At 44.3% G+C, this 70,038-nt stretch overlaps 6 protein-coding genes, 1 long non-coding RNA gene and 2 other non-coding genes across 11 annotated transcripts; 2 read left to right on the forward strand and 7 right to left on the reverse strand.

The window, feature by feature from the left end:
- Window positions 1-634: 634 nt before the first annotated feature.
- On the reverse strand, window positions 635-2,640 carry LOC123062893 (polygalacturonase). The gene is made up of 4 exons (XM_044486577.1): window positions 2,080-2,640; window positions 1,702-1,991; window positions 1,367-1,601; window positions 635-1,058 (listed from the first exon to the last, which is right to left on the reverse strand). Exons 1-4 carry the CDS (start codon window positions 2,545-2,547, stop codon window positions 840-842), a joined length of 1,212 nt encoding a protein of 403 aa, XP_044342512.1. The 5' UTR covers window positions 2,548-2,640; the 3' UTR covers window positions 635-839.
- A 7,743-nt stretch (window positions 2,641-10,383) lies between these two features.
- On the reverse strand, window positions 10,384-15,352 carry LOC123062899 (uncharacterized). Of its 2 annotated transcripts, XR_006429952.1 has the most exons (3): window positions 12,055-14,257; window positions 11,048-11,964; window positions 10,384-10,862 (listed from the first exon to the last, which is right to left on the reverse strand). It is a non-coding gene; the product is annotated as an uncharacterized lncRNA (long non-coding RNA). The 2 variants fall into 2 exon arrangements; XR_006429951.1 differs by having other exon boundaries at window positions 10,384-11,964; window positions 12,055-15,352.
- Window positions 11,519-16,860, forward strand: LOC123062898 (beta-hexosaminidase 3). The gene is made up of 14 exons (XM_044486583.1): window positions 11,519-11,821; window positions 11,908-11,982; window positions 12,580-12,615; window positions 12,697-12,808; window positions 13,097-13,167; window positions 13,303-13,433; window positions 13,678-13,743; window positions 14,242-14,342; window positions 14,550-14,609; window positions 14,703-14,736; window positions 14,885-14,983; window positions 15,060-15,119; window positions 15,352-15,602; window positions 16,317-16,860. Exons 1-14 carry the CDS (start codon window positions 11,519-11,521, stop codon window positions 16,481-16,483), a joined length of 1,566 nt encoding a protein of 521 aa, XP_044342518.1. The 3' UTR covers window positions 16,484-16,860.
- LOC123062897 (TPR repeat-containing protein ZIP4) lies at window positions 16,297-20,336 on the reverse strand. Of its 2 annotated transcripts, XR_006429950.1 has the most exons (7): window positions 18,931-20,336; window positions 18,654-18,843; window positions 18,540-18,572; window positions 17,841-18,461; window positions 17,031-17,733; window positions 16,614-16,687; window positions 16,297-16,467 (listed from the first exon to the last, which is right to left on the reverse strand). XR_006429950.1 is itself a non-coding variant. In XM_044486582.1 (5 exons), exons 1-5 carry the CDS (start codon window positions 20,217-20,219, stop codon window positions 16,993-16,995), a joined length of 2,874 nt encoding a protein of 957 aa, XP_044342517.1. In that variant the 5' UTR covers window positions 20,220-20,336; the 3' UTR covers window positions 16,927-16,992. The 2 variants fall into 2 exon arrangements, 1 of the variants encoding a protein (XP_044342517.1); XM_044486582.1 differs by lacking the exons at window positions 16,297-16,467; window positions 16,614-16,687 and having other exon boundaries at window positions 16,927-17,733.
- Window positions 20,337-20,806: 470 nt separating this feature from the next.
- Window positions 20,807-20,880, reverse strand: TRNAV-CAC (transfer RNA valine (anticodon CAC)). Its single transcript has one exon. It is a non-coding gene; the product is annotated as a tRNA-Val (tRNA).
- Window positions 20,881-28,284: 7,404 nt separating this feature from the next.
- LOC123062900 (uncharacterized) lies at window positions 28,285-29,457 on the forward strand. Its single transcript, XM_044486584.1, has one exon. The coding sequence runs from the start codon at window positions 28,291-28,293 to the stop codon at window positions 29,353-29,355; it is 1,065 nt and encodes a 354-aa protein (XP_044342519.1). The 5' UTR covers window positions 28,285-28,290; the 3' UTR covers window positions 29,356-29,457.
- Window positions 29,458-32,224: 2,767 nt separating this feature from the next.
- TRNAV-CAC (transfer RNA valine (anticodon CAC)) lies at window positions 32,225-32,298 on the reverse strand. Its single transcript has one exon. It is a non-coding gene; the product is annotated as a tRNA-Val (tRNA).
- A 2,931-nt stretch (window positions 32,299-35,229) lies between these two features.
- On the reverse strand, window positions 35,230-37,297 carry LOC123062903 (noroxomaritidine/norcraugsodine reductase). The gene is made up of 5 exons (XM_044486586.1): window positions 37,014-37,297; window positions 36,683-36,890; window positions 36,295-36,520; window positions 35,710-35,816; window positions 35,230-35,542 (listed from the first exon to the last, which is right to left on the reverse strand). The coding sequence occupies exons 1-5, from the start codon at window positions 37,097-37,099 to the stop codon at window positions 35,378-35,380; spliced, it is 792 nt and encodes a 263-aa protein (XP_044342521.1). The 5' UTR covers window positions 37,100-37,297; the 3' UTR covers window positions 35,230-35,377.
- Window positions 37,298-44,881: 7,584 nt separating this feature from the next.
- On the reverse strand, window positions 44,882-47,734 carry LOC123062902 (noroxomaritidine/norcraugsodine reductase). Its single transcript, XM_044486585.1, has 5 exons — window positions 47,474-47,734; window positions 47,168-47,375; window positions 46,475-46,700; window positions 45,824-45,930; window positions 44,882-45,393 (listed from the first exon to the last, which is right to left on the reverse strand). Exons 1-5 carry the CDS (start codon window positions 47,557-47,559, stop codon window positions 45,229-45,231), a joined length of 792 nt encoding a protein of 263 aa, XP_044342520.1. The 5' UTR covers window positions 47,560-47,734; the 3' UTR covers window positions 44,882-45,228.
- Window positions 47,735-70,038: the final 22,304 nt, after the last annotated feature.

Genomic DNA, 70,038 nt, shown 5'->3' on the forward strand with positions numbered 1-70,038 from the left:
ACACTCTCCCCTCTCGTTGCTATGCATCACCATGATCTTGCGTGTGCGTAGGAAAATTTTGAAATTACTACGTTCCCCAACAGTTAGGGGTAAGAAACACCTTTTTGTGAGGCTGGCCAATTCTTCTTTTCCCCATGTCTTGTTGCACATTTGTGCAAAGTGTTCTTCAATGTGAAATGAATTTCCAATGTGTACATTCCATTTTTATCACATTTATGTGATAACTGACTTCCCTTTGGATCAAAGGAAGATGGTGCCCGTGGGTTTATAAGCCACTATTTGGGCAATCTAAAAAGCAAGAAACAATGCTTGCTTTGGCGGAAATTTCCCAAATGACCTACTGATATTGCCCATCAAACTTGCTACATGATGGACATTTGGTCGAATTTGCAGAAAGAAAGCAGACGAAAGGTTCCCCAACAATGATACAGAAGATTAGGGGAGGTAGCTACAAGGTGGATTATCGCACAAATGGATGGGCACCAACTACATGATGGTATTCCTAATTCATCCTCTGATGTAGAGAGGACACATTTTGCTTTTACAGATCTTTTGGGCCTGTTGCAAATACTTGCCTCCGTCGATGAAATCGGGAAGGGATTGTTTTCCTAGCAAAAATAAATTAGATTTCAAATGATTCGGAACTTCTGAGCTCCACATATAAAAATCCCACAAATTGAAACGTTTCTAAAAAACATTATGCACCAAATTACAGTATAAATATAATCGTAAATTATCACACCACGTCACTATCCACTATACTACGATTACATTCCGCGCCAGTTATGTTACACGTGTGTGGCATCTCGTCGTCATGAGTGTAGCCGTCGTCAATGTTGTCAGAGGCAGCTTGGCGGCAGGACGAGACCCACCGACCTCCCCTGAACGTTCCGGCAGGAGGACTTGGCGACCCGCCTGTCGTACATCAGCTTCACGTCCTGCATGCTGATCCCGCTGCACGGGTGGCTCCTGCTGCAGTTGAAGGTCACGGCCACCGGCGTCGTCGACCACCCCCGTATGTCCACGTACTTCACCTCGCTGATCTTGATGCTCGAGCTCTGTAAACAAGAAACACCAAATCAATATTTAGTACTAGCACTAACAACAGCCCAATTAATTAACATATGGAGAAAACGTGAATACGAAGTATAATAATATATAAACGTTTTTGCTGCCATGGCAGCGTTTTCTCGAATCAGGTTCAGCAGCTCGGATCTTGAGCGTTTCTCATCGTTTTTTGTCAAATTTAAGCCGTCCATGTCACATTCAAAATTATTACCATTTCATACAGATTGAAAAAAGCTAATGGTGTATACATGCATGAATATGTGGCATATGGAGTACTCCTACTTGTTTGGAACATTACCCGGTCGCTGCACCCAACTTTTTGGGGGCAGTAATTCTGGTCGATGATGATGGGGTTGTGGACGCCGGTCATCGTAGCGTCCTCGAAGGTGACGCCCCTCACGAAACCCTGCTTGGAGCTCCCCCAGGTTTTGATCCTCAGCCCGTTTGAGGTGCCGGTGAACCACGTCGTCTTCACCGTCACGTTCTGCACGTCCTCCATGTCCAGCCCTTGCTGATGCCCCAAACTCCCGATGCTAAGTTAAACACAATCAACATGATGTCGTTGGGTTAGCTCAGGTCCTCTAATCTTGCAAACTCCGACCCAAAAATCACAGCGATAAACTTGTTGTGCACCTTATGCCGTGGCCTGGGCCGCAGGAGACGCGCTCGATCCAGAGGTTGGAGTTGCCGGGCCCGACGGAGACGCAGTCGTCGCCGGTGCGGATGTTGGCGTCGTAGACGGAGACGTGGCTGGACATGTGGATGTGTATCCCGTCGGTGTTGGGGCTGTCCTCCGGCGCGTCCACCGTCACCCGGTTCAGCGTCACGCCGTTGCTCTGCAGCACCACCACGTGGAACAGCTCGCTGTTCATCGACCTCAGCCCGTCCACCACCACGTCCCTCGAGTTCGAGATCGTCAGCGACTGCACGCCCACGCACGCAAATGGCATCGTCAAGATCACCTAGCTAGAAATCGTCGAGCTCTGCGAGACATATATGCGAGGCACGTACCGAGGCGCCGGACGGGCAGTGGAGGCGCGGCTGCTGCTGCTTGCAGGCCCAGAGGGGGGCGCCGCGGCCGTCGAGGGTGCCGCCGGAGACGGCGAGGCCCTCCACGGACTCGAACGTGAGCCACCGCCCCGGGGAGGCGCTGTCCCAGCCGTAGCCCGAGGGGGCGAGCAGCGTGCCGGCCACGGCGAACGTGACGGCGCGGGTGGCGCACGGGCCCATGAACGTGGCGCTCCCCACCAGGAACACACCCGGCGGCACCAGCACCGTGGCCGGGCGCGGCGAGCGGCACGCGTCGGCCCACGCGCGCAGGAACGGCAGCGTCGCGTCCGTCATGCCGTCGGGGCGGGCGCCGTAGCGCACCACGTCGTACACCGCCCCCGCGCCGCCGCCTGGCCCGGCCCAGGCCGGGCCCCCGTTGTTGGGGAGGAACACGAGCGCCGCGTGGAGGTGCGCGAGCAGGCCCAGCATGGTGACCGCGCGACCGAGCTGCTGTCTGCGTCGCGAGCTTGCAGGTGCTTGGTAGGTACGTACGTCGACGGTGTTGCAGGAGGAATGTTATTACTGAGGTGGACACGTGTACTTATAGTGGCCGAATTTGGCCGGTTTTTTTATGGAAAGTGAATCAAGCTGGTGAATCAGTAATTTAATTAGAGCCTTATTTAGTGCTTTAGGACATGGTGATCGAGCAGGGTTGGGTACGGTACTTACCTACCATGGGAGACCAGCTGGTAGTTAGTGATCTTTGACATGAGAGACTATGAAAGTCCCATGTGCGTATGATAACACTTTCTAAAGTGCATGCGTTTGGTGAGTTCTTGGAATCATGCCATTGCGGCCCATGCAAATTTCATGTGTGTGCTAGCTGCTTTTGTTGATCGTTGATGGTTTTGTGGAGCAAACGCATTGTTTACTCTTACATGTTTCAAGAACAATTGTTTACTCTCGTGAGGCCGGTTGTATGCTTATTATGTTTGTATTCTTTTGATGTTTCATTATACTCCCTTCGTTTTAAAATAGATGACTCAACTTTATATTAAAATTAGTACAAAGTTAAGTCATTTATTTTGAAACGGAAGGAGTATGTTGGTACTTCCTTCAATTTATATTAATTGACCTTCACTTAGTACAACTTTGTCAAAAAGAAAAACAGTTCAAAAGGCTTTTGCGACCGAGTTCAAAACTTGAGCTCCCAGTTGGAGAATCCCGCGACCTGATCAACAAACTAAAGGCGCAGCGCTTCTAGATCCGCACACATTTGTACCGTCTAGTTGCTGCTAGTTGGGTTGGCCACTTAGCAACTTCTATGGCTGCATTTGGAAATCAAGATCACCATGCAGCTTATGTTTCAGCGTCTCGTTAACTACAGTTCACGTCGTCTTCTACTGTTACGCTGCAAAAACGACTTGTAGATAGATGAATCAATCTTTTGACCACCAGAAAGCGGCCATGACCTAAGGAAGGTCCTTAAGAGCAACTCTAGCAGACCCCGCAAAAATTCGACCCGCAATGCGGGTCAAAAACATGCGCGGCCGATCAGATACCGTATCTAAACCTGCATATAATTTGAAAAAACACGTTCGCGGAAGAAATTGCACAAACATAGTTCACCACATCACATACTAGAAAGTTCATACATACTACATGATCAACAAATTAAGCATAGATCATACTAAATGCTACGTTAACTAGTAGTAGAGGGGTCGGATCTGACGGCGGCGAGGTCGTGCCAAAATGGACGACGCCATGGAGGCCGAGCGACGCTCAATCCTCCTCGCTGGAGCTGCACAGATCGACGTACTTCGCCACCTGCTCCGCGCGGATGCGGCGCCACTCATCAGCCTTCTCGTTGGCGGCGACGTTGTCGGCGACCGCCTGCCGCCACTCGAGGGCTTCGAGCTCCTTGGCGTGGCGCCGGCATTCCGCCTCTTCGCGCACGCTCCGCTCGGCGATGGCGGCAGCAACGGCGTCGAAGTCCGCGACGTAGTCCTCGTGCCCGATGACTCCACGGCGACCGAGTGGAGCGGGCTCCTCGGGCTCCTCCTTCACCGGGACGAAGGCGAACGGCGCCGGCTCCTCCGCCTCCTCCTCGTCGTCTGACCACTCCCTCTTCACGGGGAGAAAGCCCGCGCCAGAGGACGAGGAGGATCCGGCGTAGGAAGACCTCGCGGAGGAGAAGGACGCGCGTCGACGGTCATACTCCTCCGTCTCGCGGCGGTTGAAGCTCGTCGGCGGTCGTACTCCTCCGTCTCGCGGCGGTTGAAGCTCGCCGGCGGCGACATCCTGTGGTTGGTCCACTTCCGGGCGCCGCGCTTCATCACGCCGTCGGACCGGACGCGCCGCTCGCGCTCCGGGTCCCTCTCACGGCCGGATCTGCTGCCGGAGCCGCGTCCGGAGCTCCACATTCACCCCCACATAGCGGCTGGAGGCGGGGCGGGTGGTCGCCGACGGCGAGAAATGTGAAGAGGGAAAAGGGGAATCGGGTGGCTCGCGGCGGCGGGGGATAGAATTTGGACCCGCAAAAGGATCGTGGAACCGCAGTTATACTGCTTGGGGCGTGCGGTTTGCGGGATGCGGCAAAAAGTTTTGCGGGCCGGGCGAGTATGCGGGCTCTGTTTTGGCCGAAAAAATGAACGGAGCCCGCATACTCGTCAAATTTTTTGCGGGCCGGACGTTTTGCAGGATCTGCTGGAGTTGCTCTAACTAACTGCTTCAATGACAAATGGAGTAGTCATCTAGCAGCGTTAACCACCGTTGAAACGCAGGCACGTAGAAACTAGTGATGGAGACCCCATGCATTCTTTGAGCCAGGAGTCCGAAGTCCATAGGCTTGTGATCGTTGTAGGAGAGCAACTTTGACTCATGTCGGTTGTAGTGGTGGGTTGGGCACATCTCAACCCAAGCCAAACCTAGGAAGATTTGACATGTCAACAACTACTTCGGCCCGTACGTCGAGTCAAGGTCCAGTCTGGTTTGCTGCTCACCAATCACCACTAAACCGTCAATCACTGTGTTCAGTGTTCATTAGTTTTTTTTTTTGCAGGGTACAGTGTTCATTAGTTACCTGGCGAAATCTTGTGGACTGCGTGTTTTGGGTTAATCTCCCTTACTCAAAGCGAGGTAAGGTTGTGTTGTTTGCCTCAAAAAAAAAAAGGTAAGGTTGTGTTGTTTGCTTGTCCTTCGTCCAATCTTACGTACGTTGCCACCTCCTTTCACTTGTTTAATTCTTTTTTTCCCATCTTCAGTTTTTGTCACCGGTTCTCCCTGAAAACCGCATCAGTTACCCCACTTTTTATTGACTTACCAAATAAAATTGTGTATGTTTTTATAAGCCAATAAATATTTATCAAAATAGGTTGTCAAATGAAATGTTTTTAACATAATTACACTAGTAAGGACAATTGTTTCTATAAAACTAATATGGGAAAGTAAATCATTGGCTAACTTACTAAACTTACGGGACCTCGACTAAAGAAATTTAGCTAAGTCTATTTGGGGTATTGGATTAAGATCCAACGGTCGTCATTGTTTCTTCTTTCCTCCAGCTTTCTTCCTCCTAAAACCGCTCCTTCTCCTACAAAATCGACTTATCCAAATTGCAAATTCAGTCAACTTACATACAACTATTGTATTATTAAATTATTTATCTCCGAGTTGTATCATCCGACCACAACCGATTTGACTTATTCAAATTGCAAGCCGTCTTGGGCCACATCCGACCCGCCGGAAGAAAATCGGGTCGCAATTGAGTGCAAAACAAGTGTGACAACCTTTCTCTATGCAGAATAGTTGGGCCGGGCTGGCCCAACGTGGTGCAAGACTTCGGCGTCATGAGACAATTGATGGGTGTGTGTTCGGTTGAGCTGTGGATTCTGGAAAAGTTGTTGTGAATCGTGAGTTAAGAAGTATGAAAAGGCTAAAAATTGTTTAACCATTGATTTTATAGGAATTGTCTGTAATATAACTAAAGCCTGAAATACTGTATATGGGTTGACATTTTAATAATTATTCAGAAAGAAAAAATATGACTACAAACAATTTATTTCAACAATTATTTTTAATATTGCATACATATAGATAGAATAAATAGATTGAATGATACTCTAATATTATTACAAGGGCAATCATGTAACAAATCATAGCAATCAACAATTATATAATAAGAATCACCAATAAGTACAATAAGTTAGCATGTTCTCTCAATCTCTCTCATTGTATCTATTCGTACAAATAGTTAGCAATTTGATTTTCAACGTATAACTATTGCTATGGTGACTCTATTGTATACGCGGGGCCCCTTGGAAACCCCAAGGCCGTGTAGCAAGGAGGATGGAGATCCACTGCTGGACGAGAAGGTTGAAGCATACATCTTCAAGTTTCATCGGCAGCAGATTTATTCCACCTTGCCCAGCGAAAACCACCCTGCAAAGCTCTAGATACACACATGCCCACATTGATTTTAGATTTCCTGATTTAAACCAATAGTGTTAACCTCTTCATGTTTGTCAAGGGCGAGATTTGAGGATTGTTCTAGTGTTTAGGGAGAGGGTGGGAGCTGAACAGATAATGTCTTGGTGTGATTGTATTGCGTAAAATGATCTGTTGCATAGTAACTAGTGGGAAGAGAACGTGGAGTGACAGCAGCGGCATGCACAAGTGCATGCATGTCCCTCAATCGAGTCTATGCCTGAGGAATATGAGGGGAAGGTTAGAACCGAATACATGGCTACAACAGAATACAAATGACGTGTTTAACAGTGGAGGCATATGCCCCCCCCCTCCCACTCCCCTCCAGGGTCCCCACACATTTGAACAATATTCTGCAATTAAGGTCTTAAGGTTAATTTAGGATTTACTTCTAGTACCAAGGATGGTTTTTGCAATTGAGGTTTTAAGGAAGGACAAATTCTTTCTTTATGTTGTTTCGCTGGATTTTTATTAGGGCTTTGGTACACCTACAAAGGAATTAACGTAAAAATGCTATGTAATTAGCCACATGGCAAATTGTGATTGGGATGGGGGAAGGAGGGCCCCACCCCAGTTACATTTAGGAGGGGATTGTGTTGAGGGAAATTTACGTAACCTTTCCTAAGTCAGTTCATAATGTAGGATTATTGTCTGTATTATGGGAATGGTATTGGTTATTCTATCCTACCACTCAAAATAATTGATTGTAGACACATCACAAAAGCAATTCAATTCAAGTTTGACAAAGCGGGCAATATATTCAATTCAAGTGATCTGATAATAGTGACTCGACGCTGAGGGCAACTAAATTGAAAAGCGAACAAAAGCAGATGTAGGAACATGGTTTGCTCGAGAGATCAAACCACCCAAGGTGCAAACTGATCAAAGTTTAGGTTGTTTTCTTCAACTGCAGATATACGGAAAATGTTGAATGAAAAAAGAAATTGTACCTGGCTCTCCCAAGGTGTGGCTGCACTTACTACCTTTGCTACCTTTGACTGAGCTGCTCACGCTGTGGTTGGGGTCAAAGATACCTACCTACTGGTGGATGAAGGCATTTCCATCCATGTTAAGTTAATCTTCTATATCTAAATAGCTAACTCTCATTAACTATTTCTCTCAACATGCAAACATGCCACATCATTGCATAACATGCATGAGAAAATGCCCATCCCCACTACCACATGTCTCTCAACATCCAAGCATGCCACTTCATCATGAATAGGAAAAAGACCCATCTCAACATGCAAAATATTTTACAACTATATGCTAATCAAACATAATAAATTTTATGTACTTTCAGTTTTAGATTTTTATATTATTACTTCAAATATTCCCGTTTCATACAACGAATCACATTGAAATATGTTGCAAAATATTTCCGCAACAACATGCGGGGCATCATCTAGTTTTCTGAGAAGTTATGCCCTTTATGCTGGTACGTAACACATAGGGAGTATTATTTTAGGCATGCGGAGAGAGGTGTATCATGTCTCTTTTTTAACGGATAGTTTTTTTATTAGAACACTCTACTAAGCTTTATTGATCAATAACAATAGTTAAAGGGATAATGTTCCGATCATGAGATTGACACAGCTAAATATGCCACCCATGATCTAGAGAAAAAGTATGCCTACCAAGATTGTGAGCCTTGTAATTTGAGCTCCTAGCTTCATGAACAAAAGTGCAAGTAGTAAAAGAAAGCTTCCAACTTGTAATTTCCTTAATGATTGCAGCGTAATGGCCACCTCCTCCTTCCTTGATGTTTCTGATGACAATCAAGCAATCTGAAGCAATATAGGGATGATGAACACCAATATCTTTTCCAATTGAAGTGCTTCCCGACAGGCAAGCGCCTCGTGAGTCGGAGGATCCAATATACCTGGGTATACTACAACAGAAAATCTCAAGCATACATGTCTCGTCCCAGCAAACAACCATAGCTCTTATGTCACCCACTCTAGATACTTCCAGCTGAATTTTACAAAATCATTCACAATTAGAAAACAATTTTCCAAAAAAATTATTCACCCTTTTTAAAAAGTATTTGTAATTTAAAAAATGTTTGCTTTAAAAATGAATTTCAAAAGTTGTTCAGATTTTTTAAGTATTTTCTTTTCAAAAAGCATTTAAAATTTTAAAAAATGTCCGTTTCAAAAAAGATCAAAATTATGAAAAAAATCATGCTTTTTAAAAACGTTCAGTTATTTCAAAAGTGGTGCGCAAAATTTTTGAACAAATGTTCATACGTTTTAGGAATATGTTTTCCCTATTTTTTCACCAATGGGAAAACAAGTTGATAAAACAAAAAACCAGTGCTGCAGTAACCGGTTGCTACATTGAACCACTTGCTGCAGTGCCCACCAATCGGCCGGCCCAGTCGGGCTTCCCTGTGCATCGTGCACTTTTTTGGACACAAAACGAATCAAATAGGAGCTCTCTCTCATGGACTATGTTTAACCAGTTAATTTCGACTCTAAATTTCAAAAGGAAGTTGTACTCTTTATCATCCAACATCCTTTGAGAAATCATTAGTTAAGGGGTACCCCGCACATAGGTCACTCCCTCACAAGTGCTCATTAGATGTGTGACACTTCTCGCAGCCTGAGAGTTTTCATTTTTTTCGTAGATTTGCTTTTCAAGACGTTCTATCTCTTGAGCCGCGCGTCCAAATCATAAACCGTTTTCACAGTTGAATTTCTCATATCGAGATCCTCAAAACTATATCCCATGTTAATAGGTAGTTTCGACGAACCTTTTTCACGAAGAAACCAGAAAACAAAAATCAAGAAAAAAATCAAAATCAAAAAAAGAACCAAAAATTGGAACCGCACGAAACCTTAACCCGGTGCCCTTTTTTCGGCAAACACAGTTGTGATTTTCCCTTTTCAAAAAGGGCATGTTGTGTTTTTCTTCTTTTCAGAAAGCATGGTTGTGCTTCTCACGAAAGCACAAGCTATGTTTTTTCGAGGAAGCACAAATGTGCTTTTCCCATTTCAGGAAGCACAAATATGCTTCTCGTGAAATCACAGGCTTTGCTTTTTTTAAGGGAATCATAGTTACCGTTTTACCTTTTCAAAGAAGCACAAGGACTGTAATTTTTTCCTTTTTTTCCAGGGAAGCACAATTGTGCTTTTCCCTTTTAGTCTCCCGGAAAAGCATGGCTTTTGGGGGCAAAACTATCAAAGCCCTGAAAACCAAGAAAAAAATAGAAACACGTGCAAAAGGAAAAAAAGAAATTCGAAGAGAGCGCTCAGCGCGTGACACATGGCGACGTCTAAGCACACCACTTGACATGCTCCAGGCCCTGAATAGTGATTACTACAGTTGTCCTGAAGGGGTGCCCCTTATCTAGTCCTTCCCCTCTTTAACGACATCTCAAAGACTAGGTAACATTGTGTCAAAGACCGAGCTCGATGCTGTGGTCCAGTAAAAACCGTCTTGGCAACAAACAGAGACCGATTCCATGTCATTCCCCAAGGCGGCACCAAGGCGTGACCTGATCCACCCAAGAACCTCTCTGTGGCCACTCTCTCGCCGCCACTACCACCGATCTCGGCTGCGATGGCAGCGGGCCCATCTGCCGAAGGTGGCTAGGGGTTGGGACAGCGACAACTGGCAGGAGCGGAAATGGTTGTTTTCTATTGTTTGCCAATCAGAGATTGGATCGCTTTGGTTTTTTCTTTCTTTTTTTGCTCACCTACCATAGGTTTGGTCTTATATGACTTTACTATTTGCTAGCGTCTTTTTTATGCGTGTGTGTTCGTGTTTGTTATGTGTATTCTAAGTATGCAGAGGTCAAGCGTGTGCTCATTGTGATTGTATCCTCTTGATGCTTCATTTTAAGCCAATAAAATTCACCCTTTATTTATAAAAAGTTAAAAACCGTCTTTGACGATATCCGGCCCAGCAAAACAAAACTGGGCTGCAACTGAGTGCAAGACAAGTGTGCCAACCGGCCTCTTTATTTTGTGCAAGAGCAACCTGGGACGGCCTGGCGCAACCTCGTGCACCATCACACACACTTCGACTTCAACGAGACACCTGCCGCGTTACGCACCAGCAGCTGAGTGAAACAGACCAAAACTTTCAGCTACCAGACCAGACTGGACCGGAGGTCGGAGGAAGGCCAACAAGCCATGACTCGCTCTGAATCTGAAAGCGCGGCACCATGACCATGAGTGACAGACAGCGTGAACGCCCAATGGCAGCAGCATGCCTGACCTACCCCAACGGCCCCTCCTTCCCTCTCTTCTCACACTGACCGCATCCGGCGTGCTCCCCCAATTTGCCAAATCCAGGCGAAAAACCCACGGAGCCTGCAGAACAGCCAAACCGAAAAATAATCAGTATAAGATCCCTTGGCATTCCCGGTTCCACATTTTAGTGAAGATGAGCATAAGCACGGCACGCCAGCAAAATATATGTAGAATCAGCATGACATGACAGCGGCAACAAATTACAGAGCACTTGAAATGAAATTTGGAAGCCTGCTTTGACAAACCTGAACCCTCCAGGCTATATATACATACGGGAGCAGGTGAGCTCTCCTCGCCCGGCCAACCGTACCAAAATTAGCCGTGCTACTTGCCAGGCCGTCCGTACCTGTTTTGGGTCACCAAATGCAACGCGCGCCGGACCTGCCCATGCCATTTCCTCCCTCCATCTAACCACTCCCCCAGCCCTCCACGCCACTCTCACCCGCTCTTCATTTACCCTCCTCGCCTCACGCTCCTCCTTCCTCTACCTCCTCCTCACTCGTTCACTCGTCTCCGTCCCAAGATAGGAGCCCAGCACAAACTCCCACGATCATTCTCTTCCAAAAGTGAGACACAAAAATGAAGATCAGTTAGAGGAGGGTTTTCCAATTCCTACTTGCCTCGCGCTTCCAGTAGTTGCCGCATTGTTCCTTCCGTTCCATACTTCCATCATCTCTTCCCCCCGCAGACTGCGGCGGGTTCTTGCATTCGCGAAGATGGCGCTAGCTCTGCGGCTCCTCCTCGTGTTCCTGGCAATTGGATCCTGCATAGCTGCCGACCATATCGACCTGTGGCCGATGCCCAAGACGGTGTCCCACGGGACGCAGAGGCTCTACGTCAGCAACAACACCACCATGTCGATGGCGGGAAGCAAGTACTCCGACGGCAAGGCGATCCTCAAGGACGCCTTCCAGAGGATGCTCGATTTGATGAAGCTGAACCACAACGCCGACGGTGCAAACCCAAGCTCCTCCCTGCTTACCGGTGTTAACATAGTCGTTCTTTCGACACAAGATGAGGTAACCTGCTCTCATTTTATCCGATGAACTGTGAGTTTCTTCACAAATTGCAAATGCCTGACTCTGTTGCTGTTCACCCTCTGCAGCTCGGCTTTGAGGTGGACGAGTCATACAACCTGACTGTTCCTACAATAGGAGAGCCGCTGCATGCGCAGATTGAGGTTAGTGAAAGCTGATTGCTTCATCTTGTGAAAATTCCTAATATAATGCTCTGGGAAGACATCAGAACTTACTTGGTTGCTTTACTTCTAGTTACTGCAACTCCTCTGTCCTCTTTGTGATAATTGCCTGACAGAGTATCCTGCCTACAGAGAAACAAACCATACAGTTACTGTTCTATACACAAACAACAGACTTCAGATGTGGCATAGAGTTTCATGCTACTAGCAGTATTTTAAACATGCTTACTTTGCAAAACATAACCCAGTTGCTTTTTCGATGAAGATAAAACCCAGTTGCTACATATACAATTCTTTAATAGAATTTGAACAGGCAAGTTATTACATACTACGGAGTATATCACAAGGCATCAAGGTAGTTTTCTCTTTTGTGCTTCACCGCATTCCAGCATCACTTGTGACATGCATATTGCTGTAACCTGGTTACCAACAAATAATTGCTAGTATTGGTAATGCCCTGCATGTTCTTCAGCTTATGAAATGAGTGATGTGTTCAAATTTATGGAAGATGCAAGCCGACGCAAATAGCATGATACGATTCATAAAAATAATTGATGCCACCTTTGCAATATTTTGTAGGCTCAAACAGTTTTTGGAGCACTTCACGCCTTACAGGTAACTTACTGCTCCAGTATGATTTTCTGGACACTAAATCTTCTTTGAGGTGATCCAACAGTAAATTATTTATGAATGTAGACATTTAGCCAACTGTGTCACTTTGAGTTCACATCAAGGCTTATTGGACTCAACTCAGCTCCGTGGATGATTAGTGATGCGCCCAGATTTCCTTACCGAGGCCTTCTTATTGGTGAGATACAGTGTGATATTATCTAACTTTCGCCCAACAAGCAGTTATTGTATTCCAATAACTAGAATCAGAACCTTGTTTTCGTTCAAAAAAAAGAAGCAGAACCTTGAAGTTACTTCTTTTTATTGAAGGATTTTAAAAAAAATGAGCAGCCACATAAAAAAACTCAATTCTATGCCAAAATTCTCTCATAGGCTTCTATATGTTAAATCTTATTAATATGCCCATCCTGCTCATGATTATTGCACTGCTGATTATCAATACTAACTTGTGTTTGGACGCTTGCAGATACCTCAAGGCATTATCTTCCTCTCGCGATAATTAAAGGAGTGATTGATGCAATGACATACAGTAAACTGGTAGGTCTGATGACCATTCAATACTAATTGTGTGACTAATAAGTTGCACGAGACTTCAAAATATCATTGTGTTTATGTTTTCTCCACATTAGTTTTCATTATGATACCATGCACTCTTACTCTGTCGTCATGCAGAACGTTCTCCATTGGCATATCGTGGATGAGCAGTCATTTCCGATTGAAATACCTTCATACCCAAATCTGTGGAACGGTTCATACTCTTATTCCGAGAGATACACAATGTCTGATGCCATCGACATTGTACGGTGCGTTTTATTTTCACTTCCATATTCATATTAGAATTCTTGGCCTCTGAAATTTGTTTATATCACAGCAAAGAAAGCTAACAGGTGTATCTTCTTATGATCGTAATTCACATCTGCACTTATAGTGTAAACACTGCAGCATGAAGAGATGGCATAGATAATAGATTCCATGTTCTACTAACTTAGATACGCAGTTATGAAGCTATGACACTAGAAATAATGTAGCCAATCCATAACTTTGCAGGTATGCTGAAAAACGAGGTGTAAATGTCTTGGCTGAGATTGATGTTCCTGGCCATGCTCGTTCATGGTAAGACATTCCATTCTGTTCAGTTATGTATATTGAAAATAGGCAAGATTGACGACTCCCAGGCGCTTCAATTGGTTGGCATTTGATGGATCATACTGTAAATCGATAATTTGCTCATGTACATTCTAAAATCATGACTGTTTGCTAGAACACATCGGACCAACTAAAATATGTCACATTAGTGTTTAGAAAACACAGCAGGTGTGAAAATGCTGGCTTAAGTTTTCATCCCATTTCTCTGCTAGAGTTCATATGTTCCGGCTAATGGCATAATTTCCTAATGTCCCGCAAACAATTATCAATTTTGTAACTGCAAAGCTCAGGAACCAACCTTGCCTTGCATATAGTCCAGAATTCCGTTATGTCTTCTGTAGCAAAAAGGCACATTTTATGCAGTGAGGGTAGAGTCCAGATACCTTATTGGAGTTCAAATGTGCAACCTAATTTATATAGTAGCAATAAGCATGACTGAAAGTTGTAGATGTTGCACTTTTTCAGGGGTGTTGGCTACCCATCATTGTGGCCATCAGATAGCTGCAGAGAACCGCTTGATGTCAGTAACAACTTTACCTTCAAAGTTATTGATGGTATTCTTTCAGGTGATGAATCATACTAGTTTTGTTGGCAACAGTGGAGTTAGGTTCTTCATTTGTTTATTCAAAAGACCATTTATCCCGAGAGTGTGTTCCAAAAGAAACCAGTGACCAATGCACATAATACATAGTGGTTACATTACCTAGATTCAGTAGCTATTGGCAAATATTAGTCGACAGTCTAAATGGATTCTTAACTCTGTTTTCTTTCAGATTTTAGCAAGGTTTTCAAATTCAAATTTGTCCACTTAGGAGGTGATGAAGTCAATACAAGTAAGTCGAAGCATTGCTTTTACAGTTGTCATAGTATTACTGAACAGTGAACCTATAGATTAACTCCATTTTATCATTTCCTTTGAATTTCAGGCTGCTGGACTGCAACACCACACATTAAGGAATGGTATATTCTTATCAACATAAGAGAACTCAAAATCGATAACTTTGCCTGATGTGCTTCCATAACCATGTTATCAATGCAAAAGCAAATCAGTCATATATTTTTGTATCAGCCAGTTAATCTAATGATCATCCTTTTTCATGGCACACAGGTTGAATAATAACCACATGAATGTGTCGGATGCATACAGATATTTTGTGTTGAGAGCCCAAAAGATAGCAATATCACATGGATACGAAGTCATTAACTGGTATACCTATTAGTTGAAAATTTCACAGGGTCGATAGAATTCTTAACCCTTAACAGACACCATTCCATGTTTGCAGGGAAGAAACATTTAACAACTTCGGAGATAAGTTGGACCGTAAAACCGTGGTGCATAACTGGTACTTCCTCAATCATGAAAATGGCTCTGTTGGAAACTGTAGAATAATACATGCATGCACAAAGAATCAGTAATGAATCTTCAATGTACCATAGGACTTAAATGGAATTAGACTCATTTACAAGCTTGCCATTGTTCTTGACATTTATGCTCACAGTAAAGTAAGATATAGCATCTCAGACACTTGTTGCTGGTTTCAGTAACTAACAAGCCATATGCACATAAATTAACAGGCTTGGGGGGGATGTAGCACCAAAAGTGGTTGCTGCAGGGCTGAGATGCATAGTAAGCAACCAGGATAAGTGGTACCTAGATCACTTGGATGCCACATGGGAAGGATTTTACCTGAATGAACCCCTGAAAGGAATCAACAACACAGAACAGCAACGGTTGGTTATTGGTGGTGAGGTTTGCATGTGGGGAGAGCAAATCGATGCATCGGATATTGAACAAACTATTTGGCCACGTGCTGCAGCAGCTGCAGGTAAGTAATATAAATAGTTTCAGACTCATAATCTATGCATTGAAAACTCGGAGCATGCATTGTTTTATCAAAACATTATCTTAGTTAGTTATATGATATGATCAACTACATTGCATTCCTTCATGATTAAAGGGACACCATACCATGTTGCCTGATTAGACATATTCAAACCGGTTATGTTGATGCAATATAATGGTATACTTGGAATGATAGCTTCCTTTCTGTATATGCACATGCCATGGATGTCTGAATGAAAAAATTGAGCACACTCAGAAACGTGTAACATTCCTATTCCCATATAGTGCAATTGAATATATCAGCTAAGTGTGCAATGCTCAGGTCTGTTCCATGCTTATGAAGAGAAAACCCAAGCACGGCATCTATTATCAAGGGCATAAATAGTTTAGCACATTGCTGAGCAGTTAAAGATGATTGCATTCACACTTTTCCATTGGGAGGGCTGGCATCCTAATTCCTCATGAATGCTCACAACAAAAACCGTCTTGTTATACCCTATATATCGGCATCTTACTTAAGAGCATGATTTACAGCTATAGAAGCAGAACCTATATGCAATCTTGTCGATTCTGATATTACTTTCTGTACATGTCACATCGACTGTTAATATTATTAATCATTAGATGCATGAATGCAGTGCCTTCTCTATGACATATTTTGACTCACCAATATACTTTAAACTGTTTTGGCTTGAAGAGAGACTGTGGAGTCCACTTGAGCAGATTTCTGAAGACACCAGGTCAGCCACATCAAGACTGTCACGCTTCAGGTGTTTGCTGAATCAGAGAGGGGTAGCTGCTGCACCATTAGCTGGCGATGGTCGTACAGCACCATATGAACCTGGTCCCTGTGTAAGGCAATAGGATATTCATAGCAAAATTTGAAGTAGCATTCAAAGAGGATACACATCATTCACAAGTGTTAGTTCAGCATTATGAATCTGGAGTAGTTATATGGTTGTGTAGACTATAGAAGGTTTCAGGGAGTCCTTACCCTCTTTATGTATTTCTGCCCCTCTCCAATTTTCAACTAGAATAGTTTGAATGGTAATGCCATCTATAGTATAACTACAAAATGATAGGGGCATCAGGAGATTAGTTGAATTTGACAGAAAATGGTCATAAAGGTTGCCTGAACAAATCCAGTAGGTTCCCAAATTCAATGTTTATTACAAACACTCAGTCATCTCTCCTACACATCAGCATGCATTATATTCACGGACATGGTTACTATCGACAAAGAATCCAAATGCTTACTAGAGATGTAAATCAGACAATACTTGGCCTGTCATATGCAACCACTCAAGTACATAACTCAATGATCTATTTATCTCTTGGTTGTGAACTGCCCCGTTCAGGAGCATTTATCTATACTATACTAGGACAGGCTGAGACATGCTACCAGACATACTTGTGCTTGGTGCCCCCTCTTGCTGACTACATTCATCAGGGTTTTTCCCGAGCAAAGCATGTTCACCAGCTTCACTATGAAACAATTTCTGGAAGTACTCAAGGCATTGCTCCATGTCTGCTGTATACTGCTTCATGCTCTCAACATGCCAAGAGAGATCTAATCCCATCTTCATCCATTTTATACCAACTGAAGCTTGATTAAGCCGCCTAGCCAAATATGACTTGTTCCAAGCAGTCACTGCAAGCCACTGCCCTTCCTCACATGGATATTCACCATCTCTCAGTCCAACCAAGATCTGGTAGGCTTGTCGATATACATCATACACTGCATCACTCTTGCTACCACTTAAGTCTTGCAAGCCAGCAAGGCAGGCTAGGTTCCTGAGGGCAGCACTGATTACCCTGTAGTTTGGGGAGTGAGAAGCAAGGGCGGTCTTGATGCTAGCCTTCAGGGAAAATTCAGCAACCAGCAGGTTTGGTGGGGTGCCTTCAGAAGCAGTTTTTCCAAGTTTGAGAAGATGGGACGGCGTGCATGCTTTAGAGGAAGCGAAGTTCTTGACTAGCTGGAGCTGCTGAGGATGTGCGCTGGTGTCCATCCTGTCAAGGAGTTGGTAGGAGTAGAAGGTATGAAGAAACAGAAAGTCATTGGCCTCAGCCTGATCAGAGGCAACTGAACCCGAGGGCCAGATTGAAGGTAATAGCTGCACATTAATAGAACTGAATCAGAATAATAGTAGAGAAAACTGAACCACTTTAGAACATACACAAGGGGTAGTAAATTTTGGTAGTTGTCAAACCCCATGTTTACCTTGCCAGCTCTGCTGAGCATGTCAACACCTTTTTTAACATCAGAATCCGACAAGGGAGAATTGTTTAGCTCCTCAGCTTCAAGCATGGAAGTGACACTCATGATTAACGCTTTGCAAAGTGTGGGGCGATTTCCATCACCCTCATCATTACTTGCAGCACCAAAGAACTCTGCTGCAAGCTCAAAGAACTCAGCACTAAGATCATACTTCTGCTCCTTTGCCACCTTTCTACCCATATTCCAGCTATTGCTGGCAAACCAGTTCAGTTCACGCGCCCCACCAGGTCCATTGCCAAAGAAGCCTTCCGCGCCAAGGTCAGACATCCGTAGCTTGGCACGTCTCGAGTACTTCAGGATCTCATCCTCAGTACCTTGCTCACGACGGAGGAGCTCAATAAGAGTGCGGAGGACAGTAACCTCACGCTCTGGCATAGGCTTTCCGGCAGAATAGAGACCAAGAAGGAAGGTCAATGAAGCAACTGCTACCCGGACAGCCTTGCAGGCAATAGCCTCATGAGTTGTGAGCATTAGGAATGTGGGATTGAAGTCAATGCAACCCATCATGGTTTTTATCTGCTTGATAGCCTCGTCCTCGTTGTTCTTCTGAAGATGAATTTTGATCTACACAACTCTTCTGGGTTAGCAAACAATACCAGAGTTAAATGAGACCCCTGAACAATTAACATGTATATTTATTACCTTCATAAAGGCACAATGGGCATTGTGTTCCACCTACAGATACAAATTTTGAGTCAAACGTAAGAAGCAGTAGGCAAGATTATTTAATGGAGTGATGAGGAGAGGGATCAATACCTTGTCAGCCTCATTGACAAACTCATGTGCTCGATCCAGACGTTGAAGGGCTAGATAGCAAACGGCAAGGACTCGGAGGCACTGTGCTCGCCGGGCTCTGCTTCCCTCTTCACGGGATAGATAAAGCATCGATGTCTCAAACAAGTCCGCGCATGTATCGTAGTTCTTTGCATTGAAATGCTCAAACCCGCTGTCCCAAATTCCAAATGTCAGCCTCAGCAAGAAATCATATGTACATAAAAATGCTGTAAAATTACTTGTGTAAGAGAGTGCAGACCAGTTCCAGAGCAGTGTATGCATTGCTCCACGGTGACTGGTGTTAGCCGGGCCATCGAACAGGGCGACCACCCTCTCATCCGACACGAGCTCACCGATCGCTCTTGCGCGCCCAGGGCTACCGATACCACCATCAACCACCGAGGTCACCACTCTCACAGCAGCAGCTGCACCTCCTGCGCGGCAACGTGCAGCAAGCGCAACGAGCACCTTGCGTGCAGCCTCAGGCCCCGCAGAGGCAAGGTACACCTCAGCTGCCCCCACGCATACATTCTCTGGTGCGTTGGCGTTGGCCATGATTCTCTTGAGCTCCCTCTCGGCCTCCGCCAAGTTCCCGGTGCCAAGCCACGCGTGCAGGGCCATGAACCCCATGCTCGGGTGCTCGTCCGCCTGCCCCACTGAAGCCCTCGAGACCTGGACACAACGCAGGACGCCCTCGTGGTCCTTGGCTTCGAGACGCTCCAGGGCAAGGTAGCGGAGGCATCGACCCTTTTGCTGCTGGAGATTTGGGGTCTTGGGACTGGCGCTGGAGGGGCAGGGGGAGGCCAGCTTCTCGAAGAGATCTAGCGCCTCGGTGATGAGGCTGGACGCTCCAACGGCGGGGTCAGAGGGTTTGGTGGATAGCGCGGCCTCGCCGACGGACAGGTAGCCCTCGGCGAGGGATCTGGTCCCCTTGGGGGAGGCGGACGCGAGGGGCTTGGAGCGACCGAGCAGCGCGACGGCGAGGGACTGATCGCCCGCGTCGGACGCGGCGCGCGCCCGCGCGAGGTTGAGGCCGAGCAGGACGTCCCGCTCCTCCTCCGCGGCGGGGGCGGAGACGAGCGGCGTGGCCTTCTCGAAGCAGGCGGTGGCGAGGTCGACGCGGCCGAGGCCGAGCCACTCCTGGCCGGCGCGGAGGAAGAAGGAGGCGGCCTTGGCGGCGGCGAGGGGGACCTCGTCGGGGCAGCCGGCGAGGAGGAGGAGCTCCGGCGCGGCCTGCCTGATCTCCGCCTCGGCGGCGCGCGCGGAGGGGCCCCGGGCCAGCGCGGCGGAGTTGGCGCGGTCGACGACGGCGTTCCAGAGGCGGGTGGCGAGCTTCCATATCTGGAGCCTGCAGGGGTCGGTGAGGGACGAGGCGGCGGAGCCGAGGTTGGTGAGCACGCGGCGGAAGTCGGCGGCGAGCTTCTCCGGGGGGGAGGGGTCGGGGGCGTCGTACCGCTCGACGTCCGCGACGACCCGCGCGAGGTCGGTGAGGTGGGCGGCGTGCGGCGGCGGGCGGTGGTACTCCGGGGAGAGCTCGGAGATCTTCATGGCGACGCGGGCTAGGGTTCCGGCGGCCGGGATCGGGCGGATTTGGGCGGGAAGCGGCGCGGCGAGGCGTGGGGATTGGGGAACGGGGAATGGGGGGAGGGTTCGGGAACGGGAGGAGGAAGGGCACGAAATTTGAATTGTTTTTTACCGTGCCGGTCCTTCCTTCCCCCGTTTGTGATAGCTCTTCTGCTTGGATCAAAAAATGTTACTGCAAAGTTTACTCGGCTCACACCAGTCACTGCTAGACTGTTTAATAAATGGTCTGCGAAAGCTCATTATCCATGCGATGTTGATCGCTTTACAAATTGGCATGGGAACAGAGGCTCGGCCAGTAAATGTGATGAATTTATTTTACCACTTTTAGTTGATAAATGTGATGGAATGAACGTGATGAAGTGGATTAATTTCGAACCAAATTGACATTGATTACCTTTTAGGAATTCAAAAATTTCAAAATACAGACCTACAGATATCTCTTTTACTGTAGAAATCAGGCATTATCTGGGGGAAAGATGGAAATCAAGCATTATCGGGGGGAAGAGAGGAGGATGAAACGTCTTAAAAATGAAAGACTGAAAAAAAAGATTTGTCTGAGCCCAGGTTCGAACGGGGGACCTTTAGTGTGTGAGACTAACGTGATAATCAACTACACCACCCAGACCCGCTTGACATGGGACACGCCTAAAGTATGTTGTACAGACAGCTGGCATCAATTTCAACCTACGCGAGTTCCACAATCCTTAATCTTTTTCCCGAAAATACAATCTGTAACCTTGATGCCTTACGTGGATTATATTTAAAATAATATAAAAGTGGTAAAAGTCATATTGTAAGGACCATATGAAGAATGCAAGTGTCGAGCTATTCGAAATTGTGCAATGCTTTTGAAGCTTCCAACGAAAAATTATAGCCTCCTCCCTCTCATGCACTCCCTCCCACTCTCTTTTGATTTAATCTCCAGATGTTGTCATTTTCACTTCTGCGGATTCTTTTTATCTATGCTATCAGGTGCTCGACAAAGAATCAAAGCAAGTAGTAGAGGAAGATTAATCTACGTTTCCAGGTCACATGTGAATACATGAAACCAAACATGAGAACAACATTGTTGAAGTATTTTTGCTTTTCCTGATTCTTGCCATTTGACATGGGTTCCCGGTTGTAAGTGCATTGTCTCTTAATCACTATTTTGGTGTTGATGGCCATAGGATTAGTAAGACCCAATGTCGTTTTCTAGATTATCTCATGAATCAGGACATTGGACTCTCAGTGATTGTCTACGGACATCGGTGACCCCGTATTTAAAAAGACGGTGATTTCCGAAGGCTCGGAAGTTTTTAGTTTATTTAGTCGTAGGAAAGTCGCTCTATAAAGAGGTTTTGGAGTGGAGAAATTCATATCAATCATATACATTGCCTTCCTCACTAGCTTTTGTCGAAATAATGGTAAAACCAAGGTTCAAAGTTCCTATGCCAGAAGGTCCGAGTGCCCGGAGTAACCCGAGAAGAAGCATGCACATTTCGCTAACCCAAGTTCCCGAGGTCCTACCCCCCCCCCAGTGCTTGGAGGGAGGGAAACCTCTGTGCATACTCCGGGTTGCTGGAGTCCCTTTACTACAGGTGCTCGATCTCCTGTGGTTGGTTCACCTTTTATGTATTCTGGATGCCCGAGCATTAATCTAGATCCATAGAGTCCTAGGGTAATGACTCTTTTTTATGCTTTTGCAGGTGAAAGTGTAAAAGCCCCCTTTTCCACCTCTCAACCCAGTAGTTGCTTAAGCTAATCCACCATTTCCAAAACCTACAAGCTTGATATCTCCCTTTCACTCCACCCAAACACTCTGATTCTTTGAGGACTGGAAGAGGTTCACCCGATCTAAACTTCCACCAAACCAATTTGTGTTTCCCCAACTAATTATTCACCAACACTTGTTACTGTTCGAGCTTGGGCTTCTAAGTGATAGTGGTCCCTCCAGAAGCTTCCTTGTGTGTGATGTGCTCCGGAGTGAATATGCAAATGTGTGGTAGTCACCTTCAAGACCAACCCCGGGTAATTTGAGGCTCATCCATTGAACATGATCGAGGAGACTATCATGAGCCATTTGGTGGTGCTCTCGAGACTTGGTTCCAGCACTACTCTAACAGAGATTAGCACTTCCCAAGGAAGTGTGAACTCCGGGGTAAAATCCGCGTCCTCGACTCACTTGTGTTTAATTCTTCATGCACTTTAGTTTGCTTTGTATGCTCGTGGGCTTGTTAATTAGTTTGCTGCCCTAGGTTACATTGCTTTGAGCTTGCTTGCCACATAGGTTGTGTTTATCTAATCGTATATCCAGAGAATCTACTTTATTCATAATTTTCTTAAATTTGGTAACTAAGATTATATTTGTAGGCTCCTATTCACCCCACTCCTCTAGTGGACCGTATTGATCCTTTCGATTTGTATCATACTGCTTCTCCGGGGGGAGGAGTTAGAGGCGTCGTACTTCTCGATGCTCGCGACGACCCGTGCAAGGTCGGTGAGATGGCCGGCGTGCGGCGGTGGCGGCGGTACTCGGGAAGAGCTCGGGCCCACAAAGAAATTGGTTGTAAATAAACTTATAACATACCCTAGATTCGGTTCTCTGTCTCTCATCCGTCGTGCCTGACCGTCGCCACAATCAGTCCCCAATGCCTCACGCAAAACCATGGTAGAGTGCCGATCTGGCTGGACCCTCGCTGTATTAGCCATCCCCGACCTCGTTGTGGCCAGTCATGGCCGGATCCTCCCCGCCTAACCGTACCCAAGCTTGTCGTGGCTCGATCTCGCCCGACGAAGTGAGGCGACGTATGAACCGACGACAGAGGGAGGAAGGTACCTGCGGTGGTGGCGGCGCCCGACGAGAGTATATAGCAAAAACCTACCACATTACATGTTTTCGTTCCAAAAAACTACCATTTGTTTTATTTTTTTTAAAACTACCACAAAAGTGGTGGGCTGTTCCAAAAAGCCCCAAGTGACTGAATGGTTATTATCATAATCTAGACTATGACATGAAGGGCCCGCTCGTCAGCTCCACGTGGCAAAAAAGTCAACACCGTTATGTAAACAATTAGTTGACTGTTAGACCGGGTGGGGCCCACATGTCATCTTCTCCTCCTCCTTCCTTTTCTTCTTTGTCCCGTCGAGAAGCTATGCCGGCCCACCCCTGCCGCCTGAGCACCACGCCGGCGAGCAGCCCCACCCCCATCGCCTCAGCACCACGTCGGCGAGCAGCCCCACCCCAGCTGTCGCTGGATCTTGGTGCTCTTCGCCGTTGCGTGATACTCGAGCCACCGCGCCTAGGAGCTCGGGTGGCCGCGAGCAGCCACGCCCTGGAGCTCTGGCCACCGCGCCCAGGAGCTCACGCCCACCCGTGCACAGGGCGCTTACCGACGCGCGCCCCCACCATCGACTGAGCGATGGATGGACCCCTCCCCCTTCCCCACTCGTGACTCGTGGCCACATGAGCCGTCGCCCGTCGCAGCTGCCAGGAAGGAGGCAGCACCCATCGTCGGGTGGAGAAGCCGGAGGCGGAGAAGAGAGGTCGCGGTCGTGCGCCTCTGCTGTCGGCTGGCCCCCCTGCACCATCTCCACCACGCGGCTGCAAGGCGGACAGCGAGCTCGTCGCACATGGATGTGGTTGGCGAGCTTCTCCGACGCCCTCGACTCTAGCGAGTTCGTTGCCGGCGAGACCTGATTGGATTTCATATTTTTTGGAAAGGACCTGATTGCTTTTTTATAAAAATTACAGGGACCGGATTGCTATCATTTTTTTTGTCGGGACATGATTGCCTTTTAGAAATATGTGGGGCCCATCTATCATAACATGTCAACGGTCAACTTAACAGTCAAATCTAACAGTCAACCTGACGGGTGGGCCAGACATGTCATAATATTGCTTAAATCTTAACGGTTCAGTCACTTGAGTTTTTTGGAACAACCAACCAATTTTGTGATAGTTTTTTGAAAAATTAAAAAATTGGTAATTTTTTTAAACGAAAGCATGTAATATGGGGAGGTGGATTAAAAGCACTCGGCGGCGACTCCCTCCGAAATCACGGCCTGTCGTCTACCCCCGGGGATTCGCGTCACTTTAGCCGAACTGATTTTTTTTACGCGTGAATACACGGCGAAGTTGTATAGGTTAGCAATGCGTACATGTCCTTTGACATTTAATATAGTTGACACTTAATGGTATATTTGTGTAGCATGGTGGGGTAGCATACTAAATTGGACAGCAAAAGTCAATATTCTCAGTTAATGTCACACATTTGCATGTAAGAAAGGTTCATGTGATGTCTTTTGTCTGCATAGGTATGTCAGAGTAGTTATTAGTACTACATAATCAATATGCTGTGTTGGAGCTTAGAGGTATGGCACGACTCAATAAATAAAAACAAAACAGTTATATGCAATGTAATTATCGTTAATTCATCTTTGTTGGCCCATGAAGATGAACGATTAAATGCGACTACGCTGCACTGATAAACCAGACAAGGTGACTAATAAAATAGTTTCTAGAGAAGGAAAAGTTTTGTAATTACTATAATTAATTTGTCTAGAATTATTATCACGAAGTTCTCGGGTTTAACTAAAATAAAAATAAGAAGACTTAATTTCATGGAATTTATTCCATGAGTTTTCAAGCAATTAGAATATTGGAATTCTCTCTTTATTTAAAATTCTAATAACAATAAAATCCACTATTTTAATTGTCATAGGATGAGGTTCTCAATTTTATAGAAAACACATAACTTGATGTGTTTTTTGATATTACAGTTTTAAAACTGAAACAAAAACATAATCTTGCAAAGGCTATTGTCAAATGAAAGATAATATTGCAGTTTGAAAACTTGGTAGAAACTAAATATTAGATGTGTTATATGATTCAAAACGCATGGCTCGATAAAATCCGCATGCATGTAGGGCCGTTGTCAGATGTCAGTCTGCCACCCACATCTCCATACATTTATTCTTAGTCAGAGATCATTAAAAGTTTGAATGAATACAAACCCTATACCTCTCCTAAAAGAAAACATACTCCCTCTGTCCTTTAAAGAGTGTACTTCCAACTTTGTTGGAGAGTCAAACTATTTGAAAGTTTGACTGAGTTTATGCAAAAATAGATCAATATTTATGAAACCAAATAGGTATTTGATGAAAATATATTATATCATGAATCGAATGCTATTAATTTGACAGCATAAATATTGGTGTATTATTGTATAAATACAGTCAAACATAAAAAAGTTTGACTTTCCAAGAAAGTTGGAAGTAAACTCTTTAATGGACGGAGGGCATACGTCAATCTAAACTAAAGAATACATATTGTCTAATATAACAGCATGAATCCCTATGCTTATTTAATAAAGAGATATGAGGGTGGTGAGCCCGCAGGTGTTCCTAGGCATTTTCGGTAAGGCTAGTCATAGTGGAAGTAATTTAGTTAAAGCATGGTTAATAGCACAGCCTGCTGCTGGCTATAAGCCCCTGCCACATCATCTATAAAACCTTCCCACACAATAAGCTGGCTTTTAGGTTGGCTCTAAGACTGACCCTAATAAAGACATGGACATTTAATATTTACACCTGTTGTGATTCAATACATACAACATCTTTGTGGCCATTTCAATGAGCATATATCTGCCATTCATGCCAATAGGATATACCGGATATACCAAAAGAAACTGATCAATATTCAAGCAATTTTAATAATTATGTATGCATATATTCCATTCATGCCAATAGAACATACCAAGGAAAACTAATTAATAAACAAGCAAGAAACAGGTACGCATAGCACCATGCCAAAACAGTTGAACATTGCTTGAGTCTTTCCAAGGAAGCATTAACCAAACATAGAACTAAATAAGACGCTCGGCAAACAAGCAGTTAGTTTTAATCTTGACGCCGACGATCAACAAACTGATGGCGCATAATACCATGACATCGACACTTAAACATTACACCAGTCTTTTTAAGAAAACATTAACGAAACAAGAGACAATGCAAATAAGCCATTAGTTTTGATGGTAAATGGAGCAACGAATCCATCTGCATCAACATATAACCCCGGGAACCAAAGTGTGAATGATTATTAGTAGTTTAGTACACTGCTAACTTGCTTTCATTTGTAATTTTTAAGATTGATTAGACAGTATTCTAATCTACTAAAATATAAGGAAGGCTTTCTTATTACTAGTTAAGTACAGTACAAAGGCCGTCAAGGAGACTAGCGTGCTGGTTAATTATAAGAAAATTAATTAATTCATTAGGGAAAATTCTAAATGTTCAGAGTTTTAGATAAGATGGATACCCTTATTTGCTTTCTGTTTCTGTCATAACCATTTTTAAATTACAACAGCTGAGCATCATATCAAATACATGTGGATTCATATCATACAGAAATGCATAGCTGCATATCATGCAAATATTTGACAGTTTGACACCAACAAAGACCATCTGCATGTTCAGAGTTTAGATAAGCAGAAAAACAAATGTATCACATAGCAAGCTAGCATTGCATGACAATACTAACTAACCAGATATGCGTAAACAGGTGAAATGTATCAGACAGAAGGCTATCATAGCAAGACTGTACTAGTAAACAGGGGGAGAACACATACCATGCTTCTGGATTCAGATCATCAACATTCGTGTACCACAAAGGGCCTTGTGTCTGGGGGAGCCAGCATGGTGCAGAAGCCGCCGCTGCCTTTGGTGGCCGTGGAGGAATCGAGGCACCTGGTCCGGGCTGGCGTGGTGGCGGGACGAGGTGTGGCGCCGACGGCGGCGGGACGAGGTGTGGCGCCGACGGCGGGACGAGATGCGGCATCAACGGCGGAAGGAATTGAGGCAGCGACGGCGGGACGACCTGAGGTGTCGGCGCACGCGTCCTTTTGGACTGCTGACCCATCTCCTTGATGCGGCGCCGGCGGATGTTCTAGGGTTTGGGGTGGTGGCGATTTGGGGGAAGCTGGAGGCTTTAAAGCTTAGATTTGGCGCGCACCAAGCGATTTGGAGCGAGGGAAAGATGGATTTCGCGCGCGGAGGTGGAAGGAGAAGCGCACGAGGCAAGGGAGACGCACGGGATCGGAAGCGGCGGCACTAGCGCTCGCATCGGGCTGCAAGCAGGCGGAAGGCTCTCGTGTTCTGTGTCTTAGCCCGGCGCTTCACTAAGAGCCCGCTCCTTCTCTCTCCTTTCTTTTTTTCTCTCCAGCTCAGATTTTTGCTGATGTGGACTCTGTTGCAGCCTGCTGAATAGGACTATTATACTTGCTCTTAGTAACATAACACATCCCAAGACAAATTTGCTTATGTGGCACCTAGTTAATGATGAGAGACGTGTTTGGAGTAACATATTATGTTATCATCACATAGCGCTTCTCAAGAAATGTTAAGTCTATAAGCTAATAAATGCAACCATATATGATACTACTTCTATAACACTTAGCACTATGAAGATAGTAACATAAACTAGTGTCATATGCATGATACTAGTCTAAGTTATTCCCCACTATGACCAGTCTAATGTGGTTGCTTTTTTGCTATATACTCCCTCCGTTTCTTTTTACTCCGCATATAAGATTTGGTCAAAGTCAAACTACACAAAATTTGACCAAATTTATATATAAAAATATGGACATCTACAATATTAAAACTATATAGTATGAAAATACATTTCGTGGTGCATCTGATAACGTTGATTTCATATTGTCAATGTTTATATTTTTTAATATAGAGTTAGTCAAACTTTACAAAGCTTAACTTTAATCAAATCTTATATGCAGACTAAAAAGAAACGGAGGGAGTATACTCCGCCCAGCGACCATCTGGTTCTGATTCGGCCGCGTCCGGCTCCTATTCAATGTCAGGTAGATCTGATTCGACCGCGTCCGACACGGAATCCAGGTCAGGTACGCAATCTTGCCTCCGAATTCGACTACAATTGGGCTGAAGCCCCGAGCGCAACAAAGGATCCAGTCTTTAGGCCTCTCTCTCTATATATATACTGCGTGCAAACAGTGGGAGCAGCAGATCAAAAAAACCCAGGATGTCTAAGCGGCTCCAGGGAGACGAGAAACAGGCAAACTGCGCCCGCAAAAGGTCACGACGTTCTGATCAGAAGCACCTTTATCTGGTACTGGATGACTGGAAAGATGGGTTCAGCATTCACAAGATCGACGCTGACGACGATGACGCGGACCTTGGCCAGCCACCGGTCCTCCGGTTGGTGTCGCCGGCGCCTGGTTTTCCAATGCGCTTTGCGGTCCTGGGCAGCAACATCGTCATCGTCACCAACCCACGCTGTGGCCAGGCTCCCACACTTTTCTATGATACGAAAAGAACAGGACTCGCCGTCGGCCCTCCACTCCCCGGTCCACTGGTAGGTGACTTCCACACCTCCGTGGCCACTGCGGATATGCTGTATGCGCTGAGTTTTCACCATAGGAATCAGCAGCACTCCTTTGAGGTGATGTCTTGGGAATCTCCAAATCCTCATACCATGAGCTGGTCATGGACAAGTGTGCCCTCACCACCCCCGTTCGAGGAGGATGAATGGATCGCCTCCTACGCCGTGCACCCTGATGGACGCACCATCTTCATGTCTGGGGTCAACAAGTACAATCTCAAGCGCCGGACCTTCTCTTTCGACACCGGCTACTGCGAGTGGAGGTTTCATGGGGAATGGGCCTTGCCTTTCCAAGGCCAGGGCTACTATGACAAGACGCTGGACGGATGGGTTGGCCTTCACGAGGATGGCTACATCTGCGCCTGCCAAGTCGCCCCCCGCAGCCGCGCAAGTACCATGCAGCCGGAGTGGAAGATTGTCAAGGGGAAGTTGTTCCACAAGGTCCCGGAGAGGAAACGAGCGGCCTCATATGCCACTCTAACATGCATGGGCAATGCCAGATTTTGCCTTGTGGAGTGTGTGGTACGCGAGGAAGTGGAGTATGAGGACGCCTTAGGTGATTGTGATGGTTGCATGCTCCTTATGACCAAGTTTGGCCTCAAGTACTCTCATAATGGAGAGTTGCAAACCATCAATCGCACCACCAACTCCTATGTGTTGTCCAAGCATATCACCGGGTTTTCTCCTGTAGCCTTCTGGATGTAGGAACTAGCTGGCTGGCTTAGCTGCACGCAATGGATACTATGTCTGTTTCGAGTTTCTGGATGTATATTATGATTTGCATCAATAAAAATTACTTCGTGGCAATCTTGTCGAACCAGTTTATCTTTATTTTTACATGTCTGCCCAGAAAACTCCGAGATATCGATAGGTTTCAGGAACTAAAACACATGCAAATCATACTAAATGTCGATGGCAGAATTCAAATATATTTTTATTTTCAGCATATAAACAGCAAAAGTAGTTCGTCGCTACAGAAAAGAAATGATAAGTTTACAAACCAACTTGGCCGGTAATTGTGTAGGTCTCTTCAGCTTGATACTTTGTTTCTCTCTAGAACAGATATAGTCTGATCATCTCTTTCAGAACAGATCTGAAGATGATATCGCAGCTAGAGGTTCATTGTCTCCACCAACAAAGAATTTTGGTCGGTTTCCATCCACCTATGAAGCATGAGGTGTCTTTAATTAATCTCCTGCTCCAGGAATACAGGTATGCCTTGCTTGGCGATTTAATTTGCTTGTGCGGCCTGATTCATAATTAGGTATATCCCTGCTGATTTTGTGTTCAGTTCAATTGCAGAAAAACGGGAAAGTCTAAAGCATCACTTATTTTGGAACATACGGGCTATATGGCACTTCATCTATCTCGTGATATTGTGGCTGACCTAGTTGTTTGTACATCCTTCATGTTGAATTTTTGAGACCATAAGTTGGTTGTATTAGTTGTGTTGGCCTCAAATGGAACAGAAAAAGGCAGATGCAGAAAAAGGCTAATGAACCATCTCCCTAACATTCATTCTACTTTAAAAAATTGTACTGTGAGAAATCCTGGATAATTGATTCAGACATCAACCACCAGACACCTTATACCATCATTAAATTTGGCCTGACATTTCCAGGCACATACTGTATCGAAGCACTATATATATAACCACACTACTATGTATGTTGTTGAATATTCACTTGAAAATGATAGAGAAGAAACGTGTGTTAGGTGGTGTGTACAAAGATAGATGTATGGATGTGTAGGCTGTCATTTTATTTCTTGGAATTACAGGCATCGGGAAAAATCTAGCCAGTATCGTAGCATATCACCGTAGTAGCTTGCCTAGATTCATATTCACATGTGTGATTGAGTTTATTGTCGTATAGGATTTCAATATACATTCATTAAATTGTGCAAGGCTACCGCACCACATGCACAAAATGGATTTTGTCCGCGGGCTTAGATAGCTCTAGACAACTGTGCAATAGCAAAGACTACTCTGTAACATTTGATGTTGTGACTTAAACTTATGATGTGTTTGGTCCAAGGTTGTTCTGAGTTCCTTGTAGCTCAAAATAATAAACGGATGTATTCGCTCCATCTTTCTTTTCCTTTTTCAGTTTTAAGAGATGGAATATTTGTGTCCCTTGCAAATACTAATGCTTCTCACCCTTAATTACTAGGCGGTTCACTGTATGTATGGTTGATGCTGATTGTATTCTGCTTAGGGTTTGATACTGGCAGATTCTGACTATTCCATGTAATAGTAGGTAATGGGTCTTCCTCGGCGGGGGGCGGCAGCACAACCTCATCGGACATTGGGTGAAGGGGCTGCTTGTCCTTGTTGTCAACGGTCGGGAGCACCTCCGTGCCAATCTCATTGCTCTCCTCGATCTGCACATAATTCATGGAGTCAAGCACAACACAGAGTTCATGGCTAATTGAAGAGCGTGTAGTTAAAACGGCATGACTGTCACTCTTCTCCTCCTCTCAATCCCTCCTATATTTTACTCACCCTGCCCACGACTACTTACCCACCCCCTCTCTTCTCTCACTAACAAACTTCCTCCTCCCCATCGTCATGAGCTCTAGCTCCAGCTCCAACGCCAACCCCTTCCCTTGGGGTATTGGCTGGAGGGCCTTCTTCCTCGGGTGGACGGCTAGTGACCGGACCCAGTTCGAGAACACCATGGAGGTGTGCTTGAACTTCGGCTCCATGCCTGAGATGCAGAAGGAAGCTAATGCAGTGCTCATGAAGGCCACTGCAGAAGAGCTGAAGACGCTGGTTCCTGACCCAACGAAGGGCGTGATGGCAGTTGACATCATTCGCCGGGCCATGAATCAGTCCGTCTCCGACGATGCTAAACAAAGGAAGAAGTGGTGCAAGTACAATACCCACTGGGTTCCTGATGACCGTCGCGCCGCAGTGTACTGGGAGACGGCTATCGCGCCACCGGCGGTCATCTACGGGGAGCCTAAGGCGGAGGAGGAAGAAGCGGTGCACAATGCCAGTAAGGGCGCCGGAGCCAGGCCGTCGTACCTGGCAGATCGACCTCGACTCTGCCGAGGACGATGACCCACCGGCCCGCACGGCGATGAAGAAGAAGATGAAGGCCAGCGGCTCGACCAGCCGCTCCGCACGCCGTGAGTCGGCGCGACACGTACGAAAGAACAAATTGTTAACATATTTTTTTTCTAGTTAGTGATATTGGCAATCGATAAAAGATGTATGCAAGTAAACCATGACAAATATATGCTGTGATACAGTTGTTAATGAAAAATATAATGGTGCCATTCACATCTTTTTTAACGTCGTTACTAATTAACTAGTGGTCAAGTACTGTACATACAAGTATGCTTATTGATTTTCTACAAGAGTATATGCTTTAGACGAAAGGGGTATATAACATGAATAATTTGAGCAAGTCAATTCTTTAATTCTTGCATATGCCATTAATATAATTTTGTTGGCTTCTTTTTTAGATGAACCATGCATTTAGGAGATTAAATGTGATTAAGTGGATTAATCTCAAACCAAATTAACGAGCTACTCCTATATGCTTTTTAAAAAACGTTAAAAAATAGTTGTCTAAGCCCAGGTTCGAACTGGGGACCTTTAGTGTGTGAGACTAACATGATAACCAACTACACCACCCAGACAAGTTGTTTTCTTAAGCCAGGTGCTGCTATATTACCAACTGACATACACGCATGTTGCATGCTTAAACGATTAAACCAAATAATTACGTTGACTAGATTTTACCCCGCGTGTTGCTGCAGGAATTTTTAGTACTGTATAGGAGGATTTATGAAGTGAGAAATAGGGAAACTTATGAAAGGAAATATAAACATATGTCTATTTGAACATTTGAATGGTATAAAAAGTCCGACAAATTAATATATTATAGAGTATCTCCATATTTGCATAACCAAAAGAATGCGTTGCCAACATTAAGAGAACTAACATATATTGATGAAAATTTTCTCATAACGATTCAAGATAATATTTGTTAGTAAGCATGTAGTACAGTAGTAGGGCTATAGGCACCATATAGTTAAACTAAATTTCAGAGAGAATGCAAGTATGTTAATAAGAGTATTTCATATTTCCTTTCATTTGTATATGCAGGTGATTGTTGTGACAACAGTAGAACCCTACAATTTGGGAAGAACAAAAATGTCAATCACACAATTGTATCACTCGAGTAATAGAACAGAACGAACCATAAAATTCAGAATGGAACACCTGAAAATGAACAAATTACCTGAAAATTATATGATATATGTTGTGAACTTGTGATTCTACAAAATAATCTGCCCAGAGCAATAATAGTACAAAATACTAAACTAACATGTGTGAGAGGGGGGAGACAGAGAGATGCGGGATTGCAGTTGGGCACAATATAGCTCGCCAGGTGGACGCCTGGGCGTAGTCTTGGACCATCATAGCTCACACGACGACAGGGATCACCGGGCTTCAGGAGAGGTGAAGATAAAGGGAAGGATCACGAGGCTCTGATCCGGCAGTAGTGCTTGGGTCTCCGACGGTGACGATCGACTTGTGAATGCTTGGCCGGCCGTGGTGCAATACGAAGAGAAAGAGGTAGAGATAGACGAAACATGGGAAGAACCGATTCGTGTTGTTTCCTTTTCATGAAGGAATAGTTGGAGCTTTATTCGTCCAGGGAGATGAATGAACCTTCGGGGGTTCGTTGATTAGATAAGATTAATAGGGCAATAAGACGGCGGTTCAGGAGATGGCCAATAATATTCCTTCAGTTATGGAAAAAAATTAGCGCATGCACAGCCTAATCCCTTAAAACTCGTGCAGTTATTGTACTCTCTCCGTTTCTTTTTAGTCTGCATATAAGATTTGGTCAAAGTCAAATTTTATAAAGTTTGACCAACTTTGTTGGAAAAAATATCAACATCTACAACACTAAAGCTATATGGTACGAAAATTAATTTCATGATGCATCTAACAATATTGATTTCTTATTATGAATCTTGATTATTTTTTTCTATAAACTTAGCCAAAGTTGATAAAGTTTGACTTTGACCAAATCTTATATGCAAGGCTAAAAAGAAATGGAGGGAGTATGTGCCTTCTTTCTCTCGATTCCTCTCCCTAGCATGATCCACATGCACATGAATAGCCCAATCAGATCCTTCTTTCCCGGGCATGCATTGTTATTTGTGTTGTGCCCCTCATCGCTCCAATCAAGGCTAGATTTATTCCTGGCAATAGTGTGCATGCTGCATTAATTCTCTAATTTTCCAGCCCTCTAAATATGGACGTGGCTGGATAGGAGTCTAGTGATAGACATATTTTTTTCCTAATTATTTCTTGCATCTAGGGTGGAAGGATGCATGTCTCATGAGTGGGTGCATGGATGAGGAACTGCTGACGTGGTAGGTTGATGACCTGGACAGTGTACATGCTAAGAGAATTACTAGTAGTGGGAATCAACTTCTTAAAAATGTTAGATAAGTTCTTTACAGTGTTATAAAGGCTTACACCTCAATAGCTTCCCTGGATACTCTGCATATTTGCCTTTTGTCCTAATTTATGCTTCCCATCCCATAATATAAGACGTCTTTTGACACTAGTGTAGTGTTAAAAAATATCTTACATTATAGGACGGAGTAGTATTACTTTACAATATAATAAAGTTTGGCCAAGTTTATAGTAAAAATTTATGAACATTTACAATACGGAATCAATGCCAGTAGATTCATCATCGAATATATATTCACATTATATATATTTGTTATTATAAATTTTAATATTATTTTTATAAACTTTCAAACTTATAAAAGTAAAGTTTCACTTAGGACAAAACTAAAATGCAAAGTAAAAAAAAAGATGGAGTACTAGAGTGGTGAGAAACCTAACTGAAACATATGAGTTGCAACATTGCATAAATAACAGATAAATAATGGACTTTGGAGCTATTTAAATTCGAGCAATGAATATGCCTCTTCTTTCGCAATATAGTGGTCAAACACAAAAAAAAACGACATTCACGTTCCAACATAACATCAATGTTATAAGGGACCATGGTGCCCGTTGCCTAGATGAGGAGAGCTGAGAGGAGGAGGTACGTAAGAATTTTCATCCATTTTTCAATGAATTTCCGCAAAATACATGTGCACGGATCACAACGTAGATACATGCCCCTGCGAATTCCGCACGCACGTGCCCCTGCAAAATTTCGCAACATCCAAAATCATGCATCATGTGTGCGTTCACGATTGCTTAGCTAGTACTCCCTCCTTTCCGGTTTATAGGGCTTATTTTAAAATTTTAGTTTCTTCATTTTATAAGGCTCAGTTTGGTTGTTCCTCATCATATGTTCAGACTTCAAGGTGCATTAAATCATTGTATGCAAGTATTAAGATAAAACTGACCAATGCATGCACTTTATGCATGCATGCATTGCAATTAATGCATTCGTAAACATAATTTTTTGAGGAAAACAAGAGCATTAGTTGAGTGTTTTTCAAACTACAAAAAATATTCCACCACTCATCATCTACCTTGGTTGGTGAGATTTTTGAATTGAGCCTTATAAACCGGAAAGGAGGGAGTAAAATAGACAAATCTACTTTAGAAATACATTAAAAACTAACAACAATGTAGCAAAATAATTGTACTAGGGGACAACACTCAGGTGCTACTTTATCACTGAATCTGCATGCAGAAGAGTTTAATCGATGAGGCCCTCTTAATAATTAACTACGCACTAATTGTTCGACCACCATCGACAGCGATGACTTGGCCGGTGACGAAAGATGCCGCCGGCATGCAGAGGAACGAGACCACTGCAGCCACCTCCTCTGGCTCGCCTGCCCGCCGCATCGGAGTCCTCGCCAACTCGGTCTCTTTAATTTCCGGTGGAAGCTGTTCCACGCACAAATGATCAGTTCTCCAAATGATTTGTTTCTTTGAAAAATGACAGTATAAGAGAATCCTACTATATACGTAAAAAGTCATAACTAATTAGGCTAAATGGTTTTGTTTGTGTATTTTTTGAATGTAATTTTAATGAAGACTCGGTAGGTGCCTACACTGTTTAACATGTCACTCTTGGTCGCGCCCGGGGCGACGCAATTCACTCGGATCTTGTTTTGGGCCCATTCGGTAGCAAGGCTCCTTGTAAGCTGGTTAATTCCTCCTGGTATATTAGAGACAAAAAAGAGATGTCAGTCTTATGCCTCACTTGAAAGTTGGATCGAGTCGTGGTTATGAATACCTTCAGTTAGAGCTTCTTTGAGTTTTTATACAAGTAGTTAGATTGGATAGCTAAAAAGTTATAGTGCGATTTCGTCTCGAAAAAACATTGTCGCTTGAGACAAGGAAAGATTCAAATTTTCAAAATAGTAACTTGACTATCGATATCTAGAAATATTGAGATTGGATTGAACACCTAAAATCATGTGTGTGAATTTGCATCGGAAAGTACACCATTCAATTTTTTGGACTCTACAAACATAGAAATGAAAGCATGGTTGTTGTTTCAGACATTTACCTGATCTTTAAAGTACAAATTAAATCACTATTTTCTGAAACCGTCATTATTTGAAAGTTTCAGTTTTAAAATGGGCGCTATAATAATACTCAAATTTCAAAACAGGAAGACCGGAGGGAGTTACCTTTTGTCATACTGTAAATTGCGAGGCCCGGGAACCCAAGTGTGCCCCCAAGGGAGGATATGTTGACAATGCTCCCTCCTCCAGCGATGGAGGCCCCGAGGAGCAAGGGGTGCGCGAGCTGGCTCAGGTGGAAGCACGACTCTAGGTTGGTTGCCATGAGGTGCGAGTACTCCTCCGATGTCCACTCCACGCCCGGCTTGGCTAGAATCTGCGCCGCGTTGTTCACCTGCATATATACAGTAGGAATGATCCAGCGAAAACACTTAGCCCTTTATGTCCAGACCAACCTCTTTGGATTGGGTGGAATTTTAGAGCCCATTTGCAATCTCAATCCGAAGTTCATCAGATTGAACTGGCAAACTCTGGAGATTTCAGGAAGACGACTTACCAGTATGTCGAGCTTGCCGTCGAAGACTTGCTTGGCCGTCTCCACGAGCTGCTCCCTGTGGGCGCGCAGGGAGACGTCGCAGACGGAGACGGTGACCGGGAGCCCCTTGGCCTCCCACCGGCGGCGGCACTCCTCCAGCTCCGCCGCGCTCCGGGAGCACGTGTGCACCCGCGCCCCGTGCCCCGCCAGCTCCTCCACGATCGCGTGGCTGTTCTCCACCCATCGATAAGCACATGAATATATGCATCGATCGGTCGATCAACGACTATAGTGCAGTAAATTGCATCTTCCTACCTAAGCTAGCCGATTAGATTACAGTATGATCACGTACCCGATCCCTTTGCTGCCGCCGGTGACGAGCGCCGTCGCGCCGGCCAGGCTCCACCTCTCCTCCCTGCTCATGCCACCGGCCGCCATCTCTCTCTCTCTCTGTGCGTGTGTGCGCGTGTTCTGGTACTCTGTGCTGTGGAGTGGGCGAGTCGCGGCGTAGGTAGGGAGAGTTACCTCGCTTCACACGTAGCGTAGGCAGTGTGTGGCAGAAACACATGTTCCACGAGCACCGAGCATCATAGTGTCCAGTCGTATTTGCCTACTCCAGACAGTCAAGCCACACTCCAATTTGTAGACCGATCACTGGTTCACGGTGAATGGGAGATGGATTGGCCATTGGCGATTGACGATGCATGCAAACGGACGCGGTTGGCGTTTTCTCAAGAATAGCTGCCGTTTCGGATGTCGATTCCATTATTACAGCTTTGACCACTGATGACTTATCCTTGCAAAATTATATACTCCAAAGTTTATTGTTACATGTACTTGTCGGAGCTTTTGGCGGAGTTTGAATCATTGCGTCGCTGTAATCTACTCCCTAAAGTTGAGTCATCTATTTTGAAACGGAGGGAGTAGATGATAATTATTGCGCGGTTCTCCGTCCCGGTGGTTTGCGGCTGGAGGCTCCGGTGGTGGTGGGCCCTGATGGTGTACTTTGGGTCTGGGAAAACCTTGGCCAGTCTGGCCGGCCCGGCGGCGGCGACATCTATGGGCGCCGCTTTCCTTCATGAAGGCGCAACTGAGGGTCCAATCTACCCACCCTGATCCCCGACCGGATGAAAAACTTCAATACTTTACGGATCTGGCGGCAACGGCGCTTTTCGCGTCGTGATGTTTCTGGAGATGTCGTCAGGGGCACTAAGGCTTTGTTGGGAGTGCAGAGGATCTACAAGTGGAGGGGATGGGACCAGTGGTAGCAGGTGGTGTTCGCGAAGAAGGAGCGGCGCTGCATCTGACACGTCGACAACTGCGGGTCTCAGCGGCATGGAGCAGCGGGGTCTCGCTGCTGGGCGTGTGTTGATGGACGAGCGCAGGAAGGTGGCGTTGTCTGGCGTCGTGGTGACGTCGACGACAGCTAGACTGGGCAAGATTGATGCATCAGTACAACTCTGAAGATGGAGTGGTGGCAGTTGGCGGCGGCGACCTCTGAGAGCGCGCCGGACCGGTGTGTTCCCCATACCCAGCAAATGGCTTAGTTGGGGCCTCAGGTCTTAGATGTTAGGCTTGGTTGCGAGGTCTGTTTCGTATTAGGCCCGGACTATCAACATCTCTTCATCAAATGGATACGAGTAGCGACAGATGTTGCCTAAACGGTGACTTCAGACTTACTGTTGTATTTTTTTAAGGTCTTTTAAAAATAATTAATAAAATGGTAGCTTGCATCGTCCAGATGCAGAGGCTGTGGGCCTTTCTCTTTTTTTTAAAAAAGCTCTCTTGACGTGCCTTTTAGGAAAAGCCGTCGTTGCGACTTTATTCAAAATGGCATAAAAATTGCATCATTTGTTAGTTGTGCGAATATTGCATCAGGTGGTTCATGTTGTTGCCACAGAATAGCACTAAAACTCTTAGAATTACGAGCTAAAAACTGCGCTAACTTGATTGGCTTCTCTAGGTCAGTGATCGAACTTGACAATAGCAAAACCTCTACAAAAGGAAGGATTCTTCTTCATAAACTGCAGCAGCGACACCGATTGAGTCTCCATAGTTATCCATCGTGTCAATAACATCCATATAGTTAGAGTGTACCAAAAGCTTGTTGCATGACACTTGCCCTACTAGGATTAGACCGTTTCTCAATGCTATCGGCTCCGTCATCACGCAAGAGAATTCAAATCTATCTGCAATAAATTAAGTTGTGAATTAATATTAGTTTCCTTATTCACGTATGTTATCCCCCTCCCCCCTCCCCAACATCGAGTGGGTTGAACGATCATCTTAAGGATGTTTCTACATGGAAGATTAGCTCTAGCCGATGTTGTCCTTTTGCCTTCTAGATAAGTATACAAGGTGCAACACATGCTTACTCTATGAGTTTATCATTGTACTTGTCTTCCATGGGTAGAAATTGAGGCATGTAAGTAAGTAGGCACACAACTTTTGCACATAATAGCAACATGTACTTTATTTGCATGCTAACCTGATATATTCAATCTTTTATGTACCTTGATCTTGGGTAGTACGTCACGTCATACACAAGGGAAACCCTAGGCCCCCGCGCCGTTGAAGGAAATATGCCCTAGAGGCAATAATAAAGTTATTGTTTATTTCCTTAAATCATGATAAATGTTTATTATTCATGCTAGAATTATATTAACCGGAAACATAATACATGTGTGAATACATAGACAAACAGAGTGTCACTAGTATGCCTCTACTTGACTAGCTCATTGATCAAAGATGGTTATGTTTCCTAACCATAGACATGAGTTATCATTTGATTAACGGGATCACATCATTAGGAGAATGATGTGATTGACTTGACCCATTCCGTTAGCTTAGCACACGATCGTTTAATATGTTGCTATTGCTTTCTTCATGACTTATACATGTTCCTATGACTATGAGATTATGCAACTCCTGTTTACCGGAGAAACACTTTGTGTGCCACCAAACGTCACAACGTAACTGGGTGATTATAAAGATGCTCTATAGGTGTCTCCGAAGGTACTTGTTGGGTTAGCGTATTTCGAGATTAGGATTTGTCACTCCGATTGTCGGAGAGGTATCTCTGGGCCTACTCGGTAATGCACATCACTATAAGCCTTGCAAGCATTACAACTAATGAGTTAGTTGCGGGATAATGTATTACGGAACGCGTAAAGAGACTTGCCGGTAACGAGATTGAACTAGGTATTGAGATACCGACGATCGAATCTCGGGCAAGTAACATACCGATGACAAAAGGAACAACGTATGTTGTTATGCGGTTTGACCGATAAAGATCTTCGTATAATATGTAGGAGCCAATATGAGCATCCAGGTTCCGCTATTGGTTATTGACCGGAGACGTGTCTCGGTCATGTCTACATAGTTCTCGAACCCGTAGGGTCCGCACGCTTAAAGTTCGATGACGATTATATTATGAGTTTATGTGTTTTGATGTACCGAAGGAGTTTGGAGTCCCGAATGAGATTGGGGACATGACGAGGAGTCTCGAAATGGTCGAGATGTAAAGATCGATATATTGGATAACTATATTCGGACATCGGAAAGGTTCCGAGTGATTCGGGTATTTTCAGGAGTATCGAGGAGTTACGGGAATTCGTATTGGGCCTTAATGGGCCATACGGGAAAGGAGAGAAAGGCCTCAAAGGGTGGCCGCACCAACAAATATCTACTTAATGAAGCACAAGTCTGAAACATTTGAAAAGTTCAAAAACTTCAGAGTGAAGTGGAAAATCATCATGACAAGAAAATAAAGTTTCTACGATCTGATCGCAGAGACAAATATTTGAGTTACGAGTTTGGTCTTCAATTAAAACAATGTGGAATAGTTTCACAAACTCATGCCATCTGGAACACCACAGCATAATGGTGTATCCGAACGTCATAACCGTACTATTATTGGATATAGTGCAATCTATGATGTTTCTTACCGATTAACCACTACAGTTTTGAGGTTGTGCATTAGAGACAGCTACATTCACATGAAAAATGGCACCATCGAAATCCGTTGAGACGACGCCTTATGAACTGTGGTTTGGCAAGAAACCAAAGTTGCCGTTTCTTAAAGTTTGGGGTTGCAATGCTTATGTGAAAAAGTTTCATCTTGATAAGCTCAAACCCAAGTGGAGAAGTGCATCTTCATAGGATACCCAAAAGTAACTGTTGGGTACACCTTCTATCACAGATCCGAACGCAAGATATTTGTTGCTGAGAATGGATCCTTTCTAGAGAAGGAGTTTCTCTCGAAAGAAGTGAGTGGGAGGAAAGTAGAACTTGATGAGGTAACTGTACCTGCTCCCTTATTGGAAAGTAGTTCATCACAGAAATCTGTTTCTGTGACTACTACACCAATTAGTGAGGAAGCTAATGATGGTGATCATGTAACTTCAGATCAAGTTACTACCGAACCTCGTAGGTCAACCAGAGTGAGATCCGCACCAGAGTGGTACGGTAATCCTGTTCTGGAGGTCATGTTAATTGACCATGACGAACCTATGAACTATGAGGAAGCGATGATGAGTCCAAATTCCACGAAATGGCTTGAGGCCATGAAATCTGAGATGGGATCCATGTATGAGAACAAAGTGTGGAGTTTAGTTGACTTGCCCGATGATCGGCAAGTCATAGAAAATAAATGGATCTTCAAGAGGAAGACGGACGCTGATAGTAGTGTTACTACATACAAAGCTAGACTTGTCGAAAAAGGTTTTTGACAAAGTTCAAGGTGTTGACTATGATGAGATTTTCTCACTCGTAGCGATGCTTAAGTCTGTCCGGATCATGTTAACAAATTGCCGCATTTTATGAAATCCAGCAAATGGATAAACAAAACTGCATTCCTTAAAGGATTTATTAAAGAAGGTTTTGTCAATCCTAAAGGTGCTAACAAAATATGCAAGCTCCAGCGATCCATCAATGGACTGGTGCAAGCATCTCGGAGTTGGAATATACGCTTTGATAAGTTGATCAAAGCATATAGTTTTATACAGACTTGCGGTGAAGCCTGTATTATTCAAGAAAGTGAGTGGGAGCACTACACCATTTCTGATAAATATATGTAAATGACATATTGTTGATCGGAAATAATGTAGAATTATTCTGCAAAGCATAAAGGAGTGTTTGAAAGGAGTTTTTCAAAAAAGACCTCGGTGAAGATGCTTACATATTGAGCATCAAGATCTATAGAGATAGATCAAGACGCTTGATAAGTATTTCAATGAGTACATACGTTGACAAGATTTTGAAGTAGTTCAAAATAGAACAGTCAAAGAAAGAGTTCTTGCTTGTGTTACAAGGTGTGAAGTTGAGTAAGACTCAAAACCCGACCACGGCAGAAGATAGAGAGATAATGAAAGTGATTCCCTATGCCTCAGCCATAGGTTATATAAAGTATGACATGCTGTGTACCAGACCTATTGTATACCCTGCCCTGAGTTTGGCAAAGGAGTACAATAGTGATCTAGGAGTAGATCACTGGACATTGGTCAAAATTATCCTTAGTGATATAAGGATATGTTTCTCGAATATGGAAGTGACAAAAGGTTCGTCATAAAGGGTTACGTCGATGCAAATTTTGACACTGATCCAGATGACTCTGAATCTCAATCTAGATACATATTAAAAGTGGGAGCAATTGTCTAGAGTAGCTCTGTGCAGAGCATTGTTGACATAGAAATTTGCAAAATACTTACGGATCTGAATGTGGCAGACCCGTTGACTAAATTGCTCTCACAAGCAAAATATGATCACACCTCAGTACTCTTTGGGTGTTAATCACATAGCGATGTGAACTAGATTATTGACTCTAATAAACCCTTTGGGTGTTGGTCACATGTCGATATGAACTATGTGTGTTAATCACATGGTGATGTGAACTATTGGTATTAAATCACATGACGATGTGAACTAGATTATTGATTCTAGTGCAGGTGGGAGACTGAAGGAAATATGCCCTAGAGGCAATAATAAAGTTATTATTTATTTCCTTATATCATGATAAATGTTTATTATTCATGCTAGAATTGTATTAACCGGAAACATAATACATGTGTGAATACATAGACAAACAGAGTGTCACTAGTATGCCTCTACTTGACTAGCTCGTTAATCAAAGATGGTTATGTTTCCTAACCATAAACATGAGTTGTCATTTTATTAACGGGATCACATCATTAGGAGAATGATGTGATTGGCTTGACCCATTCCGTTAGCTTAGCACACGATCGTTTAGTATGTTACTATTGCTTTCTTCATGACTTATACATGTTCCTATGACTATGAGATTATGCAACTCCCGTTTACCGGAGAAACACTTTGTGTGCCACCAAACGTCACAACATAACTGGGTGATTATAAAGGTGCTCTACAGGTGTCTCCGAAGGTACTTGTTAGGTTGACGTATTTCGAGATTAGGATTTGTCACTCCGATTGTCGGAGAGGTATCTCTGGGCCCACTCGGTAATGCACATCACTATAAGCCTTGCAACTAATGAGTTAGTTGCGGGATAATGTATTACGGAACGGGTAAAGAGACTTCCCTGTAACGAGATTGAACTAGGTATTGAGATACCGACGATCGAATCTCGGGCAAGTAACATACCGATGACAAAGAGAACAACGTATGTTGTTATGCGGTTTGACCCATACAGATCTTCGTAGAATATGTAGGAGCCAATATGAGCATCCATGTTCCGCTATTGGTTATTGACCGGGGACGTGTCTCGGTCATGTCTACATAGTTCTCGAACCCGTAGGGTCCGCACGCTTAAAGTTCGATGACAGTTATATTATGAGTTTATTTGTTTTGATGTACCAAAGGAGTTCGGAGTCCCGGATGAGATCGGGGACATGACGAGGAGTTTCGAAATGGTCGAGACGTAAAGATCGATATATTGGACGACTATATTCGGACATCGAAAAGGTTCCGAGTGATTCGGGTATTTTCAGAAATACCAGGGAGTTACGGGAATTCGTATTGGGCCTTAATGGGCCATACGGGAAAGGAGAGAAAGGCCTCAAAGGGGGGCCGCACCCCTCCCCATGGGCTGGTCCGAATTGGACTAGGGAGGGGGGCGCCCCCTTCCTTCCTTCTCCTTTTCCCTTCTCTTTCCTTCTCTCCTACTCCTACTACTTCGAAGGGATCCTAGTTCTACTAGGAAAGGGGCGTGCCATAGAGAGGGCCGGCCCCTCCCCTCCTCCACTCCTTTATATACGTGGCCAGGGGGCACCCCATAGACACAACAATTGATCTCTTGATCTCTTAGCCATGTGCGGTGTCCCCCTCCACCATAATCCACCTCGATCATAATGTAGCGGTGTTTAGGCGAAGCCCTGCGTCGGTAGAACATCATCATCGTCACCACGCCGTTGTGCTGACGAAACTCTCCCTCAACACTCGGCTGGATCAGAGTTCGAGGGACGTCATCGAGTTGAACGTGTGCAGAACTCGGAGGTGCCGTGCGTTCGGTACTTGATCGGTCATATTGGGGCACACGCCTCCTTCCCCACGATGGGGATTGGCATGGAATGCTGGTATGCGCCATTTATGGCCGCCGGGTGGCGTGATGACGAAGAGCATGGAGCTCGATCTTGGGTTTGCCCATCGACCTGATTTGAAGATGGCGGTCCTCTCCCTCATTCATCGGTCTTTCCTGCCGGCCTGGGATGCTCGCGACCTCCTGTTTGTCCGGATCCGGTTGTTGGTTTGGGCATTGGGGTTGGGGGATTTGAATCAGACGAAATCATTAGATATTTTATTTCTGTCGTTGCGCGTAATTCTTTAGCATGGTGGTAGTAATAATTTAAATCTTTTGGGCGACTGGGTGCTCCTACAGTAAGGGCATAGGAAGCTTTTATGCATTGGATGGTCTTGTGGCAAGGAACATAGTTCACCCTTCTACAACGTTTAAGCTTTCCCCATGGAGAATTTTTCTTTTTTTGGGCATGACAATTCAAAGATTTGTCCTTGATTATATGCCTCTTTATGGTTTAATAGTTATGTGAACCATATATATGTAGGTGCGTATCCGGGGCAAAATTGAATACCCCTGTTAAGATCCAATAGTTGTGTTCAATTGTGCCATGGTTAATTACCTTTTAAGTTTAGGGAAAAAGAATTAATTATATGTATTATACCAAAGATCAATAATTAAGAGGCTTCACTCTATGTGATGAATATCACCACTATATGGTGCTCTATATCGGTTCGGTTCCAAAATGTACACATCTTTATAACTTGTACAACAAAAGTACACAAGGCACAATAACGGCAATGCCAACATCCAAGATCATGCATCATGGGTGCGGCCACGCTTGCTTGGCTAGTTAAATACGCAAATCTACTTTATAAATACAATAAAAACTAAAAACAAATCAAAAATGTAGCAAAATAATTATACTAGTGGACAACACTCAGGTCCTTGCTAACTCCTCTTTTTGTCTTATAATATAAGAACGTTTTTCAAGCTAACGGGACGGAGGTAGTACTCACCGGCTACTTTATAAATTGATCAACATGCACACGATTTTATCGGTGAGGTGCCATTAATTAACTAGGCACTAATTGTTCGACCACCATCGACGGTGATGACCTGCCCAGTGACGAAGGATGCCGCTGGCATGCAGAGGAATGACACCACTGCAGCCACGTCCTCTGGCTCGCCTACCCGCCGCATCGGAACCTTCGCCAACTCCTTCTCTAAAATGTCGGGTGCGACCTGTTCCACACACAAATGATCAGTTCTCCAAATGATTAGTTTCTTAGAAAAACCGATACTAAAGAGTTGTGTAGTAGGATTCTGCGAACTCGTCGTCTCTAATCACCAGTACTACCTCCGTCTAGATGAATAAGTCAGTCGCGTAGTTCTAGATCATCGATTTGAGAAATTAAATATGTGTTATATGTAACAAAAAATATATATTTAGAAACTACGCCCGTGTAGAAATCTAGTGATATACTTTTCATGACATACAACATATATTCAATTCCTCAAATCGATGACCTAGAACTATGCGAATGACTTATTAACTTAGACGGAGGTAGTACTATACACGTAAAAAGGTCATAACTCATAACTAATTTGGTTAAATAGTTCTGATTGTGTATTTTCTTTAATGTACTTTTAAAAAGACACGGTCGGTGCATACACTGTTTAACATGCCACTCTTGGTCACGCCCGGGGCAACGCAATTCACTCGAACTTTGTTCTGGGCCCACTCGGTAGCAAGGCTCCGCGTGAGCTGGTTGATCCCTCCTGCATGTCAGGCGGTAAAATTAGAGGCAAAAAACATATGTGAGTTTTATGCCTAAGTTGAAATTTGGATCAAGTTCTGGTTATGGCGATGAGCACCTTCAATTAGAGCTTCTTTGAGTATTTATTTTCACAAATAGTTAGATTGGATAGTTAAAATGTTGTAGTGCGGTCGTCTCGAAAGAACATCGTCGTATGAGGCATGCAAAGACTCAAATTTTCAAAATAATCAATTGACTGTTGGTATCTAGAAATATTGAGATTGAACACCTAAAATCATGCATGTGAATTTGTATCGAGAAATACAACATTCATTTTTTGGACCTTACAAATATATTAAATGAAAACATGACCTCTGTTTTGGACATTGACATGATCTTTAAAGTACGAATTAACCCACTATTTTTTAAACTGTCATCATTTCAAAGTTTCATTTTTAACATGGATGGATGATGTAATTTTGAAGTATCCCTCTGACTATTTATCGAGATAATAATAGTACTGGAATTTCAGAAGTAGGAAAACTGGAGGGAATAGCGCATACTACCTTTTGTGATACCGTAAAGTGCGTAGCCCGGGAACCCAAGCGTGCCCCCAATGGAGGATATGTTGACGATGCTACCTCCTCCGGCGATGGAGGCCCCGAGGAGCAAGGGGTGCGTGAGCTTGCTGAGGTGGAAGCACGGCTCTAGGTTGGTCGACATGAGGTGCGTGTACTCCTCCGATGTGCACTCCACTGCCGCCTTGGCAAGAGCCTGCGCCGCGTTGTTCACCTGAATATGTACAATAGGAATGGTCAGCCCCGTAAAGTGTAAAACCTATATGAACCTCTTTGGATTGGGTGGAATTTTAGAGCCCAATTGCAGTCTCTGGACGGCTGGCCTGATCTCAATCTAAACTTAATCAGGTTGAACATACGAACTCTGGAGATTTTAGACTAGTCATGGGTAGTAAGATTAGCATATGTTACTACTCTATATTACTATCTTGGAGTAACATATGTGTGGTGTCATGTAATATTTTATTTATTAGGTTGTAGACTCATCTTGTCTTGTTATATTTGATGTTGCAATAACTAACTATGTTATCACATACCCATATTCCCTCATTAATTACTCGTCACATTCTCCATCTATTTTGCCTAGAGATATGTGATTTTACCATCTATCTATGTTACTCCTATTGTAAGTACTCTCAGAAAGAGGGCCAAGTACAAGTCCATGTAGTTATTATTAGTTACCAGTATGTCGAGCTTGGCGTCGAAGACTTGCTTGACCGTCTCCACGAGCTGCTCCCTCTGTGCGCGCAGGGAGACGTCGCAGACGGAGACGGTGACCGGGAGGCCCCTGGCCTCCCACCGGCGGCGGCACTCCTCCAGCTCCGCCGCGCTCCGGGCGCACGTGTGTACCCGCGCCCCGTGCCCCGCCAGCTCCTCCACGATCGCGTGGCTGCGTTGCATCGATCGACACCATGATGCCACAGAAGCACATGAGTATACGTGTACATAGCATGTGTGTACGTAAGAAGGTTATATAGAATTGCGCACCCGATCCCTTTGCTGCCGCCGGTGACGAGCGCCGTCGCGCCGGCCAGGCTCCACCTCGCCTCCCTGCTCATGCCACCGGCCGCCATCTCTCTCTCTCTCTCTCTCTCTCTCTCTCTCTCTCTCTCTCTCAGGTGCGGGTGCGGGTGCGGGTGCGTGTGCGTGTGCGCGTGTTCTGATACCTTGTGTCGTGGAGTAGCAAGAAGATATCCTCGTAAGTCGACTAGGGCCGTACGTAGCGAGAGTGCACTCGCCCCACACGTAACGTAGACCCTGTGTGTGGCTGTCTGGCTGAGACGCATGTTCCACAAGGAGAGCAGAGTGTCCAATCGTACGTACGTATTTGCCTACTGTACGCATGCCACAAGGCCCACAACCACACACTGGCACGCACTGCGGCACTGGTACCTAGTACCTCGCAGAACGCAGAGGATAACACGATAAGTCCAGACAGTGTACGCGTCGTCCTATCACGTTCACATCACGCTCCATTTTCTTTTTTTGAGGGGCACATCACGCTCCATTTTGGAGCTGCACTTAAGCCACCAATGCGTTCTTGTCATATATGTGGGCCGGGCCACATCGTCAGGCAGCGAAGTACTAGCTCTCTACAGGATTGTCTCAAAAACAAAAACAAAAAAGCTCTGTACGCGTCAGGCAGTGAACTCATCTTGTCGCTTTTTTCCCACGAGCTTCTCGAATGTTCAACCTTCATCAAATTTTCCACCGGCATCATGCACATGAGCATCTTGCAAAAAAAGTTTTTTTTTTTGAAATTTATTTACTACTCCCTTTGTCCCAAAATCCTTGTTTGTCTAAACTAGTAGTGAACTCGTCTTCGGATTTTTGCCGTGAGCTTCTGGAGTGTCCAAACTTCACAAAAAAAAAGGTTTTTTCTTTTTCCTTTTGAATTTGTTTATTACAACTCCATTTGTCTCAAAATTCTTGTCTTAGATTTGGCTAAATGCGGATGTATCCAGCCACACGTTTTAGTGTTAGATCCTTCCATATCGAGATAAATCTAAGATACAATTTTGGAATGGAGGTAATATTTCAAATGATTTTACTGTTCACACCCGGGCTCATATATTTTACTGTTCACACCCGGGCTCATATGAGCCCGGGTGCAAAATAGCCGCATCCTTAGACTGATCATGTTCATGTTAAGGTAACATTCAAAATCAAAAATTATTTTATTATTATCTACATGCTTGGAGATGATCAGACATTAAACTTAGGGACGCTGATATGTTCTAGGCATATTTATTAAAAAAATTGTTTCCTGTTACAATCATACTATATTGTATAGTTTGGCACCACCTTTTATTATTATTTTGACTAACCTATTAATTCATTGTCGAATGAAGTTTTAGTTTTTTGTCGCTTTCAAACTTTTTAGAAAAACAATTTTCAGGAGAGCAAAAATATCAGAAAAAATATGTCGGTGATTGTTAAGTCCAAAAGGTACAAGGAAGCACCAGAGGGCTGGATGGTGATGCCCGTGAGCCCCACGTGCCCCTAGCTCGCGGCTAGGGGTGCGAGCCAGGGCTGCATGGGTCTCATAAGCACCTTCCACCACCTATTGACGCCCCTGGTTTTATATTGGCCCAAAACCCTATGTCATATTTATCGAGGAATTTTTCTGCCATCGAACTTCTCTATTCTGCAGGCTCTAATCGATCTATAAATTACAAAAAGGAAGTACCATTTTTCTCAATACGGAATTCTTGCCTGCGATCCATTCTGGAGGTTTTTTCTGCACTCTGTCGGCGGGGGAATTCATCACGGCAACCATCTACATCAACGTTGCTGCCACTACCAACTAGATGACAATCTCTGCCTTGTTTTTCTATACAATGATCACATGAGCTGTCCTACATTGATTTTGATATATCTAGTGTAATCTTTATGATGTGTTCTTTGTGGTGTGATAAATTATCATTTTATGATCAGATTTATCTATGTTATTCATGGATTCATATGAGTGATTTGCTGCATAATTTATAGACTTATATACTCTGTGATTTATTAGTTTTGCACTCGCCATGTTTAAATGAACGATCTTCAAGAGGGAGTTGTGTATGTTAGTTGGGGTTCAATCAAGCAATCTACCACATTGGCAGAAAGTGATAAAGGTTTTTATTGTGTCGTTGCCACTGAGGATAAAAAGATAGGTGTGATAAAGCAATCTACGCATGGTGAAAATAATATAATATCTACATCATGTCATCGGGCTTAATGTAATTTTACTTAATAGTTTAATGCATGCTTGATATCGATATCATTATGGAATATTCACTATATATGTTATTGGATTATTGGAATTACCCTTAAAGAAGAAAAGAAAACAAAAAAACAAAAAAAATCAAAACAATGAAGTTTTCTATGAAAAAATGAATTAGTGCCATTGGTATTAACCTTTAAAGAAAATGGAAAAAAATATAAAGCAAACAATGGATTTTTTAAAATATGCCAGAATAAACATATGATAGTAGAATTTTTCACAAAAAAATAAGTTTCCTACAAAAACATGAATTAGTGACATTGGTATTATCCTTAAAGAAGAAATAAAAAAAATTAAATAATAAAGCTTTACAAAAAAGAACGAATTAGTAGCAAAAGTATTATCCTTTAAGAAGAAACAAAATAAAAAATGTAAAAAATAGTTGCATACAACTTTGCACTGAAATTGTGCTTTTTTTAATATGTGAAAGCTAATCATATAACAATGCAATTTTGGATGTATAGTATTTGTGCGTAAATATTTACACTCACCCAAAATTTCATAAATACCTTGAAAATAAATATGAAAATAAGTTAATAAAATAAAAAATTGAAAATGAAATCAGATAAAAAACAGAAAAAACAAAAGAAGAGAAAAACAAAGGGAGAAATGGGAAGGTTGGGTCGCACCTAGTAATGGCTTTGGCCCATTAAGAAATCAACTGGCCCAAACATGTGGTCGGTCAATTTAATAACGATCAGCAACATATAAAATTGACTGACCCAAAATTAAATTCCAGATGACTTACATGTAGCTAAATTGTTTATTTAGAGCGCATAGATGATTGACATAACTAATTAAGGAACACAGCTTCGATGTAGATTTATTTACAGAGCATACATGATTGACATAACTAATGATAGAAATCATATGGATTTATTTACAAAGAATACTTACTTAGAAAGACTACTGTGTGTGCATTGAACACAGAAATAACGAGGGGGGGGGGGGGACTGCTCGGTGGTGAAATAACAAGGATCGTCGGCGCTAACAGATGTGTGCCCCCGCCTACTGCGTACAAGATGAATATCTCAGTAAGCCGCCCAGCCTACTGCGTGCAGGTTGAGTGGTGCATTTAGCCACACGGTGGTAGGAGCTAGAGTGGTCGAATTGATATAAAAAATATTTACACCAGAAATGCAACATTTCAACATACTAGGAGAGATGGAACTATGTGTTAAGATGAGGGAGGCAATCCCCCCTCCCCTAGCTTTGAACTAATTTATTAAAACAACATGGGAGGGCTTAGATGGGAATTTTTTAGCCATTGTTCTCCCCCTCCCCCTCCCCCTCCCCCAAACACTCATGGTTTGTCTTTTGCCAACAGCAGGAAAAGATATCGGGTCTGTTTGGTTTGGCACCCTATGAGCAACCTGCCTAAATATTTGGTGTTGACTTCAATGCTGGTCTCCGTTTGGTTCTCGTCCAATATTTTGGTTTGCCCTAGCCCCAACAACATTCTTAGTTGGTTTCTTAGCCAATATTTTGGTGACTGGCTGGCAGGCGAATCCGCTGCCAGTTATTTTTGTGCGCCAATATTGGCATGGAAAGCACAAGAAGGATCCAAACGAACCCATCGTCTAGCTCCACCACTGCATACTAGTATAGAATTTATGAAAATAATATATCCGTAAGTTTAATTTTTCAAGAACTCTACAATAAAAAGGTTTAATTTTTAATTATCATTTTGAATGAACCCATAACCATCATAGTCAGTTGGCTTCATTTATCCATTTTGAGTTTCTATTTGTAATCACAGATAAACCTTAAAGGCGAAATCATACTTTGAATTGAGAATGAAAATTATAGTTTAAATTGGAATGATGTGAGGTCAGTGGAGTTCCTACCTCGGTGGCTTGATCTGCCCCGTGCACACGTTACTAGCCCTGCCTCACACTCCTTCGCCCTATGTTTCCCATGTGCCATCGGCTTCTACATCGCTGAACGCTAGGGTTCGCTATCACGGTGTGGTCGATTGGAGACTTAGAGTCATCAAGTCCATCCTCTAGCGTACAAGGAAACATATTTTAAGCACGCGATGGAACTTTTCTTGGGAAAGGCGTATACCTAGAACATAGGAAGGAATGAGGGAGCTAGCTATAGATTGTGCAGTCGTACTTTTTGAAGTTAGTCCTTCGACGTGCGTTGCGGCCTACCAATTTTATTTTGCGGGTATAATGAAGTACTGGGCCGATGTACAGGGTGGTCCTAATCCACCCTCCAACTACGCCACTGCGACCTAGGAACATGGGCATCATATTTCATGTCACTAGGGTTCCTCACCTCCACAGGTTGCTCTAGCGGTGGGAGGGAGGGCACCTCACGCATGTTTAGTTATGTAGTGTCTTCATCAATTCTTTGGTTATCCACGGCTTATGCTTCGGCGGTCGCAATGCTGGCATCAAATAAGTTTCCTCCCGATTTTTCATCGAAGTGATGGTTTTCTTAGCTATTGTTGTCGGATCTGGGAGGTGGTGTCTATAACGTTTGCGGTCCTTGGGATCTAAGCGGGCGCTTCGTGTGTCTTCGTGTTAGTATCAAGGTAATGATCTTCTTCTTCCCACTCTTTGTGGTGCTAGTGCTGCAGGCAACTAGCGACTTCGGAGGCAGAAGGCCGACCCTTGTGGATGTGGGTGATGTTCTCCTGGTTGTTTTTGCGGCAACGGCGAGGCTTTTTCCTCCTTTTCTCTCCTTGGGTGTCTCCTTTATGCGACACAATGTTCTCTTGTGGTTCATGTTTCCTCTTAGTCATGGAGATGCTCTCTCTGTCGTCGTTGCAGATCTGACGAAAGGTTTGTGTTCGGACATGGTTTGGCTCTGAGATATTTATCTACACAAGGCTTCTACGATGACGACTTTTTCTCCGAGGTGTTGGTCCAACTGGATCTTAGCATGATGACTTCCCGACTGCAGGATACAACGTCAGGATGGCTTCGATGATGAAGCGACAGCGGCTCCAACTGGACCTTAGCATTTTTTTCCGATAAAGGGATGAAAGTGCAACTATCCCTGGGTGGTTTTGGTAATTCCTAACAACATATAGCTCATTGAGCTAATACTATTTCAAGATAAATATTTCAGGAAAGCTCAATGATTGGCATGGCATGGATTAGAAATGTGGACTCCTTAAAATACTAAGGACAAAAGATTGGCTCAAGCTCTAAAGCTCAAGACTCTACATTTTACCTTTTAGTGATCCAAGATCACAATGAGTCCATAGGAAAAGCCAATACTATTAAAAAGGGATGAGGTGTTGCTTAATGGGTTACTTGCTCAAAATGCTTAGTGATATGCTCCAAAAACCTCAACCACTTTCATATATCCACATATGTCCCAAACCAAAAGTCAAACTCGGCCCCACCAAAACTTTCTATCTGGCGCCATCGAGTTCACTTGACATAGCCACTGCCACAAAACCCTAGTCATTTCGGTCTCACTGATAGGGATCTCGGTCTCACCGAGATGGGATTGCAAACTCTCTGTTTCCCTTTGTAACGTTTTGGTCCAACCGAAATGAGCGATCGGTCCCACCGAGTTCGCAATGCAAACTCTCTGTTTCCCCTTCGTAACGTTTCGGTCTCACCAAGATGAGCGAGTCAGTCCCACCGAGTTTGCCTGACCAACTCTCTGGTTAGCTTATTACCAAAATCGGTCCCACCGAGTTTGTGTAATTGGTCTCCCTGAGATTACGTTCTGCCCTAACCCTAATGAAATCGGTCTTACCGAGTTGACATGTTGGTCCCACCGAAAATCCTAACGTTCACATTTTGAACTAAATTGGTCCAACCGAGTTTCATTATTCGGTCCCACAGAGTTTGGTGATTTGTGTGTAATGGTTAGATTTTGTGTGGAGGCTATATATACCCCTCCACCCACTCTTCATTCGTGGAGAGATCCATCAGAACACGCCTACACTTCCATCATACATTTTCTGAGAGAGAACCACCTACTCATGTGTTGAGGTCAAGATATTCCATTCCAACCATATGAATCTTGATCTCTAGCCTTCTCCAAGTTGTTTTCCACTCAAATCATCTTTCCACCAAATCCAAATCAGTGAGAGAGAGAGTTGAGTGTTGGGAGACTATCATTTGAAGCATAAGAGCAAGGAGTTCATCATCAACACACCATCTATTACCTTTTGGAGAGTGGTGTCTCCTAGATTGGTTAGGTGTCACTTGGGAGCCTCCATCAAGATTGTGGAGTTTAACCAAGGAGTTTGTGCTGGAATTTTGTCTATTTTGGGCCTAGTCCAATAGCAGTTTCAGAAGTTCCTAATAAATACTAAAGGCCATGCAGCTCATTAGTGCAAGGCAAGAGGTGGAACTAAAGTTTAGTCCCACATTGCTAGTTTAGTGGGAGTTGGACCTCCTTATAAGGGAGGTTCTTTCCCCACTTGTATAAGCATGAGAACAAGAGGGATATCCACGCGCGCTCCTCCTCCACCGCTCGCCTCGCCACGCCATGCCACGCCTCGTCACGACGCGCCGCGGTTTGCGGGTTGCGGGTTGCAGGAATGAGCCGAGCCGATGTCTAAATTTTTGCCACGCACTACGGGTATACGAAAGGTCACTCGGGAGCTGGAATTTTTTTGCTGTAGTGGATATTGAATACGAACGCTGCACCCTTCGGCTGTTGTCTATTCGTTTCGTCTCCCACGTTCCCTTCAGCTCCCGGTGCAGCCTCTTGCCTCCTTCTCTTGCGCCTATAAAAGGGTGGTCGCTCCTCTCAGAGAGACGCACCAGAACTTCTCCTTCCTCTCGCCACCGGTTCCAATCTCTGAGTTGTTGCTGTCTTCCTCATCCCAGCTTGTGGCGTGCACCGCGAGTCGGGACTGTAGGCCTCCGAAACTGCACCTCTTTGAGTCCTGTACGGGAGAAGGGTGATAAGGTTTTTGGGGAGCGCTCAGCGCGACTACTGACTTCTTTGTCACGGACGCCCCGGACTCCGACGACTACTTCCCCGACGACGACTACTTTCCCAACGTCGACAACCTCCTCAACGACATGGCTGGCAAGGACATCGACCCCAAGTCCAGTACTACTGATGCTGCTGTCACGTATGTGTTCTTCTCCTTTCTATTAGATGCCCTGCCACAGTTTCTCGTACTAGTACTTGCCCTAGATGTGTTAGGTTCTACTCCATATATGCAACTAGCTCTACTGCCTGCTCTAGATATGCTAGGCTACAGTTCATATATGCAGATGTTATTTACCTTCTCTCTGTCAGAACGCATGACTTGTTTTATCTCTACTATATTAGTCATGCTTTATCTAGTATTTCTATTAATACAATCATTTGGTAAATTGCTCATATTTCCAACAATCCAAAAACCTTATAATAGGAAATTTACCCCAAGTGGTTTTGCAGCTTCCATGAGACCTCCTATGTTTGAGGGTATCCACTATAAGAGGTGGCGTGTGAGAGCAGTCTTATGGTTTTAAACCATGAGTTGCTATGACGCCACGGTTGGCAAGCCTGAAGGGGAGTTTGTGTTGGGGATCGTAGCAAAAATTTAAAATTTTCTACGCATCACCAAGATCAATCTATGGAGTAATCTAGCAACGAGGGAAAGGGGAGTGCATCTACATACCCTTGTAGATCGCTAAGCGGAAGCATTGCAAGAACGCGAATGAAGGAGTCATACTCGTAGCGATTCAGATCGCGGTTGATTCCGATCTAAGCGCCGAACCACGGTGCCTCCGTGTTCAACACACATGCAGCCCGGTGTCGTCTCCTACGCCTTGATCCAGCAAGGGGAGAAGGAGAGGTTGGGGAAGACTCCGTCCAGCAGCAGCACGATGGCGTGGTGGTGGTGGAGGAGTGCGGAACTCCAGCAGGGCTTCGCCAAGCACTACGAGAGACGAGGAGGGAGAGAGGTAGGGCTGCGCCAAGAGGGAGATGATCTCGCGTGTCCATTGCAACCCCAATACCTCAAGTATATATAGGGGAAGGGGAGGGGCCGCGCCCCCATCTAGGGTTCCCTTCCTAGGGGTGGCGGCAGCCCCAAAACCCATCTAGGGTTGCGACCAAGGGGGAGAGAGGGGGCGCACCTAGGGTGGGCCTTAAGGCCCATCTGGACCTAGGGTTTGCCCCCTCCCACTCTCCCTTGCGCCTTGGGCCTTGGTTGGAGGCGCCTCAGCCCACCTAGGGGCTGGTCCCTTCCCACTATTGGCCCATGTAAGCCTCCCGGGCTGGTGGCCCCACCTGGTGGACCCCCGGACCCCTCCGGTGGTCCCAGTACACTACCGGTGATGCCCGGAACACTTCCGGTGGCCGAAACCATACTTCCTATATATCAATCTTTACCTCCGGACCATTCCGGAACTCCTCGCGATGTCCAGGATCTCATCAGGGACTCCGAACAACATTCGGTAACCGCGTACATACTTTCCTATAACCCTAGCGTCATCGAACCTTAAGTGTGTAGACCCTACGGGTTCAGGAGTCATGCAGACATGGCCGAGACAACTCTCCGGTCAATAACCAACAGCGGGATCTGGATACCCATGTTGGCTCCCACATGCTCCATGATGATCTCATCGGATGAACCACGATGTCAAGGATTCAATCAATCCCATATACAATTCCCTTTGTCCATCGGTATGATACTTGCCCGAGATTCGATCGTCGGTATCCCGATACCTTGTTCAATCTCGTTACCAGCAAGTCTCTTTACTCGTTCCGTAACACATCATACCGTGATCAACTCCTTGGTGACATTGTGCACATTATGATGATGTCCTACCGAGTGGGCCCAGAGATACCTCTCCGTTTACACGGAGTGACAAATCCCAGTCTCGATTCGTGCCAACCCAACAGACACTTTCAGAGATACCTGTAGTGAACCTTTATAGCCACCTAGTTACGTTGTGACGTTTGGTACACCCAAAGCATTCCTACGGTATCCGGGAGTTGCACAATCTCATGGTCTAAGGAAATGATACTTGACATTAGAAAAGCTTTAGCATACGAACTACACGATCTTTGTGCTAGGCTTAGGATTGGGTCTTGTCCATCACATCATTCTCCTAATGATGTGATCCCGTTATCAACGACATCCAATGTCCATGGTCAGGAAACCGTAACCATCTATTGATCAACGAGCTAGTCAACTAGAGGCTTACTAGGGACATGGTGTTGTCTATGTATCCACACATGTATCTGAGTTTCCTATCAATACAATTCTAGCATGGATAATAAATGATTATCATGAACAATGAAATATAATATAATAATAACTAATTTATTATTGCCTCTAGGGCATATTTCCAGCAGTCTCCCACTTGCACTAGAGTCAATAATCTAGTTCACATCGCCATGTGATTAACACTCACAGGTCACATCGCCATGTGACCAACATCCAAAGAGTTTACTAGACTCAATAATCTAGTTCACATCGCGATGTGATAAACACTCAAAGAGTTCTGGGTTTGATGATGTTATGCTTGTGAGAGAGGTTGTAGTCAACGGATCTTGCCATATTCAGATCCCTATGTATTTCGCAAAACTTTATATCGTAGATGCTGCTACCACGTTCCACTTGGAGCTATTCCAAATTGTTGCTCCATTATACGTATCCGGTATCTCTACTCAGAGCTATCCGGACAGGTGTTAAGCTTGCATCGACATAACTCTTTACATTGAACTCTTTATCACCTCCATAACCGAGAAACATTTCCTTATTCCTCTAAGGATAATTTTGACCGCTATCTGGTGATCTACTCCTAGATCACCTTTGTACCCTCTTGCCAGACATGTGGCAAGGCACACATTAGGTGCGGTACTTTAGCATGGCATACCGTATAGAGCCTATGACAAGAGCATAGGGGACGACCTTCGTCCTTCTTCTTTCTTCTGCCGTGGTCAAGCTTTGAGTCTTACTCAACTTCACACCTTACAACTCAGGTAAGAACCCCTTCTTTGACTGATCTATTTTGAACTCCTTCAAAAACATGTCAAGGTGTGCGTTCTTTGAAAGTATCATCATGCGTTTTGATCTATCTCTATAGATCTTGATGCCCAATATGTAAGCAGCTTTATCCGGGTCTTCCTTTGAAAAACACTCTTCAAACAACCGTTTATGCTTTCCAGAAATTCTACATCATTTCGAATCAACAATATGTCATCCACATATACTTATCAGAAATGTTGTAGTGCTCCCACTTACTTTCTTGTAAATACAAGTTTCTAGCAAACATTGTATAAACCTAAAAGCTTTGATCACTCCATCAAAACATATATTCCGATTCCGAGATGCTTGCTCTAGTCCATAGAAGGATTGCTGGAGCCAGCATACCTTTTAGCATCCTTAGGTTCGACAAAACCTTTTATTGTATCACATACAACTTTTCTTACAAAAACTTGGTAAGAAAACTTGTTTTGACATCCATCTGTAAGATTTCATAATCGAAAAATACAGCTAATGCTAACATGATTCCGACGGACTTAAGCATCGCTACGGGTGAGAAATTCTCATCGTAGTCAACTCCTTGAACTTGTGAAAAGACTCTTTCCCACAAGTCGAGCTTCATAGACGGTAACATTACCGCCCACGTCCGTCTTCTTCTTAAAGATCCATTTATCTCAATGGCTCGCTGATCATCGGGCAAGTCCACCAAAGTCCATACTTTGTTCTGATATATGGATCCTATCTCGGATTTCATGGCTTCTAACCATTTGTCGGAATACGGGCCCACCATCGCTTCTCCAAAGCTCGTAGGTTCATTGTTGTCTAACAACATGATATCTAAGACAGGATTACCGTACCACTCAGGAGTAGTACATATCCTTGTCGACCTACGAGGTTCGATAGCAACTTGATCCGAAGCTTCATGATCACTATCATTAACTTCCTATTCAACAGACGTAGGCACCACCGAAAACATCTTTCTGTGTTGCATCACTCTCTGGTTGAAGTAAAGGTTCGACAACCTCATCAAGTTCTATCTTCCTCCCACTCAATTCTTTCAAGAGAAACTCCTTCTCGAGAAAGGACCCGTTCTTAGCGACAAACAATTTGCCCTCGGATCTGAGATAGAAGGTATACCCAACTGTCACCTTGGGTATCCTATGAAGATGTGTTTGTCCGCTTTGGGTTCGAGCTTCTCCGGCTGAAGCCCTAAGCATCGCATCCCCAAACATTAAGAAACGGCAACTTTGGTTTCTTGCCAAACCAATGTTCATATGACGTCGTCTCAACGGACTTAGATGGTGTCCTATCTAAAGTGAATGCAGCTGTCTCTAACGCATAACCTCAAAATGAAAACGGTAGATTGGTAAGAGACATCATAGATCGCACCTTATCTCATAGGGTTCGATTACGACGTCCGGACACACCATTACCTTGTGGTGTTCCAGGTGGCTTCAACTGTGAAACAATTCCATAATGTCTTAAGTGATTGCCAAACTCATAACTCAGAAAATCCCCTTTTGATCAGATCGTAGGAACATGATCTTATTGTTATGATGATTCTTAACTTCACTCTGAAATCGCTTGAACTTTTCAAACGTTTCAGACTTGTGCTTCATTAAGTAAATATACCTATATCTACCCAAATCGTCAGTGAAGATGAGAAAATAGCAATATCCACCGCACGCTTCAATTCTCATTGGATCACACGCATCAGCATGCATGATTTCCAACAAGTCACTTGCCCGTTTCATTGTACCTGAAAACGGGGTCTTAGTCATCCTGCCCATGAGGCATGGCTCGCATGTGTCAAGTGATTCAAAATCAAGTGACTCCAAACATCCATCGACATGGAGTTTCTTCATGCATCTTACGCCAATATGACCTAAGCGGCAGTGCCACAAGAAAGTGGTACTATCATTATTAACTCTACATCTTTTGGCGTGAACATGTGTATTACCACGACCGAGATTCAATGAACCATTCACATAGGGTGCATGACCATGAAAGGTATCATTCATGTAAACAGAATAACCATTATTCTCTAACTTAAATGAATGACCGTATTGCAATGAACATGATCTAATCATATTCATGCTCAACGTAGACACCTGATAACATTTATCTAGGTTCAATACTAATCCCGAAGGCAGATGGAGCGTGCGATGGTGATCTCATCAACTTTGGAAACACTTCCAACACACATCGTCACCTCGCCCTTAGCCAGTCTCCGTTTAGTCCGTAGCTTTTGCTTCAAGTCACCAATAATAGCAACTGAACCGGTATCCAATACCCAGGTGCTACCAGGAGTACTAGTGAGGTACACATTAATAACACGTATATACTTTGTTGAAGTTGCCAGCCTTCTTATCTACCATGCATTTGGGGTAATTCCGCTACCAGTGACCGTTCCCCTTACAATAGAAGCACTTAGTCTCGGGTTTGGGTTCAACCTTGGGTTCCTTCACTGGAGCGGCAACTGGTTTGCCATCCATGAAGTTTCCCTTCTAGCCTTGCCCTTCTTGAAACCAGTGGTCTTGTTAAACCATCAACACTTGATGCTCCTTCTTGATTTCTACCTTTTGCGGTCTTAAGCACCGCGAACAGCTCCGGGATCAACTCCATCCCTTGCATGTCATAGTTCATCACGAAGATCTAGTAGCTTAGTGATAGTGACTAGAGAACTCTATCAATCACTATCTTATCTGGAAGTTTAACTCCCACTTGATTTAAGTGATTTTAGCACCCAGACATTCTGAGAACATGCTCACTAGTTGAGCTATTCTCCTCCATCTTGTTGGCAAAAGAACTTGTCAGAGGTCTCATACCTCTCAATACGGGCATGAGCCTGAAATCCCAATTTCAGCTCTTGGAACATCTCATATGTCTTATGGCATTCAAAACGTCATTGGAATCCCGATTCTAAGCCGTAAAGTATGGTGCACTAAACTATCAAGTAGTCATCATGATGTGTCTATCAGGTGTTCACAACATCCACAGACGATGTTCTAGGGGTTTGCACATCGAGCGGTGCATCAAAGACGTAAGCCTTCTGTGTAGTAGTGAGGACACTCCTCGGACTACGGACCCAGTCCGCATCATTGCTTACAATATCTTTCAACTTGCTATTTCTCTAGGAACGTATTGAAACAGGGAGCTACAACGTGAGCTATCTATCTACAACATATTTGCAAATACAATTTAGACTATGTTCATGATAATTAAGTTCATCTAATCAAATTATTTAATGAACTCCCACTCAGATAGACATCCCTCTAGTCATCTAAGTGAAACATGATTCAAATCGACTAGGCCGTGTTCGATCATCACGTGAGACGGACTAGTCATCAACGGTGAACATCTCATGTTGATCGTATCTTCTATACGACTCATGTTCGACCATTCGGTCTTCCGTGTTCCGAGGCCATGTCTGTACATGCTAGGCTCGTCAACTCAACCTAAGTGTTTCGCATGTGTCCCGAGGCCATGTCTGTACATGCTAGGCTCGTCAACACCCGTTGTATTCGAACGTTAGAACCTATCACACCCGATCATCACATGGTGCTTCGAAACAACGAACCTTCGCAACGGTGCACAGTTAGGGGGAACACTTTTCTTGAAATTTTAGTGAGGGATCATCTTATTTAAGCTACCGTCGTTCTAAGCAAATAAGATGTAAAACATGATAAACATCACATGCAATCAAATAGTGACATGATATGGCCAATATCATTTTGCTCCTTTTGATCTCCATCTTCGGGGCTCCATGATCATCGTTGTCACCGGCATGACACCATGATCTCCATCATCATGATCTCCATCATCGTGTCTTCTTGAAGTTGTCTCATCATCTATTACTTCTACTACTATGGCTAACGCTTTAACAATAAAGTAAAGTAATTACATGACGTTTATGTTGACACGCAGGTCATAAATAAATTAAGACAACTCCTATGGCTCCTGCCGGTTGTCATACTCATCGACATGCAAGTCGTGATTCCTATTACAAGAACATGATCAATCTCATACATCACATCCTTTTGGCCATATCACATCACAAGGCATATGCTGCAAAAACAAGTTAGACATCTCTAATTGTTGTTGCAAGTTTTTACGTGGCTGCTATAGGTTTCTAGCAAGAACGTTTCTTACCTACGCCAAAACCACAACGTGATATGCCAATTTCTATTTACCCTTCATAAGGACCCTTTTCATCGAATCCGATTCGACTAAAGTGGGAGAGACAAACACCCGCTAGCCACCTTATGCAACTAGTGCATGTCAGTCGGTGGAACCAGTCTCACGTAAGAGTACGTGTAAGGTCGGTCCGGGCCACTTCATCCCACGATGCCGCCGAATCAAGATAAGACTAGTAACGACAAGTAAATTGACAAAATCGATGCCCACAACAACTTGTGTTCTACTCGTGCATAGAAACTACACATAGATCTAGCTCATGATGCCACTATTGGGGATCGTAGCAGAAATTTAAAATTTTCTACGCATCACCAAGATCAATCTATGGAGTAATATAGCAACAAGGGGAAGGGGAGTGCATCTACATACCCTTGTAGATCGCTAAGCGGAAGCGTTGCAAGAACTCGGATGAAGGAGTCGTACTTGTAGCGATTCAGATCGCGGTTGATTCCGATCTAAGTGCCGAACCACGACGCCTCCGTGTTCAACACACATGCAGCCCGGTGTCGTCTCCTACGCCTTGATCCAGCAAGGGGAGAAGGAGAGGTTGGGGAAGACTCCATCCAGTAGCAGCACGACGGCGTGGTGGTGGTGGAGGAGCGCGGAACTCCCGTAGGGCTTCACCAAGCACTACGAGAGACGAGGAGGGAGAGAGGTAGGGCTGCGCCAAGAGGGAGATGATCTCGCGTGTCCATTGTAGCCCCAATACCTCAAGTATATATAGGGGAAGGGGAGGGGCTGCACCCCCATCTAGGGTTCCCTCCCTAGGGGTGGCGGCAGCCCCAAATCCCATCTAGGGTTGCGGCCAAGGGGGGAGAGAGGGGGGCGCACCTAGGGTGGGCCTTAAGGCCCATCTGGACCTAGGGTTTGCCCCCTCCCACTCTCCCTTGCACCTTGGGCCTTGGTGGGAGGCGCCCCAGCCCACCTAGGGGCTGGTCCCTTCCCACTATTGGCCCATGTAGGCCTCCGGGGCTGGTGGCCCCACCTGGTGGACCCCCGGACCCCTCCGGTGGTCCCGGTACACTACCAGTGATGCCCGGAACACTTCTGGTGGCCAAAACCATACTTCCTATATATCAATCTTTACCTTCGGACCATTCCGGAACTCCTCGTGACGTCCAGGATCTCATCCGGGACTCCGAACAACATTCGGTAACCGCGTACATACTTTCCCTATAACCCTAGCGTCATCGAACCTTAAGTGTGTAGACCCTACGGGTTCGGGAGTCATGCAGACATGGCCGAGACAACTCTCCGGTCAATAACCAACAGCGGGATCTGGATACCCATTTTGGCTCCCACATGCTCCACGATGATCTCATCGGATGAACCACGACGTCAAGGATTCAATCAATCCCGTATACAATTCCCTTTGTCCATCGGTACGATACTTGCCCGAGATTCGATCGTCGGTATCCCGATACCTTGTTCAATCTCATTACCTGCAAGTCTCTTTTCTCATTCCGTAACACATCATCCCGTGATCAACTCCTTGGTCACATTGTGCACATTATGATGATGTCCTACCGAGTGGGCCCAGAGATACCTCCCCGTTTACACGGAGTGACAAATCCCAGTCTCGATTCATGCCAACCCAACAGACACTTTTGGAGATACCTGTAGTGAACCTTTATAGCCACCTAGTTACGTTGTGACGTTTGGAACACCCAAAGCATTCCTACGGTATCCAGGAGTTGCACAATGTCATGGTCTAAGGAAATGATACTTGACATTAGAAAAGCTTTAGCATACGAACTACACGATCTTTGTGCTAGGCTTAGGATTGGGTCTTGTCCATCACATCATTCTCCTAATGATGTGATCCCGTTATCAACGACATCCAATGTCCATGGTCAGGAAACCGTAACCATCTATTGATCAACGAGCTAGTCAACTAGAGGCTTACTAGGGACATGGTGTTGTCTATGTATCCACACATGTATCTGAGTTTCCTATCAATACAATTCTAGCATGGATAATAAACGATTATCATGAACAATGAAATATAATATAATAATAACTAATTTATTATTGCCTCTAGGGCATATTTCCAACAGTTTGATGCCCGACAGGAACAAGCTTTTCAGAAAATGGATACTCTGTTTAAGGCTACTCTCTTGAGTGTTCTTGGTGAGAACATAGTTGATGCTTATGCATCAATTGACAATGGAAAAGATATGTGGGACGCACTCGAGGCCAAGTTTGGGGTCGCGGATGCCGGCACTGAGCTATACATCATGGAGCAATTCTATGATTACAGGATGACTGAAGAGCGCTCCATGGTTGAGCAAGCTCATGAGATACAGTCATTTGCTAGAGAACTTGAGCACTTCAACTGTATGCTACCAGACAAGTTTGTTGACGGAGGTATCATCACCAAGCTTCCTCCTTCATGGAGGAACTTTGCTACCTTACTGAAGCATAAGAGACAAGAGTTTTCCGTTCCTGATCTCATTGGTACTCTTGATGTCGAAGAAAAGGCGAGAGCAAAGGACACACATGCTCGAGGTATTGAGGGAGGATCTAGTGCCAATCTGGTATAGAAGAAGAACTTCCAGCCCCACAAGTTCAAGAACAAGGGCAAGTTTGATGGTAAAGCAAAATTTTATGGGAAGTACAAGGTTGTGCAACACACGAACTTCAAGAAGAAGAATGGCAAGGAGAAAGGTGTCTGTCATGTGTGTGGGGATCCTGATCATTGAGCTCCTAGTTGCCCTAATCGCTATGACAAGCGTCGTCCTAGGAAAGGCGGCAAGACTGCTAAGGTTGTCATTGGAGAGATTCACATGAAGGATGCCGGGTATGGTATGTTTCCCACTATTCTTTCAGTATGTCATTCTCCTGATTGGTTGATTGACACAGGTGCTAATGTGCATGTATGCGGTGATATTTCCATGTTTTCGTCTTATCATACCGCAGGGACTTCAACCGTGCTGATGGGCAACGATTCAAGTGCTTCTGTTCGTGGTGTTGGCACGGTCGATCTGAAGTTTACTTCGGGGAAGATCGTGCGGCTGAAGAACGTACATTATGGCCCCTTCGTCAATACAAATCTTGTTAGCGGGTCTCTTCTGTGTAGAGATGGCTATAAGCTTGTCTTTGAGTCGAATAAATTTGTAATATCCATGTATGGAACCTTTGTTGGTAAAGGCTATGAGTCAGGAGGCCTGTTTCATTTATCCTTATCAAACATTAGCAATAAAGTTGTTAATCATGTTTGCAACAATAGTGAATCAAATGTGTGGCATTCACGTCTTTGTTATGCTAACTTTGGTTGCATGTCGCAACTAGTGAAGTTGAACTTAATCCCTAGTTTCACCACTGTCAAGGGATCTAAGTGTCAATTTTGTGTGCAAGCTAAGCAACCTCGTAAGTCTCACACGACTGCGGAAACGAGAAATCTTGCACCACTAGAGATCATACATTCAGATCTATGTGAAATGAATGGTGTTTTGACAAAAGGAGGAAAGAAATATTTCATGACGTTAATTGACGACTCCACTAGATACTGCCATGTGTATCTTCTGAAATCTAAGGATGAGGCTTTGAACTCTTTCAAGATCTATAAAGCTGAAGTGGAAAACCAACTTGATCGAAAAATCAAGAGGCTTAGGTCCGACCGTGGTGGAGAGTATTTTTCCAATGAATTTGTTGCTTTTTGTGCGAAACATGGTATAATCCATGAGAGGATGCCTCCCTACTCACCTCAGTCAAATGGGGTGGCCGAAAGAAAGAACCGTACTCTAACTAATTTAGTTAACACCATGTTAGACACATCGGGTCTTTCCAAGGCATGGTGGGGGAAGGCGATATTGACAGCATGTCATGTCCTAAACCGAGTCCCCACAAAGAACAAAGAGAGAACTCCATTCGAGGAATGGGAGAAGAAAAGGTTAAAGCTCTCTTATCTACGAACCTGGGGTTGTTTGGCGAAAGTCAATGTGCCAATCCCAAAGAAGCGCAAGCTTGGACCAAAGACTGTGGATTGTGTTTTCCTGGGATATGCTTTTCATAGCATTCGCTATAGATTCTTGGTTGTAAAATCTGAGGTACCTGACATGCATGTCGGTACAATCATGGAGTCGAATGAAGTGACTTTCTCTGAAGATATATTTCCCATGAAGGATATGGCTACCTCATCTAATCAGGAGATGCCTAGTTCATCAAATCAGGAACCAGTTACAATTACTGAACCTGCCATTTCATAGAGCACTTTGAAAATCCTGTGGAGGAGAACAATGAAGTTCCTACTAGGAGCAAGAGATAGAGGACTGCAAAGTCCTTTGGTGATGATTTTCTTGTGTATATCATAGATGATACTCCCAGTTCTATTTCAGAGGCCTATGCATCTGAAGATGCTGACTACTGGAAGGAAGCAATTCGTAGTGAGATGGATTCCATCTTGGCGAATGAAACTTGGGAGATAACTGATCGTCCTTATGGGTGCAAACCTATAGGGTGCAAATGGGTATTTAAGAAGAAGCTTAGGCCTGATGGTACTATTGAAAAGTACAAGGCTCGGCTCGTGGCTAAGGGTTATACCCAAAAGGAAGGTGAAGACTTATTTGATACTTACTCACATGTGGCTCGACTGACCACTATTCGAGTTCTACTTTCACTAGCTATCTCACATGGTCTTCTCGTTCATCAAATGGATGTTAAGACTGGTTTCCTAAATGGAGAGTTGGACGAGGAAAATTATATGGAACAACCAGATGGGTTTGTACTAGATGGTCAGGAAGGAAAAGTGTGCAAGTTGATGAAGTCTTTGTATGGACTCAAGAAAGCACCCAAACAGTGGCATGAGAAGTTTGAAAGAACTTTAACAGCTGCAAGCTTTGTTGTAAATGAAGCCGACAAATGTGTGTACTATCGCCATGGTGGGGGCGAGGGAGTTATCCTTTACTTGTATGTTGATGACATACTGATTTTTGGAACAAATCTGAATGTAATTAAGGAGGTCAAGGATTTCCTATCTTGCTGTTTTGAGATGAAGGATTTAGGAGTGGTTGATGTCATTCTGAACATCAAGTTATTGAGAGACGATGATGGTGGGATTACATTACTTCAATCTCACTATGTGGAAAAGATCTTGAGCCGCTTTGGCTATAGTGATTGCAAGCCCTCTCCAACACCATATGATGCGAGTGTGTTACTTCGAAAGAATCGAAGAATTGCTAGAGATCAATTGAAGTATTCTCAGATTATTGGCTCGCTTATGTACTTTACCAGTGCTACAAGACCTGACATCTCTTTTGCTGTTAGCAAACTGAGTCGGTTTGTCTCAAAACCAGGAGATGTGCATTGGAAAGCTCTAGAGAGAGTTTTGCGTTATTTGAAAGGCACTGCAAATTATGGAATTCACTACACTGGGCACCCAAAGGTGCTTGAAGGGTATAGTGACTCAAACTAGATCTTAGATGCTGATGAGATAAATGCCACGAGCGGATATGTATTCACTCATGGAGGTGGCGCTATTTCTTGGAAGTCTTGCAAGCAGACCATCTTAACGAGGTCAACAATGGAAGCAGAACTCACAGCACTAGATATAACTACGGTCGAAGCAGATTGGCTTCACCGGCTCTTGAATGACTTACCGGTTATTGAGAAACCTGCACCGGGTATCCTTATGAACTGCGACAATCAACCTGTGATCACAAAAGTGAACAGCTCAAAGGATAACATGAAGTCATCAAGACACGTTCAGAGAAGGTTAAAGTCTGTCAGGAAAATGAGAAACTCCGGAGTTATTGCATTGGATTATATCCAAACGTCTAAAAATCTGGCAGATCCTTTTACTAAGGGTCTATCACGTAATGTCATAGATAATGCATCAAGGGAGATGGGTATGAGACCCACAATATGAGTTGTTCACAGTGGTAACCTAGTCTATGTGATCGGAGATCCCGTGAATTAGATATGGAAGACAGGCTGTTGGTCAACTGAGAGGGGAGTATCCTTACTGTTAACAATACAACTCCATGAAGATGCAATACTCTCCTAAATCTGCATGGCAGGTTGATGTATATCTTAATGTGTTCTAAGTGGCTCATTTAAGCAGAGATGTTGTCCTGCAGAACATCTTTTGAAGAACACACCTATATGAGTCTTATTGTCAAACGTCGCAATCTATGAGAGTAGGGTTCTCTCTAGTAAACTCATGAAAGGTCATGGAGTATGACACATAAGCTCCATCCGCGGGGAAGACCCACGGTAGCCTAGTATCGATCAAGGCTTTGTGTGAAGCTAGATTAGCAGAAAACTTGCAATTCAAGGCCCAGTCCACTGTTCAAGTTGCCTACTAGTGTAGCATAGAGTTCTAGGTGGAAGTTCAACTTAACATTCTCCACTGCAATACCGGTATATAAAACAGTGTTTTGGAACCAAAGGCAAATTTTCTGTGCCTCTGGGATCTGGTGGGGGATTGCTGGAATTTTGTCTATTTTGGGCCTAGTCCAATAGTGATACGTCCATTTTGCATCATGCTTTTATATCGATATTTATTGCATTATGGGTTGTTATTACACATTATGTCACAATACTTATGCCTATTCTCTCTTATTTTACAAGGTTTACATGAAGAGGGAGAATGCCGGTAGCTGGGATTCTGGGCTGGAAAAGGACAAAATATTAGAGACCTATTATGCACAGCTCCAAAAGTCCTGAAACTTCACGGAATACGTTTTCAGAATATATAAAAAATACTCAGCGGAAGAGATTCACTAGGGGGGCCACACCCTGCCCACGAGGGTGGGGGGCACGCCCTACCCCCCTAGGCGCGCCCCCTACCTCGTGGGCCCCCTGGTGGCCCTCCGGTGGCCATCTTCTGCTATATGAAGTCTTTCGATGGGAAAAAATAGGAAGCCATCTTCTCGGACGAAACTCCGCCGCCACGAGGCGGAACCTTGGCGGAACCAATCTAGGGCTCTGGCGGAGTTGTTCTACCGGGGAAACTTCCCTCCCGGAGGGGGAAATCATCGCCATCGTCATCACCAACGATCCTCTCATCGGGAGAGGGCAATCTCCATCAACATCCTCATTAGCACCATCTCCTCTCAAAACCCTAGTTCATCTCTTGTATCCAATTCTTGTCTCCAAGTCCGGGATTGGTGCTAGTAGGTTGCTAGTAGTGTTAATTACTCCTTGTAGTCTATGCTAGTTGGTTTATTTGGTGGAATATCATATGTTCAGATCCTATATGCATATTAATACCCCTCTGATTATGAACATGTTTATGCTTTGTGAGTAGTTATGTTTGTTCCTGGGGACATGGTATAAGTCTTGCTATTAGTAGTCATGTGAATTTGGTATTCGTTCGATATTTTGATGAGATGTATGTTGTCTCTCCTCTAGTGGTGTTATGTGAACGTCGACTACATGACACTTCACCATTATTTGGGCCTAGAGGAAGGCATTGGGAAGTAATAAGTAGATGATGGGTTGCTAGAGTGACAGAAGCTTAAACCCTAGTTTATGCGTTGCTTCGTAAGGGGCTGATTTGGATCCACATGTTTCATGCTATGGTTAGGTTTACCTTAATACTTTTGTTGTAGTTGCGGATGCTTGCAATAGAGGTTAATCATAAGTGGGATGCTTGTCCAAGTAAGGATAGCACCCAAGCACCGGTCCACCCACATACCAAATTATCAAAGTACCGAACGCGAATCATATGAGTGTGATGAAAACTAGCTTGATGATATTCCCATGTGTCCTCGGGATTGCTTTTCTCTATATAAGAGTTTGTCCAGGCTTGTCCTTTGCTACAAAAAGGATTGGGCCACCTTGCTGCACTTTATTTACTTTTGTTACTTGTTGCTCGTTACAAATTATCCTATCACAAAACTATCTGTTACCACTTATTTCAGTACTTGCAGAGAATACCTTGCTAGAAACCGCTTATCATTTCCTTCTGCTCCTCGTTGGGTTCGACACTCTTACTTATCGAAAGGACTACGATAGATCCCCTATACTTGTGGGTCATCAAGACTCTTTTCTGGCGTCGTTGCCGGGGAGTGAAGCGCCTTTGGTAGGTGGAATTTGGTAAGGAAAAATTTATATAGTGTGCTGAAATTTACTGTCACTTGTTACTATGGAAAGTAATCCTCTAAGGGGCTTGTTCGGGGTATCTTCACCCGACCAGTAGAGCAAAGAGTTGCTCCTCAACCTACTGAACCT

This window comes from Triticum aestivum, chromosome 3A (assembly GCF_018294505.1).
Source record: "Triticum aestivum cultivar Chinese Spring chromosome 3A, IWGSC CS RefSeq v2.1, whole genome shotgun sequence".
In the NCBI taxonomy this organism is placed as follows: domain Eukaryota; kingdom Viridiplantae; phylum Streptophyta; class Magnoliopsida; order Poales; family Poaceae; genus Triticum; species Triticum aestivum.

Excerpts from the sequence above, each read along its gene's own strand:
- LOC123062893 (XM_044486577.1), bottom strand. The coding sequence starts at position 2,547 with ATGCTGGGCCTGCTCGCGCACCTCCACGCGGCGCTCGTGTTCCTCCCC. Across the intron at positions 1,992-2,079 it reads ACTGCCCGTCCGGCGCCTCG|TCGCTGACGATCTCGAACTC; the intron begins GTACGTGCCTCG and ends GTGGGCGTGCAG. Across the intron at positions 1,602-1,701 it reads GGCCCAGGCCACGGCATAAG|CATCGGGAGTTTGGGGCATC; the intron begins GTGCACAACAAG and ends TGTTTAACTTAG.
- LOC123062898 (XM_044486583.1), top strand. The coding sequence starts at position 11,519 with ATGGCGCTAGCTCTGCGGCTCCTCCTCGTGTTCCTGGCAATTGGATCC. Across the intron at positions 14,343-14,549 it reads TATTGATGGTATTCTTTCAG|ATTTTAGCAAGGTTTTCAAA; the intron begins GTGATGAATCAT and ends GTTTTCTTTCAG. Across the intron at positions 14,610-14,702 it reads AGGTGATGAAGTCAATACAA|GCTGCTGGACTGCAACACCA; the intron begins GTAAGTCGAAGC and ends TTTGAATTTCAG.
- LOC123062897 (XM_044486582.1), bottom strand. The coding sequence starts at position 20,219 with ATGAAGATCTCCGAGCTCTCCCCGGAGTACCACCGCCCGCCGCCGCAC. Across the intron at positions 18,844-18,930 it reads CATACACTGCTCTGGAACTG|CGGGTTTGAGCATTTCAATG; the intron begins GTCTGCACTCTC and ends AATTTGGGACAG. Across the intron at positions 17,734-17,840 it reads TGCTCAGCAGAGCTGGCAAG|CTATTACCTTCAATCTGGCC; the intron begins GTAAACATGGGG and ends ATTAATGTGCAG.
- LOC123062900 (XM_044486584.1), top strand. The coding sequence starts at position 28,291 with ATGTCTAAGCGGCTCCAGGGAGACGAGAAACAGGCAAACTGCGCCCGC.
- LOC123062903 (XM_044486586.1), bottom strand. The coding sequence starts at position 37,099 with ATGGCGGCCGGTGGCATGAGCAGGGAGGAGAGGTGGAGCCTGGCCGGC. Across the intron at positions 36,521-36,682 it reads ACGGCAAGCTCGACATACTG|GTGAACAACGCGGCGCAGAT; the intron begins GTAAGTCGTCTT and ends GTATATATGCAG. Across the intron at positions 35,543-35,709 it reads AGAGTGACATGTTAAACAGT|CTTCCACCGGAAATTAAAGA; the intron begins GTAGGCACCTAC and ends TGCGTGGAACAG.
- LOC123062902 (XM_044486585.1), bottom strand. The coding sequence starts at position 47,559 with ATGGCGGCCGGTGGCATGAGCAGGGAGGCGAGGTGGAGCCTGGCCGGC. Across the intron at positions 47,376-47,473 it reads GGCGGCAGCAAAGGGATCGG|CCACGCGATCGTGGAGGAGC; the intron begins GTGCGCAATTCT and ends GATGCAACGCAG. Across the intron at positions 45,931-46,474 it reads ACTTTACGGTATCACAAAAG|GAGGGATCAACCAGCTCACG; the intron begins GTAGTATGCGCT and ends CCTGACATGCAG.